At 39.4% G+C, this 72089-nt stretch overlaps 3 protein-coding genes across 3 annotated transcripts; 2 read left to right on the plus strand and 1 right to left on the minus strand.

The window, feature by feature from the left end:
- The first annotated feature begins 1469 nt into the window (after positions 1-1469).
- Positions 1470-2393, plus strand: LOC110806259 (pEARLI1-like lipid transfer protein 1). The gene has a single exon (XM_056833024.1). It carries the CDS (start codon positions 1527-1529, stop codon positions 1944-1946), a length of 420 nt encoding a protein of 139 aa, XP_056689002.1. The 5' UTR covers positions 1470-1526; the 3' UTR covers positions 1947-2393.
- Positions 2394-12153: 9760 nt separating this feature from the next.
- Positions 12154-12858, plus strand: LOC110780645 (pEARLI1-like lipid transfer protein 1). The gene has a single exon (XM_021984993.2). The coding sequence runs from the start codon at positions 12218-12220 to the stop codon at positions 12635-12637; it is 420 nt and encodes a 139-aa protein (XP_021840685.2). The 5' UTR covers positions 12154-12217; the 3' UTR covers positions 12638-12858.
- An 854-nt stretch (positions 12859-13712) lies between these two features.
- LOC110780644 (uncharacterized mitochondrial protein AtMg00810-like) lies at positions 13713-14144 on the minus strand. Its single transcript, XM_021984992.2, has one exon. The coding sequence runs from the start codon at positions 14142-14144 to the stop codon at positions 13713-13715; it is 432 nt and encodes a 143-aa protein (XP_021840684.2).
- Between the last annotated feature and the right edge of the window lie 57945 nt (positions 14145-72089).

Raw genomic sequence — 72089 nt, forward strand, 5'->3', positions numbered from 1 at the left:
CGACCCCCTCACAACTGTGGACCATGTTCCACCTTCTAATGGCAAGTTCAAGCTCTTACCCTCCAAATGTTTTAAACAAAGTATAAACCCCATGTACATAAACCCGTTTTACGATGTTTACCGACTGTTTTGAGCGGTAGGTAAAACCTCGGATTCTTGTAGTGTGTTATGTCCTCGCAAGTTGTAATAGGTTAAAGTCATCAACGACCCTATGGTCAGCTTGGTAAGGGCGTCTATATGACAATGTCCCCAATAGCTTATGGTCCTGTTTGACAATTGGAGTTTAGAGTTAATGATTAGAGTTTTACCTTTTTGTTTAGCAAATTTGACTAGTTGTTTAAACATGTTTGATAATACATAGAGGTTTATTAAACACTCTCAACTATTTTTTTTGGTACAATAAAATTTATGGACATATTTTTTTACAATATTTATTTAATTTACTAGGTAAGAGGAGCAGTTAAGGACAAAACTATTTTTCAAATTTACATTAAAAATCCTCTAAGCGAAAAATTGGTGGACTGTTTATTTTCAAAATGAGAGGTTTGAGTTCAATACTCCTTTTAACCAAAAAAAACCCTTTTAGAGTTTTGACTAGTCAAACCTCTAAACGTTGTCTAAATCTTTCTTTACCAAGCATGACCTATGTTTCAGGTTTTTCTTGTATAACAGGAGCTTAGCGCTCCGCTTAATTAATGTTTATTTCGTTTATGTCATTTATATTCTGAAACTTGCTAGCCTCTTTATCATAAACATTATTTCAACTTTAAACTTCCATAATAATGCAGTTGTAGATCAATAAACTTTCAAAGTAAGTAAGAGGATTCCTATATTTTGTACCAAACATGACAAATTGGCCTAAAACAAGTAAATTACAATTATTCCTACATGTTCGTTAAGTGTAGAAGAGACATAGGAAGTCGATTGGTATACCAGTACATATATTTTTTTTTTTAATAGGTAAGAGAAGAAGGGACCCTAACTGAACCAGCACCTAGCACAGGTTAACCAGCCCAGCTCCGCAGGTCATCGCTTAAGCCACTCCCAAGCATTTCGCAGTTGATGGAGCTCGAACTTGTGACCTCCAAATCACAAGGTGAGTTCCCCACCAACTCCACCAACTTATGTTGGTTTGTATACCAGTACATGTTAGCGTTAGAATACACGTAGTTGTTTAGACGCTATTACGGAGTACTTACATTTGTAGTATTTAAGAAATTAACTTTAATTTCTAAAAAACGTGTTGCCCAACACGCATACTATAGAGGGTAAAAAAAGTCCACAATCCCTCTTATATTCTTGTATGTGATGCTTTGATCACCTCATGCGCCTTAAATATATTTAGAAAAAGAATAATACTACTACGTAGTATCTATTTTTCGAAAGTAATTTCATCAATATTCGACTATAAAAAGAGCGAACCCTATTCATTTATCTGGCACCACAATCACAATTCACTATATTCATTTTTACTTAATTAATATTAATGTATAAAAACCTTTCATTTATTTCAATTAGTTACTAAGATGTCTTCAAAAGTATTTTCATCAGTTGTCCTCCTCCTATGTCTCAACATAGTGTTTTTCACTATGGTGAGTTCCCAACATGTCCGCTCCCCACCACTTCGTCCTAGGTCACCACCGCCTTCCAGGTCACCACCTCCAATGGCGTCCCCACCCATGTCACCTCCTAGCAACAGTTGCCCCATAGATACGCTAAAATTAAAGGTGTGTGCCAATGTATTGAATGATTTGCTTAATGTCACGAATGGCACCCCGCAATGTTGTTCTCTCATTGAAGGGTTGGTTGACCTTGAAGCAGCAATTTGTCTTTGTACTGTCATTAAAGCTAATGTTTTAGGGATCAAAGCTAATGCTACGCTCAACATAACTGTGTTGCTCAACAATTGTGGTAAGAAGATACCTGAAGGCTTCGAATGTTCTTAAGCTTATTAATCGGATTTTGTTGGTATCATCAAAATCTTAAATAAGTATAACTTTCGTATTCCAGCAGCTTTGGAGCAGCTCATCAATAATGTTGTATATGTTATGTGTTTGTTTTTGTTGGTGACTAAGCTAGGTTGTCAATAAACTCCAGCCTAACATTGTACTGTAGTACGTATACGTAGCAAAAAAATATACGTAGCAAACTCCAGCCTAACACTCCAGCCTAACACTCCAGCCTCGGTGCCCGCGCATGAAAAAAATATACGTAGCAAAAAAAAAAAAAATCTTTTCGTAAAAATTGCTGCAAGGGCGTATGAAAAGGCACTCGACTCTAAGAGCGACTAAAAAATAAAAAAATAAACAACTCTTTGTGTCGTTGTTAGGCCTCCTACGACGAAAATGCTCGGCACCAAAACCGAGCATGCTAATTTAACGACCTTGAATGTCACATGGGCAAAATATTCAAAAAATAATGTTCGAATAAAGTCTTCAAGAAAAAATAAATGTTCAAATAAATCCGAGTCTAGACTAGGTTATGCCGAAGTACAATCTAAATCCTAAGTCTTAGTTGTCTTATCCATAGAATCGGTCTTAATACTTGGTGTCGTTCTGCAAGTTAAAAGGTTAAACCATATTGAATCTCCCTTCCTAACATTTAAATCAATAAGCACCCATATGTAATTGTCATCCCTTGCTAAGAATCCACGGCCTCAATACTCTCTCTCACCGATAAAAAGAATATATTATAGTATTTGTAAAATGGAAACGGTCACATTCTGGAAATCATTCCCCCATAGTCGCACAACCCCCAAAGTGAACCTAAGGTATTAATACCATGGGAAAAGAAAAAATTAATGGCCCCAAGGCTTATAATCACATTGGGTCACGACTATCATAGTCCTCTCGAGTTACTCGTTCCTTGAAATACTACTAAGTACGGACTAAAAGATTTTCCATGAATGCAACATGACCAACCATGAAAATACCCGAATCGGCATACCATAAGGCTACCATTGGGGTAAAGCAATACACACTAAGAGAGAAGCCGCGCTAATGATTCTAGTCTTGCAAAAATAAAAATTCGATCTCCCCAATTAACTACCTTGCCAACATTAAGCAAAATGGCGCATGACAAATGGACACCCAAGGGTTAAAATCTAAAGTGTCAACCAACGAAAGTTATGGTCCAATTAGCCTAAGTCTGAGAGTCGCTTGGTCAAGTATTATAGGCTTACGCCATGTCATTATTTTGAGTCTAGGCCACCTCCTTGTATTCATACACGGGTTATAATCAGAAAAATTAATGAAAGTTCGAGTCTAAATCACAACTTCCAATTAAATCCCGAAAATGTAAAAAAATTATTTTCGATGTAATTCTTTCGTTAAATTTCAATAAGGTAAAAATAACATTTTGAATCTACGCTATTTGCACATTTTAAGAAACGACTAAATACGCTTGCAAGGTAAGACAATTTAAAAGGTCCACCCTAGGACTGCTAAAATTAAAGGTCCACCCTAGGCCTACTAAAATTAAAGGTCCACTATAGGCCTACCAAACGAGGCTCACTCAGTCTCGCCTCGTGACTCAAAGACCACAACCATCTACCTTTTAGCCCAAATAAAAAATTTGATTGAAGGATTTATGTTGGGGGGAAATCCCGAGCAAAAAAAAATAGAAAGAGAAAAGGGAGAGCGAAAAGAGCGAGCCATGAAATACTTAGCCCGTACCTCCCAAAGTGCGAAATTTACCCAAGTAAACGAAGGAAGAGAATCGAGTCAACCAATCCAAATCATAAGATTCTACGATATCTACCCTTTCCAATCCTTATGCTCTTAGACGCCTTCGCTCTGGGGTCCCTGTTCAGCTCATTTAACCCATCCATGTTCTCATTGCCATAACCCAAGAAACCATTACCTCGACTCTTGTTCTTGAACTTGTTGTCAACCGCAAACCAAGCACGGCCATTGACACGTGCGTCATACCCGTTATTTCCAAAGCCCAAACCCATTGTTACACCACCGTTAGCATAATGACCATATAACTTGTTTAATGCATCCTGTTGACATACCCTTGAGCCGTCCCCATGCTACTCATTGGCCTTGGTTGATGTAAACTCATGACCCTAACTTGAGGCTGCAAATTGTGAGTCCTAGCGAATGTAATCCTCATGCTTGACCAATACCTATACAAATTATCCTATCTCATTCAACCCGTCTTTCAAACCGTCTTGAGTCACGAATAAAAAAGAAGACAAATGAAAATTACAAAAAAGTAATAAATAATAAAAAAGGAACTTTGCAAAGCGCCTCTAAAGTTAGTCTAAAAAGAAAAAGAAGCATTTAGCGCACCAAAAAAAAGAGATCCGCCCAAAAAACATTTTCAGCGCCCATCGCTGGGCGCCGAAATCTTTAGCGCCCCAGCCTGGGTGCTGAATCTCTCTGCTTGCCAAATTTTGTCCAGAAGTGCTCGTCATTTTATCCGCACATGCACGGAAAAATAACGAACACTTGGAGGGGTACAACACGTATTCAGGTATACGTACCAAAAAACACATGAAAAGAAAAGACATGTACTTAAAAAATATATAAAACAAAATTTTGGCTTACGGCAAGGCAGCAGATTAAAATAATAATAAACTTCACTTATTCTACCGTTTCAAATAATACGTTTCCACCTCAGAACGTACTTGTTTAAAATCGGCATTCTAAGAAACCATTTTCTGGCTAAGAACTACGCAAGACCTGATTCCAAATTTAATCTATTTAAGGGGGATACGTAGGCAATCCATGATTCGGTCCAACCAATTTGCAAAAATATTAAAGCCTATAAAATAACAAGAAAAAAAAATAGAAGTCCCTTATTGAAACTTAGTTACTTGCAATCCAAGTCGAAAGAAAAATTGAAAGCACGAAGAAGAATCCAAGTCATCAAGATGCCAAAATGAGCACACATCGAAAAATAATAAGGGCACGTACCCTTGCCAGAAGGAGCACTCACACTCCTAGGCACTTAGCCAAGACTCAAAAGATCGCTTTGCCTCAATTGAATGGGGGCTAGCGCAAGCGCCCATGACCTCTAAAAGTACTCGACTTGACCCTCCCTAAAGCGAACTAACTCACTTAAAGACTTTCTTTCACCACTAGACATATTCGTTCGCTTAAAGACCTTCTTTCACTAGACACAGTCATAATCGCCAACAAGTAGTAAAGGCAGTAAGCTTGCAATAAAGAGGATTATTCTACGGCATCGCCCCATCGTTCCTTCGAACTCAGGGTATCCGTTCGTGGTAATTCAAATGCTTGCGAATCTCCTTTTAAAAAAAAATCAGACATTGTCAATAGGACTCGGCACTTAACCAAGGCTCACCCTACTCAGACATATGACACGGGCATCTAAGATCGAAATCTAAAAACATCGTTAATGGGAAGACATAATAGCAACTGGGGGCTAAAAAATTGAAATGAAAGAGCTAGGGAAAGAACTAAGTATACCTTGACCTTTTTTACAGACATACACCAAGTAAATCTAAGTCATTTTAAAACGGTTTATATTCCCGCAATTCTGGAAAAGATGGCCCTAAAAAGCCCAAAGCACGTGCCGCACGGGCACAAGTAATATCTTGACGCCTGCACCCTGGCTTCCAGCAAATCCTTAGACAACATTCCAAAAATCGTAACAGTATTTTGATTCACTCATGTAATCCTGTACGAACCCTTCTATAAGTCAAACTTACTTAGGACACTTCGGATTGTACACAGTAGGACTCGGATTTTAAATAATTTTCAAATAATTTTCAAAGACTTCTTCGAACATAATAAAGTGTCGTTGGTTTAGGCTTAGTATGGGTCTATCTCAACGTTGCAAGTGAGTCAAAAAGATTTTTAAATATGATTATGGGTAAAGAAAGGCACCTAGCTTTTGGTCAAGGCACACTTCGACATGTGACTACCTTGACCATGGCAATGTCGCACAATACGACATTTACAAGAGAAGTAGCAAAATCACTACTCGAACGTACCTCGCACTAAACGAGTCTGGTTCAAACTATTCATGATCCATGTCACCATGAATGCATAAAATTGTATGCAAAGCATTATACCACCAAGCCAATCCCGTAGCTACAATTGGGGGATTGAGAAAAACATTCTAAAAATGCTCGAAATGACGATTTCATCGCAAATTCTCGACGCTAATGCTATACATATGTCATAGGGGCACAATCCTAAGCTTTAATCGTGTAAAATGAAGCTTAGAATGGCTACAACCCCTCCCAAATTCTAAAGCACTACTTAGAATATATAAAGTCACCCCACTATCAAGGGTAACTGAAAATTGCGAGTCACCAAAACTCCGATCAAACTACTGCACATAACGCTCGCCCTATAAGCGTCCGTTACACAGTTTACGTCGTTCCAAAGCAAAAACAAAAGAAAAATCAAGGATAAAAATAAAAAATATATAAAAAACTGTCTGCCTAGAAATCATTTTCAACGCCCAGAGCTGGGCGCCGATATCTTTAACGCCCCAGCCTGGGCGCTGAATCTTTCTGCTAGCCAAGTTTTGCCCAGATATAAAAATAAGAAAGAAACACCTATGAACCCTCGCATCGAACAAAGTAATAAGCCGTGTAAACCCACGCAGAAGGTGCCACACTTATTCAAGCACCTGAACAAGGCATGATGAAATACTCGAATGCAAAAAATAATAATGATATCCCAACACCTGGAGAAATGTTCTAAAACATGTTGGTAGGCCACACAAGCCTACGTCGCACCATAAGTTCAACCATCCCACGGTACAAGTCTAAAAAAGGAGAGTAAGGCATATTGCACTAATGTAGGCACGACCAAAGAGTATGTGTAAAAGAGGCAAAGACTACTTATCGCCCAAATTCAAAATGCAAGCCACACGACTTCTACATTAAGGATTGAAAGTAGCAAAATATTACCTACCACGAAATGGATAGCTCACACCTGCACGAGCGGAATCCCAGGGCATCTGTCTCGAAAGAACCTACAAAAATCGTACGCCAAAAGGAAGCATCCCAACATGCATACTTGGGGGCTCCAAGCTACAAAACAACCATAGCAAAATAAAAAATCTCGAAGCAAATGTTTGAACAATCGAAAGGGTACGATGTTTGAGCCCACTTCATGAATGGGCCTGAACCCTATCAAGCTTCTAAGCAAACTATTCAAAATCAGTCATTGCTCAAAAAAATGATTCAAGCAAACTGATTAATGGACCGCAAACAACGGCCATTCTATGAACGCTCGTTCGCACGTACATTTCATCATTCTAAGTATCGAACATTCACGAACGCGTTTAAAAGGAAAAATATACAACAACAAGAGCGGTCAAAGTCTTACGCCTCAAGGTATGTTCCTCGGGCCATATAGACTCGCCCAACTATCGTAATAACTGTACGCCTTAAGAGCAACAATTCCTTAAAATAATCGCCCCAAAGCGACAAGCACCGTAGTCCACCAATCGGCTACGGCTTCTCAAGAAAATCATCACGTTCTAAAAACAATTAAAAAAAAACAAAAGAAAAGAGAATACATAGAACTTCCAAGTGAAATAAACGAATGAACAAGAGGCCAACTGTGTCATCAAAAGACCAGCCCAAACAACACTTTCAACGCCCCACCTGGGCGTGAATTATTTCAATGCCCATGCCTGGGCGCCGAAAATGTACCCAGGCTCAAAAAAGGCCCTAACTTCTAGTGGGCCCTGCCATACTCATTCGACTTGAAAATTGTCGAAAGTCGCACCTCACGACTTTGTCAAAGTAGCACACCACTACAAAGATCGCTCGCACTTACGAGTACGATCCCAAACACGATCAAAGACATTACGAAATGCGTAGGAACCTCTTTGACAAAAAATGACCGTCAACACGAGTGCTTGGGGGCTCGAAAGAAAATATATATTTCAAACGAAAGTGTGCAAAGTTAAAACGGTATTCCCAGACTAAACTGTACGAAGTCCCGTGTTTGGATAACCTCAAAAAATAAAACCGGATTACGACCACAAAGACAAAGGTCGCCGTTGATACTTACACATAGTCCCCTAATCAAGGACCCCGGTAGTGGCAAAATTGAGCCATAAAGACTAGCTCAAAATCGTGAAAGATGATGACCACAAGAAAATGGTCCGTCTAAACACGTTGTCAACCCATGTTCAGGTTACAACTAAATTCGAGCATCCCTCGAAAGAATTCGCTCTTGCAAGAATGAATAAAAAGAAATTCTCAAAAGAAATCACAAAGAAATAGGAACTTGCCCATCTTCAGTCGGCAAGATCGCGTCACCAACCGCGCGAGTTCCGTAATCGAAAAAACGAATTCAGGGACGTCCACCCTTAGCGGATAGGGCTCGCCCACCCTCAGGGGGCGGGGTCTGCGTCACTGGCCGCGCAGGTCCTCAGTTTTCGAAAAAATAAAGTCTTCATAATTAAAACAGGCTCGCCATCTTCAGCCAGCGGGGTCTATGTCACAAACCGCGTAGGTCTTTATTTTCAAAAAAGGAAAACAAATTTCAAAATAGATTCGCCACTTCTATCGGACGGGGTGTCCACCCTTAGCGGACAAGGTTTGCCATCTTTAGCCGGCGGGGTCTACGTCACAAACCGCGTAGGTCCTTATTTTCAAATTTCAAAAACAGATTCGTCCACTTCTATCGGACGAGGTGTCCACCCTTAGCGGACAGGCTCGCCATCTTTAGCCGGCGGGGTCTGCGCCATTAAACCGCGCAGGTCCTTAGTCGCTGCAGCGATAACTTTTGCTGGATTTTCCTTCGTTTTACGTCCTATAAAAACAAGGGTGCTGGATTTTCCTTCGTTATACGTCCTATAAAAACAAGGGTGCTGGATTTTCCTTCGTTTTACGTCCTATAAAAACAAGGGGGTTTTCTCGTTTAACTAGCCTTGAAAATTAGAATCTTTAAAAACATTTTTTACCTCGTGATTGGGCTTGGCCAGGCCCAATTACACTTTATAGCTTTGATTTCGAAAACATCTGTAGCTACTCCCAATGACAAAGTGAGGGAGTTTCTACGCACCTTTAGATCCTTCCAATGACAAAGTGAGGAAGTTTCTATACTATCAGTTGACAAATCCCAATGACACATGAGGGATATATCGACACTTCAAGAGATGACCCTTAAGTCAAATGTTATCACTCGGGGGCTCGTGAGACCCTCGCAAAACAGGTCACTTATACCATGGCTTGTGTGACGCACTCCGTCTAATACTTTGACCATCGTCTTACTCCAAGACTCAGTCAAAGTGGGGGCTAACTGTAGACACCTACTTTTGTCCCCGTTCCCGAAAGGGAAAGGTTCGATGATGAAAATATAAATCTCCACTTGACAACGCATCTCCTATAAAATAAACGAATCTCTATTCCCCATTTCATTTCACCCGAAACCTGCTGTTTATGGAAACCTGCTAAACATAGTAACTGCTGTAAAAGGTAGCTTCTAAAAGTTGCAAATCATAAAGGATAGAAACCTGTCAGAATTAGGTGTTGCATTCCAACATAAATCCTAAAGGAGATAGAAAACCGCGAGAATCCTATTCCTAATAGGATTCGGAAATAAGAGTTACGTATTAATTAAAATCCTAACGAGCCTAGAGTTCGTAACGGGCCCAGACGCATTCCGTCATAAAATTGATACGCGCTAAAAGACTCGATTAAATCTCAAACTCTACGGATTTCAGGAATCCGAATCTGACTAAAGAAAACAGCCCAGACCCTATTTTCAACGCCTGGCTCTGGGCGCCGAAATCTTCGGCGCCCAGGCCTGGGCGCTGAAAATACCTGTGTACGTGTTTTTTCCTAATTCTTTGTGGATTAGAACTCTGCAATTCTATCTTTCCACGAACTCTTCCCTATAAATAGACCCCTAGATTCGACGTGAAAGGAACACACACAACACACAATTATATTCTGAGTATTGACTCGAATCCTTAGCCTAAGCCTCTCGCTGCGAAATTGTTCACGCGTTCTATCGCAATCGATCCAGAAATCGAACAGAACGTATCCTGTCCCATAATTGAGATTCGTTAAATAAAAAGGAGAAATAGCAAAGTCAAAGTGGTTAGTTTTCTGAGAACCGTGACGCACCTCTCAAGGGTGCGTCGTAATGTGCCCCTTCTCGATGATTTAATTGCTTTCCTCGCCCTTTTTATGAACTGTTAAACTAACTAAATCTGATTGTTCTACCACGCCTAACAAATATAATATTTTTGGGAAATTGGATTATCATGCTAGGTCCCTTAATGCAATCTAAATCAGATAATCACGATCGATCTAGTATTATATGTTGCATATTGCTAAAATCAACTCAGATTAGTTTAATAGTTAACGCATGTCCCTTCAATTATTTATGTTGAGCTAGTAAGGATATCCTGCCTCTGGAGTTATCGACGAGCGAAGTACTCCTCTCGGTAGTTACAGTCCCCCGACCCCTCAATCTCTACCTTGCGGGTGTATGTTGAGAGATCCCCACACCAGGGATCACAAGGGAACCTACGGTCGTCGTGGTCAAACATAATTGCACTCCCTTTATGTCACGATAACCGGGTTTTGTCAGTTTTTCTCATTGTTGTTAAAAACTGAATGGCGACTCCTATATTACTAGTCAATTGGGTGTAAACTCACAGGAAATCCAATTACACTTGATTGAATAAAAAGAATCGTCACACCCACGAGGGACGAGGTCACGCATTAGCCTCGTGCTTTTTCGACCCCCTCACAACTGTGGACCATGTTCCACCTTCTAATGGCAAGTTCAAGCTCTTACCCTCCAAATGTTTTAAACAAAGTATAAACCCCATGTACATAAACCCGTTTTACGATGTTTACCGACTGTTTTGAGCGGTAGGTAAAACCTCGGATTCTTGTAGTGTGTTATGTCCTCACAAGTTGTAATAGGTTAAAGTCATCAACGACCCTATGGTCAGCTTGGTAAGGGCGTCTATACGACAATGTCCCCAATAGCTTATGGTCCTGTTTGACAATTGGAGTTTAGAGTTAATGATTAGAGTTTTACCTTTTTGTTTAGCAAATTTGACTAGTTGTTTAAACATGTTTGATAATACATAGAGGTTTATTAAACACTCTCAACTATTTTTTTTTTGTACAATAAAATTTATGGACATTTTTTTACAATATTTATTTAATTTACTAGGTAAGAGGAGCAGTGAAGGACAAAACTATTTTTCAAATTTACATTAAAAATCCTCTAAGCGAAAAAATTGGTGGACTGTTTATTTTCAAAACGAGAGGTTTGAGTTCAATACTCCTTTTAACCAAAAAAACCCTTTTACAGTTTTGACTAGTCAAACCTCTAAACGTTGTCTAAATCTTTCTTTACCAATCGTGACCTATGTTTCAGGTTTTTCTTGTATAACAGGAGCTTAGCGCTCCGCTTAATTAATGTTTATTTCGTTTATGTCATTGATATTCTGAAACTTGCTAGCCTCTTTATCATGAACATTATTTCAACTTTAAACTTCCATAATAATGCAGTTGTAGATCAATAAACTTTCAAAGTAAGTAAGAGGATTCCTATATTTTGTACCAAACATGACAAATTGGCGTAAAACAAGTAAATTGCAATTATTCCTACATGTTCGTTAAGTGTAGAAGAGACATAGGAAGTCGATTGGTATACCAGTACAATTTTTTTTTTTTTAATAGGTAAGAGAAGAAGGGGCCCTAACTGAACCAGCACCTAGCACAGGTTAACCAGCCCAGCTCCGCAGGTCATCGCTTAAGCCACTCCCAAGCATTTCGCAGTTGATGGAGCTCGAACTTGTGACCTCCAAATCACAAGGTGAGTTCCCCACCAACTCCACCAACTTATGTTGGTTTGTATACCAGTACATGTTAGCGTTAGAATACACGTAGTTGTTTAGACGCTATTACGGAGTACTTACATTTGTAGTATTTAAGAAATTAACTTTAATTTCTAAAAAACGTGTTGCCCAACACGCATACTATAGAGGGTAAAAAACGTCCACAATCCCTCTTATATTCTTGTATGTGATGGTTTGATCACCTCATGCGCCTTAAATATATTTAGAAAAAGAATAATACTACTACGTAGTATCTATTTTTCGAAAGTAATTTCATCAATATTCGACTATAAAAAGAGCGAACCCTATTCATTTATCTGGCACCACAATCACAATTCACTATCCATTTTTACTTAATTAATATTAATATATAAAAACCTTTCATTTATTTCAATTAGTTACTAAGATGTCTTCAAAAGTATTTTCATCAGTTGTCCTCCTCCAATGTCTCAACATAGTGTTTTTCACTATGGTGAGTTCCCAACATGTCCGCTCCCCACCACTTCGTCCTAGGTCACCACCGCCTTCCAGGTCACCACCTCCAATGGCGTCCCCACCCATGTCACCTCCTAGCAACAGTTGCCCCATAGATACGCTAAAATTAAAGGTGTGTGCCAATGTATTGAATGATTTGCTTAATGTCACGAATGGCACCCCGCAATGTTGTTCTCTCATTGAAGGGTTGGTTGACCTTGAAGCAGCAATTTGTCTTTGTACTGTCATTAAAGTTAATGTTTTAGGGATCAAAGCTAATGCTACGCTCAACATAACTGTGTTGCTCAACAATTGTGGTAAGAAGATACCTGAAGGCTTCGAATGTTCTTAAGCTTATTAATCGGATTTTGTTGGTATCATCAAAATCTTAAATAAGTATAACTTTCCTATTCCAACAGCTTTGGAGCAGCTCATCAATAATGTTGTATATGTTATGTGTTTGTTTTTGTTGGTGACTAAGCTAGGTTGTCAATAAACTCCAGCCTAACATTGTACCGTAGTACGTAGTACGTAATCTTTTACAATTAATAAAGTAAGAAAAACCTACATGAGTTTTCTTGAATAATAAGACAGATAATTTGATGAAGTTGATGCAATAATAATATATATGCATGAATTGATATTGTCTATCAATCACTATGTCATCTACTCATCTAGCTAGCTCTATTTCAATTTATAAATGGATATTAAACATGCAATATATATTGCCGATAAACTTGTGCTAAATTAGCGCCAACTGAGTGTTCTTTTTCCTAGTGATGACGAACTAACAACAATTATTAGCAACTCTCCCAAAAAAAAATTACTCGAATCACAAGTTGAGCAAATAAAGGAAGATTATTTTTTTTTTCTTTTTTTTTTAACATCAGCTTAAAGAATACTTCCTTCACTACAAATGTTAAACTCACACACACAAATATGAGGAGAAAAGTATATCTCTTGTATTACAATATGCACAACTATATATATAAAGAGTAGGAAACTTAACTTACCAAAACTCCTAAAAATCATAATGGAAAATATTAAGTCTTACATCAATTCTTACATCAATTCTTAGGTTACATTATGTTACAAGAATTCTAGTAACTCCAGAATTCCTAACACTCCCCCTCAAGATGGAGCATGTAAGTCACGAATGCCGTAACAGAAAAGTAAATTGTTGTTTCCCAAGCGCCTTAGTTAAAATGTCAACCAATTGATGACCAGTAGGAACTTATGAAGTATTAACATTTCCATTAACCAACTCATCGCGGATAAAGTGATAATCCACCTCAATATGTTTCTTACGATCATGAAAAACAGGATTCTTAGCAATGTGAATGGCAGACTAACTATCACAACATAATTGCATCGGCTTAGGTTGCAAAACACCAAGAGAGAATAACACGGATTTCAACCACTTAAGCTCACGCGCGTATAGATACGACCATAGAACGGTACTCAGCTTTAGCAGACGAACGAGACACAGTAGGTTGTTTCTTTGTCTTCCAAGATATCGGAGAACGCAACAAAAAAACCAAATAACCAGATAAAGAACGACGAGTTAACGGACAAGCCGCCCAATCACTATCACAAAATGTCGTAAGAGACATATTAGGCATAGGGCGTAGTAAAATTCCTTGGCCAGGGATACCTTTCAAGTAGCGCAAAACACGATTTGCAGCATCCCAACGTAACACTTGTGGTGCACTTAAAAACTGAGCGAGAGTGTGCACTGAATAACTCAATTCAGGGCGAGTCACAGACAAATAAACCAGATGTCCTACCAAACGACGATATTGCTTAGGATAAGCAAACACCTCCCCCTCGGCATAAGCAAGCCTATAATTTTGCTCCATAGGTGTATAAATAGGTTTACAACCTAACATTCCTGATCCAGTTAAATAAAGTTACATTAGTGAGAAGGTTGGTTCGTCTTCTATACAAGGAAGGTAAAAATATGGCAGAACATATGAATGAATTTCAAGGCATTGTTAATCAGTTGACAAATGTCAGCATGATTGAAGACGAAGTCCAATCCTTATTAATCCTCAGCTCATTACCAGATAGTTGGAAAAATCTTGTTATCTCGTTGAGAAATTCGGATCCGAGTGGTAAACTCACCCTTGATATGGTGAAAGACAACTTATTCAATGAAGAATCTAGAAGGAAAGAATTTGCCTCGACAAATCAGACTGAAGCACATATTGTTGAAAATCGTGGGAGGCCAATGTTTAGAGGTTCCTAAAGTCAAGAAAAATCTAGAGGCAGATTAAAATCCTAAAAGAGGTCCACTTGCTTTTATTGTCATAAGCCATGACATAAGCAAAGTGAATGTAGAATATAGAAGCGGGACATGCGATCTAAGAATGACAGGAGTAGTGATAATGAAGATAAGAAAAATGTCATGGCTACAGCAGTAGGTGATGATATTTATTTTGTAGGTGATGACGCGTGTTATAACCTAACAAGTGATGGTTGTATTTGGGTAATTGATACAGGTGCTTTGTATCATCTAACTGCAAATATAAATGATTTCACATCTTACACTACCGGGGATTTTTGATTTGTAAGGATGGGAAATTATGGATCCTCCAAAATTATTGGTATTGGAGATGTTTGTTTGGAAACCAATACAGGTTGTATGCTTACACGTACTACACGATGTCAGACATGTTCTAGATATTCGGCTAAATTTGATTTCAGCTGGTAAACTTGATGATGAAGGGTATGCAAATCACTTTTCAAATGGAAAGTGGAAATTGTCAAAAGGATCGATGATTGTTGCTCACGGAAATAAGCAACAAACCCTTTATGGTACAAATGGAAAGCTCAGCTCACAACTAAATGTAGCTGAAAAATGTTCAACCGAGTTATGGCATAAGCGACTCGGGCATATCACTACATAAAAACAGTACACATAATGACGCTTTTTCAGTCGAAAAGTGGCGCCAAAAAGCGTCACAATTTTCTAAAATGACGCTTCAATAAAGCGTCATTATATTTTGGGCCACTATATAATGACGCTTTTAGTATCCATAATTTTGGCCTTTTGGGACGCTTTTTTAAGCCACTTCTTTAATATAAAGACGCTTTTTGTGGTGGGTATTTGTCTAGCTAAATCTGGCACGAAATCACACCAAATCGATTTTGATGCATCAAAGCATCACAACTTACCTCCCCATATTTCCCACCAAAACGCTTTTGATGAATAAAAGCGTCACAATATACCTGCCCATTATTTTCCCCCCAAAACACTTTTGATGCAAAAAGCGTCACAATTTACCTCCCAATCATATTTTTTTAATGCTTGAATTAATAATTATGTTTAAACCAAGAATCAAATATATGAATTGAAATTAAATAATACAATATCTGATTATAATCACACTTGTAATCAATTAAAATTTTAAGTCGATTTATATAATTGATATTATATATATAACGTCAACGTCCACGTACGCGTGCATATTTGCAATATCCAACAATCAAACTAGTTAAAAACATACCAAAATAACAATAGGATCCTATGTTATATATCCATACATCAAATTTTTGCCTTATCAAATTACACTAGAAATAAAAATAACTCCCTAGGACTATCCAACTAATTACATAGATTTTGTTCCGATCCGTTAATAAAAAACAATGTTTGTTCCTAAATCCCCGTGATTGAGATCGGAGCTTCAATATCTTGATCTAATTGTTACCTTTTTTTTTGGCAAATAATAATGAGCTTTATTTACCAAGTAATCAGAGTGTTAACAAACTCTGAAAACACCAACTGTCCAACAGACACAACCAAACACCTAGCTAACCAACACAAGCTAGCTAATGCACACAGAGGCTACTACTGACATCTACACTCAACATTAAACATAATGTTGCTAACAACAGTCTTAACTGGATCCACATGATCCCTAAAGACCTTAGCATTTCTTTGCAACCAAATACAGTAAACAGACTCAATGAAAGCTATACTATACTTGCAAGCTTGCTTCTGTGTGCTTCTGCTTTTCTTCACTGCAATCTGAACTTCCTCATGCCAAGGCAACACAGTTCTATTCACACCTAAAGAAAGCAGAACCTGCTTCCAAATCTCCTGAGAATAGGAGCAAGAGAAGAAAAGGTGCTCCAGGTTTTCATTTTCCACCTGACACAGACCACAAATACCATCAATATTCAACTGCCATCTTATCAATCTGTCTTTAGTAGCAAGTCTGTTCTGCACTGCTAGCCACATAATGAAGGTGCTCTTTGGACTAGCATGGCTATTACAAATCAATCTCTTCCATCCCACCTGAGCTCCAACTGGATGAAGAAACTTGTACATTTTCTGAATTCTGAATTTACCAGCTTGCACAAACTGATCCACTCCATTTGCCTGCAAAAATACTTCTCTATTATGCCAAATTTTCCTTAATGACCAAGTTAAACCATTAGGAATTGGCATAGTCCAGAAGTCTCTATGCTGAATGTAATAAGCATGAATCCACCTCACCCAAAGCCTATCCTGCTTCAAAGCTAAAGCCCAACAGTGCTTCAAAACTGCTGCTTTATTCCACACAGTTAGATCCTTAAGATTCCACCCTCCACAACTCTTAGGGAAACACAATTGCTCCCAAGAGATAGAAGCTTTCCTAGAATCTGCATCAGCACCAGTCCACAAGAAACATCTACAAATTCTCTGAATCTCCTTCATCACCTTTTTAGGCATAACAAAGATCTGACACTAGTAGAGCTGAATACCAAAAAGAATAGATTTCACCAGTTGCAGCCTACCTGCATAGGAAAGGAACTTAGAAGTCCAGCTCTTGATTCTAGCAACAGTTCTATCAATGAGAGGCTTGCAGTCTGTGAAGGAGAGCTTCCTAGTTGTAAGAGGGACACCCAAGTATCTGAAAGAGAAAGATCCCTTAGGAACCCCAATTGAGCTAACAATACTGGAAGCAACATGATCAGAAACACCTGCCAAATAAACTTCACTTTTGTGCAAATTAGCTTCCAAACCAGAAGCCAAAGAAAACTTGGTAAAAGCATCAAAAAGAGCTTTCACAGCACTCTCATCAGCTCTGGAGAACATCAACAAATCATCAGCAAACATCATATGGGTGAGACTCAACTTTTTGCATCTAGGGTGATAAGAGAAGTTAGTATCTTCAGCAAGAGCAGCAAGACACCTTGACAGATATTCCATACCCAAGGCAAACAAATAAGGTGAAATGGGATCACCTTGTCTTAACCCTTTCTTTGCAGGAATTGGTTTAGTGGGACAACCATTTATCAGAATGGAATAAGAAACAGAATAGAGGCACTGCATCACCCAATTCACGAACTTCATAGGGAATCCTAGCTCTGACAGTATGGTTTTCAAGAAAGGCCACTCTAAAGAATCATTGGCTTTTTTCAGATCCACCTTGATCATACACCTAGGAGAAACATGTTTTCTAGAATAACACTTCACCAACTCACAAGCTAGCAAAATATTATCAGAAATGGATCTACCAGGGATGAAACCAGATTGAGAACAATTTACAACTGTACCAATAACACCTTGCATTCTAGGAGTAAGAATTTTGGAGATAATTTTGTAAACAACAAAGCAGCAAGCAATTGGCCTAAAATCCCTCACACAAGAGGCATTCTGAATCTTAGGAACCAAAGTAACTGAAGTGTTGTTCACTTGCTTTAACATCACCCCAGTCCTAAAAAACTCTCTTACTGCTTCATAAACATCAGCTTTCACAATCTCCCAAGCTTTAAGAAAGAACAAACTATTGAAACCATCAAGCCCAGGGGCTTTATTGATATCAATACCTTTGATAGCTGCATCAATTTCTGCATCTGAAACAGGAACCACCAACATTTCTGCATCAGTAGCAGAAAGCTGCTTACCTTTCCTAACCACTCCAACATCCACACCCATCAATGAGCTAGCTGCAGTACCAATCAACTTCTTATAGAAAGAGCTAACTTCTTCTTGAATTTCCTGAGTAGTGCTAAGCTTCTTCCCAGAATCATCATACAAAATATCAATGCTATTCCTAGCTATCCTCTCCTTCATTGCACTGAAAAAGAACTTAGAGTTAGAATCTCCTTCTTGCAACCACTGAATTCTTGCTTTCTGTCTATATGCACTTTCCTGAATATGCAAAAACTTCTTAAGAGTCTCACTACAATCCCTCTCACTTTGTAGCACATTGCTATCAGTAGGGCAAGAAGCTAACTGAATCTGAATTTGACCCAAATCAGCCCTTAACCCCTCAATTCTCTCATCAAGCTTAGCAAAATCTTTATGATGTAGCTCCTTCAATCCTTGCTTTACTGCTTTCAGCTTAGTCCACACCTTGAACATGGCTCCACCCCTTGGACAGGACACATCCCATCCCTTCTTAACTACATCTAGAAACAGAACATGATCAGCCATATAGTTAAAAAAATTTAAAGGGTCTACTCCCCCCTCCCATATGAATATTACAAGACATAACCAGAGGTGAGTGATCAGATATTCCTGGAGGCAAATAATCCACCACAGCATCAACAAACTTAGAATGCCATAATGCATTAGCAATGGCCCTATCTATTCTAGAACAGATTCTCAAGTTACCTTGCCCCTTATTGCTCCAAGAATAGTAACTCCCACAACTCTTAAGCTCAGCCAACCCTGCAGCATCCATACAGCTATCAAAATCCTTAGTTTCCCCTTCTGTAACTGCATTGCCATTTACCCTATCAGCAGCTAATGAAACTGCATTGAAATCCCCCATGACAAGCCAAGGACAATTAACAGTGCTACTGAAATTAGTGATATCTCTCCACATTGGTCTTCTAGTATCAACAGAGTGCAAACCATACACAGCTGAAAGGAAAGCATCAAATAAGCCATTCTTAGTAGCAACATGACAGTGAACACAAAATTCAGTTTTTTGGATAAGCTGAACTGACACCAAAGCATGCTTCCAACCAATCCATATCCTTCCCCTAGGAGGGTGCTCATAATTCATAATCCACTGCCACCCAACCCCTATTTTCTTCTGAATTTTATAACTATTCTTCTCCTGAACTTTAGTTTCTAATAAAGCTACAACACTAATGTTATTACTAGCTAAAAACTTCTTTATTTCAACTACTTTAATGGGATCATTCAATCCCCTCACATTCCAGGTACTAATGTTCATGGTGGATCAATTGGGGATTCCACTCCTTCACTACCAGCAACCAATTCCTCCCCATTCAAATGAACTTCAGCAAGCCCCACAGTCTGAGCTGGAGTTCTAATATCTCTTCTTCTCCTTGAAACAACTCTCCACCCTTCATCAGGCACTGGAGCAATTGGAGTAAAAGGCTTATCATAAACAGATAACTCTCCATTCTCCCCATCATCCTCTTGTACAGCATCATTAGCAGTCAACTCATCAGTAATTTGTGGTTCAACATTTGGTTGCACTGCTTTAGGTTTCCACACCTTCACAACCTTCTTTCTCTGAACATCAGCTGGCCTAAATCTTGTGGTATTGACTGTTGTCTGAGTACAGTCATGCCCCACAATCTTACACTTCTGGCAATAAGGTGGTAGCCATTCAAACTCAACCACCTGTTTAACAACGTTACCCATAGGGTCCTGAATCTGCACAGATTTAGGCAAGTCACCAGTTACATCCACCTCAATGAGAATTCGAGCAAATGAAATTCTTTGCTGTTTAGAAGTACATTCATCAGCATATAGAGGATCTCCAAGCAAACTCCCTATTCTGCTCAATGAATCATCCCCCCAACAGCTCAGAGGTAAGTTAGGCAACCTAACCCACACTGGAACTACCCTCAATATTTCCTCTTGGAAATTAAAACTTGTTGTCCAAGGTTTAACAATCATAGGTTTGCCAAAGAACATATGAGGACCAGCCACCAGAACTAATTCCTTATCCTTCTTTGACTGGAATCTGATTACAAAATAGCCCTCATCATGGAGGAAAATCTGAGGTTTACCCACTTGGTGCCATTCTTTTGCAATGAATCTCAAAATAGCCCCAATCGAAGGTTTTTCCCCAACTACATACATGACAACTGCATTTCCCCATAGATCATTCATTTTTTGTATCTCATGCTTATCAAGTACAGCTATGGGTTTACCATCACAGACTGTGGGAGCAATAAAATTCAACGCAAAACCTTTAGAAGGGAGTGAACTACCTTTGAATTGACTCACCCATGGTTTTGGTTCCATATCCAATCGTCGTTGAGCTGGTTGCGCACCATTCATCTCACACTCTGTTTCTGTACGGACATCCTCTATTTTCTGGGCTGGATCTACACCTGGGTTCTCCTTCATCACACTCTGATGGTGCATCTCCTTGAGTGCAGCATTAACACTTCTCACCAGGAGGTCCACCCTATCCTTTCCCACCACCATTCGATGACTATCTTCGTAAAACTCTTCCAGAGCTTCAACCAGCGATGGCGGTCGATTTACTGACCGCGACCAACCAGCCGAGTCCTGGTAAGCTTGAGAGTTGTCTAGACGTTCCATCGATGGCAGCACATGGTTAGAATGAGGCAGCGTAACTGGTTTAGGAATGGGTATTTGTTTTCTGAGTTGGTTCTGGTTCTTAGGCCTCGAAACTTCTTGATGAAGAAGAGAAGAGGCTTCCTCATTCACTTGAGCAATCTCAAGCTTCTGCGTTTTCTTCTTCCTCGCCATTTTCAAGATTGGCGCACGTTAGTAAGTGAACCGTAACGTACACCACACCATGAGAGAGAAGAGAGAAGAAGATTTTTCCAAATATGTTAAGTTAGCAATATCTAATTGTTACCTTTGCCCCCTGAATCATCATTAATCTACACAAAATAAAATTATGTCATATTATATGAAATGTAAAAAGCATTATAACAATATTTTCTTGGAGGAAATACTTCCATAAAAAAAACAGACATATTAGAAAAGTATAGATCATCTGGGAAAATGTAAATACTTAAAATCGGAATATGCCTGAAGCTGAAGGAAAGTGTTGCAGCAACAACATATTACTGAGTTAGGAATTACAGATGAATGTTTCTTTTTCACCACTTTTCTTGTATGATTCTTTGCTGTAACTGATCAAATATATGTAGGAGAAAAGGAAAGTTACAAGTGACAGAATGTAGAGATTCTTCATGAAAATTCGGCTAATCACATAAATTCCAAAGTTGTTGACTAGTTTTTTGAATCACATCTTACTCTTCCAAGTGTTCATCTGTAATTACTAACTCAGTAATTCATCAAGAACAGGAAGAATTTTTTTTGTTACTGACCACTGTAGGAAGTGGTTATCGCGATCACAGTTAAAAGACGAGTAAATATAATGTTAACCATGTTGTTATTTTGTGAATTTTAACTTACTTTGGGGATATATTGTGTTTTCTAGGTAAAACTTTATCAAATTTTCTGGGTTTGGTAAAAGAAACTGTAAAATCAATAGAAATACTAAAAATCATGTTGTTTCTGAAGTTGGATTTGTGTGTACAGAATGAGTCAGCTAATGAATACACCAACTTTACTCTTCCAAGTATTCATCTTGTGTGCATAGAAATGAAATAACGTTCAAGAAGGTGGATCTCAGCCCAATAGGTATCATGCATTCAGCAAGAGAGCATATTAAACAAGCAATGGAAGCTACCAGAATGATGCAAATTCTCAAAGGAGACATAATGATTAACGGTGCTGATCAGAGGCAAAGGCATAATCACCAAGTTGTTCCTAAGAACAGCTATACTACCTCTTCTATTGATCTTATCATTGCAGGTTCATGGAAAAGTTTCAAGCAGAAAGGTTATGCTATTGCAATAGCAAGTTGGATAATTATGGAGAACAATTGAGAAGTTGCTAATGAAGTTCAAAGAGTGGAAGCCTTAGATGCCTGCCAAGCGGAGATGAAGACTGCTTTACTATCCTTACAGCATGCTGATTCTCTTCGTATAAGATGTGTCTAAGTGTTAACAAGCTACATAGAGGTTGTGACTGCCATTAGGAGTTACCTTCTTGCAGGTTTGAGCTGATTACTTTGTGTGGGGAAATAAGACGCATATCAGATAACCTTGAAGGTTGTGTTGTGGAAAAATGCAGCAAGTTACTGTTAGTTTTTTAAGCTTGTTTGTTTATTTTTGTTGTTTGTTTTCTCTTTTGTGTGTAGTTTCTGCCAAAAAAAAAAGTATTCATCTGTAATTCTTAACTCAGTAATTCATCAAGAATAGGAAGAAACTATGCCTAGCTACATACAAGCCATGTCAAGATTGAAACTTTTGTAACTCTTATCTTCGTGATTTCCATTTCAAATTTGCAGGGGTTTCTTTTAGGTAAACCTTTATGTTAGCTGTTTTTTAGAAGACTTATATATAGGCTTCGGATTAACTCGCAGACTCTGATCAGACTCTGATCCAACTAGCGGTTAAAATTTCATACTCTAACAATGCCTATTTTTCTCTGGTGACTTTCTTTCAGAAAATAGTTTGTCCTTCCTACCAGGCTGCCGCTGGCCCGCTACCCATTGAGGGAAAAATAGAAATAAAATAAAATATTGGGGAGTTCTTGTTTGTTGGTTTAATTGCATTTTTTAAGATTTGATCAGTTTGTTTTGTCTATATGGATGAGATTGGATATCTATCATGTAACCCATTGCATCTATACCTTTATTGAATCCACACAATTCCACATATTGTCAAATTTAGGTCTAGGCAAATCAGTATCTTGTAAAAGCTGACTAAATGCTCTTGTTCCAGCTATCTCTATCTACTCTGCATTTTTTTCCCTTAATTTTATGTAGAAGATATTGGAAGACCAAAAATTCAAAGACAGTATAAACACATTGTTGCGTTCAGATTCAACAGTTGACCAGATTTTGAGATTTTTGTAAGCTAACCTTTCTGCAAGAAACAAATATAATGTTGCTACAATTTCTTATTTCAAGTCAATTAAGCAACTGTTCTGTTAAATAATCTAGGAAACAAAAGCTATTTGGTCATGTCAACGTTCTACTTCTTTTCAGGTCATGCCAATTTCTCTGAGTATTTCCTTCTTAATTACTTTTGTTTGTATTCAATGTTTTGTAAATAAAAGGGAAGAGGGGAGTAGGAAAAGGGCATCTGGAGAGTATTGAGCTAAGTGGGAGAGAAGAGACCTCTCGAAAGTCTCTAAGTTATTCTGTTGTTTTGTAAACCCAAACATATAATTATTCATCTATCAAATCATTCCTTCTTCCTGTTGTGTGTTTTCCTTTAAATTTTTGTTTGCAAGTGCAGTGACTATCTGAGTTCGTAGCACTATTCCTCGAAAGAGTATTAGTGTTAAGGCCACAAATGATTTCACCGGGTTGCGGTTCTTACTTGACTATTCTATTTAGTTATAGTTGATTGGATTATTCTCTAAGTAATGTTCTTTAGTAAAAGTCAACATTCTAATTGTTAAGTTTTTTTTTTTATCCTCGGGTCATTTGTATTTAAGTGAGATAATGGTTGGCTGGCAGGGATGAGGAACATAAGAGATTGATAAAAAAACAGATGAAGCTAAATAAAAAAGAAAAGGTATAAGGAATAGAACTGACCATCAGTATTGTTGATTCTGCACCATCTAAAAGGTCCGATGACACATTTCCTTTACGTACTTCCTTCAAAACTTGTCCAAAGTACGAAGCAATCATCTTAAATGTCTTTGTTGTTTCATCAAACTTGTTGTCCAGCACTTGATTGTGTTGTGCAAGGTCTTCATTTTGCTTCTTTACAACTGATAATTCAACTTTTAAGTTCTCCATTTCAATATCACTATTGTCAAGATAGCTAGACCCTTCTTTCCTCAACAAACCTTCCACTCCAAAGATGTCACTTTGCTTCACTCCAAAGCCATAATTTAGAGGATGTTTAGGCACTTCACCTCTGTACATTAGCTCATTAAAGACCTCATTCTCAATTTCGACCTTAGACTTGGAAGTAGAGGAACTCGCAAGGTTTTCTTGGACTTTATTGTTTGCATCCTCCTGGTACATAATAAGAAATGTGTAAGGTTTAGATGACAAAAATATGAATTATTGAATGAACTCAACGCAATGGATACCATAAATTGACGAGATATTGTGTCCTCTTTAAAGCTTCCATCTTCTTTTGCATAAACTGATTTGTAAAACGTCAATTCGCTATACTCTCCCTTCTTCTCTTTCTGCAATATTAGGAGAAAAAAAATTCAACAAACTTATGGAGTAGATCGAGGCTGATTAGAGCATATATAATTAACATCTATAGCAACTGAAATGCAACAAATCAAATAATGTAAAAAATCATACAAGATCTTCTCTTCGATTAGCAAAGCTTGTAGGACCACTGTTGTGAATATGACCTCGTACTGCTCGAGCATCTTTTCCAAGTTGAGATAATTTCTAAGTTCATAAATGAATGTTATCATTAATCGAAGATAAAAAAGTAGCTTACTCAAATCAGGATTTGTTTGGGTTACATACAGTGCCCTTTAGTGAAAACCAATAATCGACCAAATCATTCCAACTGCTACTAGATACTCCATCAGGAATACTATCATAATTTTGATCTAGAGTTTTATTCACTGGATCAAAGTACCGCTTCTTCAATATATACCTATGATTCTTCCATGATTTACCAGCACGCCTCACAATTTTCTTATCGACTACCAGCCCATCAGGTATCACAAAATGTTCCTTCAAAGACAAAAAAAAAATTCAAGTTACATCACATGTTACATCACATCAGTGGGATAGACACAATTCAAGTTTGAATGTTGGGGGAATTATAAATTTTAAAATTAATAAAATAGCTATGTCCAGTGTCCTAGTTATAACATAACTCTAATATTGATGGATAAGAGGGAAATAGAAATCAGGTACTGGGGGCACTTGTCAATGTTATGATCACAGGACTAGGACAGGAGAAGCTGGAAATTGTTTGTCAAACTTTGGCTTTCATGCTCACTGGAGAAATCCCTTTAGGGACGGATGTACTAGTTATGTTATGACTAGTTCTTTAACTCCCTACACTATGATGCCCCTGGTTCCTCCTCGTTTACTTCAAAAGAGCTACGGTCTTCTTGAGATTTGACCAGCTTTGTTTGCTAGATGTATAGCATTCTTATATAGAAATTGTTCTTTATTATTGTTTGTGAACTTGGTCTAGGAAGAAGCTATTGTTTTATATTTTAATTGAATAATATTGAGTTTCAGTATATTACCGTGGGGTGTTTGAGATTGAGAAATGGTGCTGAATTGCACATATTGTTAGCTGATTATAGGTTAACTTAGATGGAAGTGTTTTGATGTTTGTTAACTATTCGAGAATGGAAACTTTAAGTCAAATATTTCTGGAGGAAAATATTGTTAGACCGAGGAAGGTTGTATGTTGTGATTAGTAGTTACGTTGTCTCATTGCTCCTACTCTCCATGGTTATGTGCCTGAAATCCTGGATATTAATACTGTTAAGGACCTTTTCAGTCTGTTCAGGGGAAATGGAAAGGAACTAAGAAAGTGTAAAGAGGGTAAAGGAATCAAGAATGGGAGTTCGATAATTTTTCTTTGATAGTAGTAAGGAATAAATTCTCATTCCCATTCTAATGTTCTGTTACTCAAAGTAATACTAAAAGTAAAAGAAAATAAGCTTCCATGGTAAAACCAGTTTTTTCCTACGGAAGGAATATCTTTGCAACCAGTCAGAGCAACTAATCTATCTTAGATTTGTATTTGATGTAATGAAAACCTTGTTCTAATTGTTGTTGACTAGCGTAACCTAGTGAATATCTTGTTCTTATTGACAGAAGCCCGGCAGATACAACCTCTCATGTCTCAGTGTGTCTCACTGGTGAACAAGGATTCAGACCTGTCGGTGATCTCAGTGTGTGCAGACCTGTTTAGGTTAGGTGTCTCCCTGGTGAACAAAGATTCGGACCTGGTCAGTGATTTAAGTTTGTGTAGAGCTGTTAAGCTTAGGTGTCTCATTTAAGTTCCAAACCTTATTTGCCTCCTATTAAATTCTGAGCTACGAGAGAATCACATGCTTATACTTACCATGCATAGTATATGTAAAAATATAATCTCATCGGTTGACAAATGCGCAACTAGTTGATCATGAATGAAAGGGTTAAGAACGATAATCTACATACCTGAACCATTGTAACAATATTAGATTTTAACTTCTTGTTGACAGCACGCCAGGTTTTGATTCCCACTGGATACAATGAATCTTTTTTTGCAATATCACCGAGGAAACTCACAAGGATGGAACCACCTTTTCGGAGAGGTTGACAGAATTCATTGAACTTGACATAGTATCTAAATCCTTTTTAATTTCATCAGTCCAAACGTCTCGAGGCTGGACTGAACCCTTCACGAGATGGCGTTTTCCATTAGCATCTGCCAGATTTAAAGATATAGAGTTACGTTTAATAATTAAAAAAACAACTCGATTACATAGAATCACCAATATAAAAAAAAAAGGTGCATCTTTTATGTAGAGATATGTTTTTACCTATAGCTAGAACCTCTTCCTTGTCATCAAACTTCACGCGTTTCGGCCAATTTGCAACTAGAATCCGGCATCGAGGTTTTGATGCTTTCACACTAGTCTCTCCCCCATCTCCTTCGTTCAATTCTTCTTCACTTTCAGAAACTGATTCGACTGGTTCATCAGAACTGTAATTTGGTTCTGTCTCAACCTGAATGGATGGAGTAGATCGCTCAACATGAAAGGATGGAGTAGATCGCTCCATGGGAGATGTATTTACACTAACATCCATGTATGTTCGAGGCCTCTGAATAGAAACCCGATCACCATATCCATTTTTATTCTGTGTCATGGAGTCTGATGGTGTAACACCCCGACTTCTAAACACCATTAATTAGGTTAATTATCTTTAATTAGCAGCGGAAACCCTAATTTAGTCGGAGTGCCAAATGCCTAATTCCCTCGTGGGAAATACAAGGCGCCATAACCTTTTTAAGTTACTAAATAAACTTTAATAATAATACTTTTAACATTTGATTAAACATTAATATTAAAATCTAACTCAAATCATGAAATCAAACTTAGACTTTAAATAATACATCTTTTTACTACTAATGACATAGTTATCTTTACTAAACATCGATCGTGAATTTGGTGGTTGCATCCTCACTCTAAGGTATCCCATGATCTTCTTCGTACCTAAAACAAAAGCAATATCGTGAGCCGAGGCCCAGTAACATACTACCCTAACAGCGTAAACTCATTTCAATTCATTTTATTTACTTTGCAATCAGGGAGAATAGAATATAGTAAAACACTTTCATAAATGCATTATAATAAAACATCATTTATAACTTGAAACTTTAATAGTTCCCATTATCTTTCATAAAACATTCATTTTACTTGGTAACTGACAAGTTAGCCTTGCGGGACGTCTCCCACCTTGCGATAGTCCTCAAGGAGCACTCTCCCTTGTTGGACATACGCCCGTACCTAATTCGTTTCTTTTTTTAGCTTGCGGTAACCCTCAAGGTGCACTCTCCCTTGTTGGGTGTCCCGCGGTACGGCGGTACGTGCACGACCAAGAAATAGTAACCCCACTAACTGCCAGAACCGATTACACTTTTATTTATCATGTTTCGTATCTTATACGTAACTCATCATTCTTATAAAATCATTCATAAACACATTTGAATATCATCATGCATAAAATACACTTTATAAACACAATTCATATCCCACAATCCATTAAAACATATCATTATAAACATATTTCATAAATTCATAAAACACAGTTCATAAGGGGATTGTGGGTGTTAGCAATAGATGTTACCTCAACCGCAGTCTGTACTTTCTGTTCGATGGACCGTTCTTTCTGAGCTCCAAGTCCGATTTCTTTCAGAATATTAAGTCATTCGATTAGTTATTTAAAACGATAAATAAAAAATAAATAAATAAATCGATATTTTATAAATGATAAAATTTATAAGTAATGGACGAATTTTAATAAAAATATAATTTCATAAATTAATTGAAATATCACGAAATGAAATTTCAATCAAAACATAAATTTATATTTCATAAATCGATTTACATGAAAAATATTTAAATTCCATTTTTGTTAATACTAGCTAGTAACTTAATTTTAGTAAAACCGGTGATTTAAATATATTTTCCTACCTGAAAAATAATAAACAATTTTATTAGTAATTATTATAAATATATATATATATATATATATATATATATATATATATATATATATATATATATATATATATATATATATATATATATATTAAAATATTTTATCAAATTTATTTAGATAACAACATGAAAGATAAATTTATAAATCCGAAAATAGTAATAGAGAATGAGCTTAACAAAACCCATTAGAATTTGGGCCCATCCCCTTTTGATTTGGGTTAACTGGAAGAATTCAAAAGTAGGAAATTGATTTCCTGATTTTGTGAATGTCAAGCAGAGGGGAGAGGCGAGCAAGAGGCATGAAGGAGGAGGGAAGGAGACCGGCGGCAGCGACTGAGTGGCTTGGTGCCGCCGAATTTCGCCGGTGAAGGCGACGGTGGTGGTGGTGGGATGGTGTCGCGAAAACCGAAAGGAGGGGAAGAAATTGTGCGAAAATAAGAGAGGGAGCAGGGGACTTTTGTGAGGGGGCTTGGGTGGTTCAGGGGGGCGGCGGCTCGCCGGGGATTGGGGGCGGAGATTGGTTGTTGATGGTGGTGGGTTTTGCGGTGGCGAAACGTCAAGAGGAAGGGAGAGGGATTGCGGACAGGGGAGGGAAAGCAGGGGATGCGGGGATGCGTGGTGGTGATTGCGGATCGGGTTCTTGCCGGTGACGAAGATAGGTGGGATGAGAGGTGGTGGTAGGGCGGTAGGTGAGGCAGATAATGGTGGTGATGGTGGTTTCAGTGGCGGCAGCCACTGATGGTGGTGTTCGAACAACGCAGGAAACAAGGGAGTAAAAATTGTTTTTAATTTTTTTTTATTTCTCTGATTTCTGATGTTCCATTTCAACTCTGAAAATTGATGAATTTGTAAGGGAAAAAGGAAGAAAGCAATTTGGAATTGTAAACAAGGAGAGTGAAAAAGAAGGAAAAGAACTTGGGGCTTAAGCAAATGAATATAGACAGATTCAAGGGAGGAGAGGAAGGAAGGAAGTTTCTTCCTTCTTACTTTGTACGTGGAGAGCAAGGAAGAGAAGAAAATTGGATATTTGCTCTTTAGGGGTATTTTAGTAATTTCACTTAGTTAGACTAAAATTCAGAAATTTGGTTGCTATTTTTGGAAACTACTAAAAATAGAAATATTTAGCTAAAATAATTCTTTATAAAAAAAAATATCGTTAACGAAAAATAAATAAATTTTCGTTTATAAATTTATCGTTTAAAATAAATCGTAAAAACGTTTAAAATAACGAAATTTTTAAATTATTCCTAATAATTAAAACGACATTACGTTAATAAAATATTATTAATTTTAATAATTTGAGTTTAAAAATTTCGGGGTATTACAGATGGTGATGGTGTAGGAGGAGGTCGTGACAGCACATATTTTTTTAATCCCATGGGTGGAACAAATGATTTTTTCTCTGAATATGGTTTGGCACCTGTGAAAGAAGACATAATTGGCTGTTGTACAGCTTTGTGAGGCAGACTTGTAGCTTTGACAGAACTTTGTGAAACTTTCTGAGGTTGATGGGTAGCTTTATGAGGCTGTTGGGTAGCGTTATGAGGCTTGGCATGCTGTGCTTCTTTTTCTGCTTCTATTTGAATGAGATTTGGAAATAAAGGGCCACACGACCATCTACTTTCAGCCGTTTTTCTTTGTGGTTGTGGTGCTCCTGTGAGAGTGGATGAAATTGAGTGTTGCGATGGTTTAGAGGATGGTTGTGATAGGCTAAAAGATGGGTTTATTGATGTTTGAAGTTGGGGCTTTGAAGGTATGGAAGTAGATTGAGGAGGTATGGATGATTTTGGAGCAACCATGGACGGAGATGATGTAGAAGACGTAGGCTTTTTTACAGTTGTGGATTGCTTGATGGGTTCTGATATATATCCAAATGTTTGTGACACTCCAAGTGTTGGAGGGCAGAATGGTCCCCATTTTTGGGTGGATTTATCAGAAGATTTGGCTGACTTTGGTGAAGCAAGGCTCGAGTCTTCACTAGCAGTAGCTATGAAGGTTCTTTTACTCCTGTAACTCATTTTTTCAGTTCCTGTTGAGCAAGTGAGAAACACAATTATTCTATCAGAAATTCAGAACTAGAATGTGAGCTGAGAAATTAAACTATCACTCAAAATAATAAGCGAAAAAGCACACAAATAGAATCATGTACGTAGATTTTAGATAAATTTCACAGGAGGAGTACACTAAGCGTAGAAAAGCTTCTGAAAAAATGATGTTGGCTACACAAAGAAAATCCCTTGTGAGTGAGAGTGACCAGGCAACAAAAGGCATATATCCACCATCTCCAAAATCACCTAACTCTGTATTCAAGACCTTACAATGTAGCAGGAGTCCTAGGTTTTCCCCTCAAGCCAGTCATAACATTAACACTGCACCTGAGGTACAAGACACTAACCCAGCAGTGTTTGCTATATAATGCATTTCACTTTATTCAAGGAAATCAAATGTTAAATTATTACTGATTTATTATATGCGTTTACATTATTGTTTCATATCTTATTAATTTTGGATTTTATTTGAAAATTATAGGAACTAAAACCTGAAACAGGCATAGATTTTGAAATTAGCTGGCTCACCGAGCTTTTTAGAAGCCTTTGCTTTTTAATGAGGTAATAGTTTCTTCTGCCTCCACGTTGATTTTGTTCCCTTTGCCACCCAGACTCTTCAGTATAACCCTCATAGGCCCTTGCATAGGAAGATTTTCTAGCTGTTTAGCAGCTAACTCACTGAAATTGGGATACCATGTTGCTTTTGGTCGATGAAACTTAGAAATTACCATCAATCAAGCCACCCAGAATGAAAAGGGGAGTTGGAAGACCTAGCAGAAACAGAAGGAGAGAAGGAGGAGAAGAGCAACCAGGGAAAAGATCAAAAACTGTGAAATGTCAGAAGTGTGGTTGTTTTGGGCACAATTCTAGGACTTGTAAGGGAGGTCTGACCGGAAAGGAAATGAGAGAAACAGATGAGCCAATTGTGACAAAAAATCCTAGAGTTAGAGATCAATCAAATTCAGCAAAGGCGGCAAAAGCTGCTGAAAAGGCGGCTAAAGCTGCTGAAAAGGCATAAAAAGCAGCAAAAATTGCTGAAGTTGCAGCATCAATAGCCAGAGCAGCAGACATTGCAGCAAGAACATCATCTACTGGTTCTAGGAGGGGGAAGACACCAACAAGAGAATCACGACAACCCAACTCTCAGTCAAGCACTCAACCTTCACTACCCCAACCACAAAACTGATTTTGACAATTTTATGAGACAATTATGTTTACAAGTAGCGATACAGAGTAATGACTAATGTGAAGGAAATGATGCCCTTGGTCCAAGTATGCATATAACATTAAGTCTAATAAATGCGGTTCTGTATTAATTAACAGGTTAATAATTCAGTGAGATCAAGTGAGCTGAATGCCTAGCTAGAGGCCGCTTCAGTTCAAGTGGAATTAATGATATTAATCCACAGCTTACTCTTTACTGAACCCGTAGGGTCACACAGAAAGTACGTAAACGGATCAAGTATTTAATGACATTAAATACTCCATCTATGGGTATTCGGAATCGACGGATCTTGGTTTCTGTGAGGGGGTCGAAAAAGCACGAGGCTAATGCGTGACCTCGTCCCTCGTGGGTGTGACGATTCTTTTTATTCAATCAAGTGTAATTGGATTTCCTGTGAGTTTACACCCAATTGACTAGTAATATAGGAGTCGCCATTCAGTTTTTAACGACAATGAGAAAAACTGACAAAACCCGGTTATCGTGACATAAAGGGAGTGCAATTATGTTTGACCACGACGGCCGTAGGTTCCCTTGTGATCCCTGGTGTGGGGATCTCTCAACATACACCCGCAAGGTAGAGATTGAGGGTTCGGGGGACTGTAACTACCGAGAGGAGTAATTCGCTCGTCGATAACTCCAGAGGCAGAATATCCTTACTAGCTCAGCATAAATAATTGAAGGGACATGCGTTAACTATTAAACTAATCTGAGTTGATTTAACAATATGCAACATATAATACTAATTCGATCGTGATTATCTGATTTGAATAACATTAAGGGACCTAGCATGATAATCCGATTTCCCAAAAATATTATATTTGTTAGGCGTGATAGAACAATCAGATTTAGTTAGTTTAACAGTTCATAAAAAAGGGCGAGGAAAGCAGTTAAATCATTGAAAAGGGACACATTACGACGCACCCTTGAGAGGTGCGTCACAGTTCTCAGAAAACTAACCACTTTGACTTTGCTATTTCTCCTTTTTATTTAACGAATCTCAATTATGGGACAGGATACGTTCTGTTCGATTTATGGATCGATTGCGACAGAACGCGTGAACAATTTCGCAGCGAGAGGCTTAGGCTAAGGGTTGGAGTCAATACTCAGAATATAATTGTGTGTTGTGTGTGTTCCCTTCACGTCGAATTTAGGGGTCTATTTATAGGGAAGATTTCGTGGAAAGATAGAATTGCAGAGTTCTAATCCACAAAGAATTAGGAAAAAACACGTACCCAGGTATTTTCAGCGCCCAGGGCTGGGCGTCAAAGATTTCGGCGCCCAGCTCTTGGCGTTGAAAATATTGAATGAAATAATGCCCTTGGTCCAAGTATGCATTAATGTTAAGTCTAATAAATGCGGTTCAGTATTAATTAACAAGTTAATAATTCAGTGAGATCAAGTGAGCTGAATGCCTAGCTAGAGGCCGCTTCAGTTCAAGTGGAATTAATGATATTAATCCACAGCTTACTCTTGACTGAACCCGTAGGGTCACACAAATAGTACGTAAACGGATCAAGTATTTAATGGCATTAAATACTCCATCTATGAATATTCGGAATCGACGGATCTTGGTTTCAGTGGGAGCTGAGATCGTCACAGGCAAGAAATGAATACTCCGGAAACGATGATATTACCGGAAACGGAAATATGGATCGTATCGGAAATATAAATATTATCCAAGTCGTAGATGTTGCCGGAAACGGAAACATGGTACGTATCGGAAAATATTATCGGAAATGGAAATATTGCCAGAATCGGAAATATTGCCGGAAACGGAAATATTGTCAGAATCGGAAATATTATCGGAATCGGAAAATAATTCCGGAAACGGAAATATTAAATATTTGTTCGAAACGGAAATTAATTCCGGAATCGGAAATATTAAATATTGTTCGTATCGGAAATGAATTCCGGAATCGGAAATTTAATCGGAAGCGTATCGTACGAATAAGCATCGGACGAGGCCTGCCGGACGAGGGCCCAGCACGAAGCCAGGCCATCGCCCAGCAAGCCAAGCGCGCCACACGAACAGCCAAGGCCACGCCAGGCCCAGCGCAAGGCCAGGCCCAGCAGGCCGTGGCAGCGCGCACAGCGCGCGCAGGAGCTACGTGGGCTTGTAGCTCGCGTAGGCCTCGCTGCGTGGGCTGCTGCTCGCACGCACGCGCATGGGCGGCCCATCGTGGCTGCCGTGTGTGTGTGCGTAAGTGTTTGTGTTCATGCACGATTCCTAAAACGTGCAGAGTTCGGTTAATGATTAAATTCCTAATTCTATTTGATAAATTAATTAATTAGAGTTCTTGTAGGATTCTAGGTTTAATTAATTTGTATCTGAATAGGATTCCAATTCCCTTTCCATACCCCTATAAATATGTGGCCTGGGTTCACAATTTATAACGAGTTTTAAAAGTATTCAAAGTGAGTTTTTGAGAGAAAAATTCAATCACACATCTTGCTCAGAAGTGCCGAAAATTCTAGTACCTTAAGGGCGATTCTAGTTGGTCAATCTTAAGGCGGATCCGAACGTGCTGTGGACTATCTACGGAGGGACGACACTTGGAGTCCTAAAGACTTGTTCTTGCTCGGTTCGGGCGCAGCTAGGGAGGGCACGCAACAAAGAGTATGCATCTAAATTATGCTATATGATTATGTGTAAATAATATGTAATCCTGGGTTAATGGTTGTTTCCGCATGATTTATGTAATATCATATGTATCATAACCTAACAGTGGTATCACGAGCCCCTTATTATTTTCATAATCTAAATTGCATGAACATGGTTAAATATTACAAATTTGCAAGAATTAAAAGGGGTGATTAATTTTCGTAATTGTTAATTAATTGCAAATTGCGTTTATTTAATTATACGTACGCAGTTTTTCTGCAGTTTCTTCGTTACTCATCCAAATCGAGTGTTTTTTGTGTCAATTCCGCATGTAAAAGGCATTCTAAAATTCTGCCGAACCCAGAATTCTCAAAATCGAAGCCTAACTATGACTTTTCGAAGGTTTTAGTTTTTCGAATGCAAAATTTCGTAAATTTAAGATGTTAAATTAAATATTTGCGATTCTTGTTGATAAATCTTGAATTTTGATTGACCTACTGTATATGTTTAACAAGTTTGAATGCCTAGCCTTGTTAATTATGCAATCTAATTTGTAATTATGATTAATTTGTTGAAAATTAGAATAATTTAGAATTAATTTGATTTTCATAATTAATTATAATTTAATTAGAAACCTATGATTAAAAACCACCATAAAAATTGTAAATTTATGATAAATTTTAAATTTTTATGACCTAGGCTTGAATCCATGACAATCGGAAATCAATTGGATAATAAATTTTCGATTTTTCGCCCTAAAATTATGAAATTAATATTATTTATTAATTTGTCATTAATTTTAAATATAAATTTTAAATTTTTATGCGATTCGTTCATAAAACTTGCACGCACAAAGCAATGGACGCTTCGTGTTACCCTTAAGGGGTGTTGTATAGTGCAGGCATGCGACGACGAGCAAGGGAGCTCGTCGCCCGTGCGGCACGAATGCAATGAGCAAGGGCGTAGTGCACGAGCACAAGGCAGCAGCCCTGCCTTGTGTCGTGGGCCACGAGCTATGAACAAATGGGCATGGGCGAAAGGCAAGCCAAGGCAGTCACGTGTGGGCAGCAAGCGAGCTGCGCCACAACGCTCACTGCCTCGCGCAAGCGCGCGCAGCCTCGCGCGCAGCGAGCGCAAGCTCGCGTGCCACGAGCGCTGCGCCCAGCGTCGATCGCGCGCAGCGAGCAATTGCTCGCGCACAGCGAGCGATGGCTCGCGTGCATCGAGCGCTGGAGCGCGCGCAGCGAACGCTGGCGAGCGCGCACAGCGAGCGATGGCTCGCGTGCATCGAGCGCTGGCGCGCGCGCATCGAGCACCACTTGTGCGATGGCTTGCGATGGAAGATGCAGCAGCTATGCAACGAGCGCATGGGCTGCGCGCACATGGCCAGCGATGGCTGTGTGCGTGTGGCCCATGGGCGTGCGATGCGTAGGGTGTTTGCGTTGCGATTAGATCGTTTTGAATGTTTAATTTGAAATTTTTCAGTTTACGTAATTTTAATTAATTTTAAAATTAATAATTTAAATTATTTTCTTGGATTTTAATTTTGAATATTGTAATTATAATAAATTTTATTTATTCTAATTATTTTACTAAAATTAAAATCATGAATTAATTTAAATACGACTGAAATTAAATTAAACTTTTTGGATTCAATTATAAATTCATATGAGCTTTAAATTTTAATTAAATTTGTATGTTTCCGGTTAGACTAGAAATACATTTTTATGTTTAAAATTAGTAAAGCATATGAATTTATTGGTTTAAGTGGGAGCGCTTTTTAGTCATAAACTCTTGATTAGGTCTACAAATCCTTAAGGTTAAAACAACTTGATTAGAATTAATAAGGACTGAATAATTGGTAGATTATTGGTGCCCTTGATTAATTGCTGCAAATATTTACGTGATGCATAATGTGTTTTACTAACCAGCTAAGTGGGCCATTCATGATAATGAATGGGTGAATGGTATATATTGTATATGTACTGTTTTGCAGGTTATGAAGTGACTAGTATGGCCCAAATAGGATAGAAAATATGGTCTGCGTACCATCAATTTGAATGTAATTGGTCTAAAGTACCAAAGTTATATTTCAATTCAAATATGGTCTGCGAACCATCAAATAGTTGTAATTAGTTATAGCTTATCCTATTTGAAGAAAATGGTGCCTCCCACGGAGATTTTCAAGACGGACTTTGAAGTCAAAACTTCAAGATGAAGTCGGGTCATACTAGATCACATTTATCTTATGCATGTTTTAAGTTATTTATCGCTTTTAAATATGTCTTAAAATGCATGAGATCAAAAGCTTGATTATGTTGCATGATTAAGGATTTTAGTTCACTTAAAATCTAACCAACATAGTAAGAGCCTTAAGTTCCAAACTTAAAAATTGAGTTAAAAGGTGCCATGCCAAAATATAAACTTGCTTGGATATCCTTTACATCAATCTAGTAATAGTTTTCGCTCAGCGAGGTGTTACTTATTGGTCCTAAAGGGGCAAGGTACACAAATAATTGTGAGTACATGTTAGTTTTGGTGAAACTCAACGATATAAGTAAGGAGTCCTTTTATGTCGTGGCAAAATCGATAGGTTTACCTAATAAGTTCTTAGACGTACCTATCAACCAAGAATAGTTTCTAGACTATTAGCAAAAGGCTTTTGCTTACCTAAGATGTTCTAGGATTAAGTCGACAAACTGTGCTTAGTTCTTCAATGATTTTAGGATCTTGGAATCATTTTATTCACACCTGCCGGAACACATAACTTGAATAAAATGCTTAATAAACATTGAATTATGCATATATGCTAGAATTTAAGTTTATTAAGAGAAACTGTGAATGGTTATTTATTTGTTTATTCTTTTCAATTGTAGTTTTTAATATGGCAAACAACAATTCATTCAACATTCGATCAATTCTCGAAAAGGAGAAGTTGAACGGGAAAAACTTCCTTGACTGGCAAAGGAACTTGCAAATAGTTCTTATGCAGGAAGAAAAGGAGTATGTCCTAGATGAGGCGATGCCCGAACCTGCAGGCGACGGGGTCACTCAGGCAGCCCTCAATCGTTGGATTAATGCCAACAAGGATGTGAAATGTCTAATGCTCGCCACCATGAGTGCGGATCTGCAGAAAGCGTTCATCAACTCAGATGCTTTCACAATCATCAGTGAGTTGAAGAACATGTTCCAAGATCTGGCTCGAGTCGAAAGATTCGAGACTCATAGGCAAATTCTTGAGACCAAGCTTAAGAAAGGCGAGCCCGTAAGTCCACATGTTCTCAAAATGATTGGACTCATTGAGAATATGAGTCGGCTGGATCAGCAATTTTCTCAGGAAATGGCTATAGACACCATCCTCCATTCTCTTCATAGCGGGTATGATCAGTTCAAACTGAACTACAGTATGAATAGTCTGGACAAAACGCTCACTGAGCTTCACGGTATGCTGAAGACCGCTGAAAAGACGCTCAAAAGTGATAAGCAGGATGTGCTTATGGTGCGTGGGGGCAAGTTCAAGAAATCTGGAAAGAAGAGGAATGCTAAGAAAGGTGGCAACAAGGCCAGCCCAACTAAGCAAACTGGCGCCAAATCTGTAAAGAGGAAGGTCACTCAACCCACTTCTGAATCCGAATGCTTCTACTGCAAGAAGAAGGGGCATTGGAAGAGAGATTGTTTGAAGCTAAAGGAAGATCAGAAGAACGGAACAGTCGTTCCATCTTCAGGTATTTTCGTTATAGACTGTATACTTGCTAATTCAACTTCTTGGGTATTAGATACAGGTTGTGGCTCACACTTATGTTCCAATCCACAGGGACTAAGAAGAAGTAGAAAGTTAAGCAAGGGTGAAGTCGACCTACGAGTGGGAAATGGAGCACGGATTGCTGCATTAGCTGTAGGAACTTACTATTTGTCGTTGCCCTCCGGGCTAGTTTTGGAACTGGAAGAATGTTTCCATGTTCCAAGTCTTACTAAAAACATCATTTCAGTTTCTTGCTTAGATGCTAAGGGATTTTCCTTTTTAATAAAAGACAATAGTTGTTCGTTTTATTTTAAAGAGATGTTTTATGGATCTGCTAGATTAGTCAATGGACTTTATTTATTAGATCACGACAAACAAGTATATAACATAAATACCAAAAAGGCCAAAAAGAATGATTCAGATCTCACCTATCTGTGGCATTGTCGATTAGGCCATATAAACTTGAAACGCTTAGAAAGACTTCAAAAGGAAGGAATTCTAGAACCATTTGACTTAGAGGATTATGGTAAATGCGAATCATGTTTACTTGGCAAAATGACAAAGCAACCTTTCTCTAAAGTTGGAGAAAGAGCAAATGAACTATTGGGTTTAATCCATACAGATGTATGTGGACCAATGAGTACAAATGCTAGAGGTGGTTTCAGCTACTTTATCACTTTCACTGATGACTTCAGTAGGTATGGTTATGTCTACCTAATGAAGCATAAGTCTGAATCCTTTGACAAATTCAAGGAATTTCAGAGTGAAGTAGAGAATCAATTAGGCAAGAAGATTAAAGCACTGCGGTCTGATAGAGGCGGTGAATATCTGAGCTATGAATTTGATGACCATCTGAAAGAATGTGGAATTCTATCAGAATTGACTCCTCCTGGAACACCACAATGGAACGGTGTGTCGGAACGGAGGAACAGAACCTTGCTAGACATGGTCAGGTCAATGATGGGTCAGGCCGAACTTCCATTAGAATTTTGGGGACATGCACTAAAAACAGCTGCACTCACTATAAATAGAGCTCCGTCTAAAGCTGTCGAAAAGACTCCATACGAATTATGGTTTGGAAAGCCTCCAAATGTGTCTTTTCTTAAGATTTGGGGATGTGAAGTATACGTCAAACGATTAATTTCAGACAAACTTCATCCAAAATCTGACAAATGTATCCTTGTGGGCTATCCAAAGGAAACAAAGGGGTATTACTTCTACAATACATCTGAGAACAAAGTGTTTGTTGCTCGAGATGGTGTCTTTTTAGAGAAAGATCACATTTCCAAAATGACAAGTGGGAGAAAAGTAGACCTCGAAGAAATTCGAGTCGAACAACAAACTCTAGAGAATGCTCAAGATGACATTCAGGATGAAACTCAGAGATCTTTAGAAGAATCTGGTGAGAATCATGGTCAATCTAGAAATGTTACCCCGCGTAGATCGCAAAGATATAGATCTCAACCGGAAAGGTACTTAGGTATTTTGACGAACGAGAGCTATGATGTTCTATTACTTGAAAGTGATGAACCTGCGACTTACAAACAAGCTATGACGAGCCCTACCTCCAAGCAATGGCAAGAAGCCATGCAATCTGAATTGGACTCCATGTCTGAAAACCAAGTATGGGATTTGGTCGATTTGCCAGATGGCTGCCAAGCCATTGGAAGCAAATGGGTTTTCAAACTGAAAAAGGACAAGGATGGGAAACTTGAAGTTTTCAAAGTTAGATTGGTTGCAAAAGGTTACAGGCAAGTCCACGGTGTGGACTACGATGAAACCTTTTCACCAGTTGCAATGCTAAAGTCTATTCGGATAATGTTAGCAATCGCTGCATATTACTGTTAGGTTATGATACATATGACAATTCATAAATCATGCGGAAAAACCATAAACCCAGGAAAACATATTATTTACACATAATCATTTAGCATAGATTAGATGCATACTCTTTGTTGCGTGCCTTCCCTAGCTGCGCCCGAACCGAACAAGAACAAGTCTTTAGGACTCCAAGTGTCGTCCCTCCGTAGATAGTCCACAGCACGTCCGGATCCGCCTTAAGATTGACCAACTAGAATCGCCCTTAAGGTACTATTATTTTCGGCACTTTATAGGCAAATGTGTGACTGAATTTTTTTCTCAAAAACTCACTTTGAATACTTTGAAACTTGTGTTATAAATTGTGAGCCCTAGCCTCATATTTATAGCGGTATGGAAAGGGAATCGAAATCCTATTCAGATACAAATTAATTAAACCTAGAATCCTATAAGAACTCTAATTTAATTAATTTATCAAATAGAATTAGGAATTTAATCATTAACCGAACTCTGCATGTTTTAGGAAACGTGCACGAACACAAACACTTGCACACACACGCACGGCAGCCACGATGGGCCCCATGCGTGCGCGCGAGCAGCAGCCCACTCAGCGCCCGTGCGCGCTGCGCGCTGCGCGTGCTGTGCGCGCTGTGCGCGCTCTGCGCGCAGCCTGCTGGGCCTGGCCTTGCGCTGGGCCTGGCGTTGCTGTTTGTGCGGCGCGCTTGGCTTGCTGGGCGATGGCCTGGCTTCGTGCTGGGCCTCGTCCGGCAGGCCTCGTCCGATGCTTATTCGTACGATGCGCTTCCGATTAAATTTTCCGATTCCGGAATTCATTTCCGATACGAACAATATTTAATATTTCCGATTCCGGAATTAATTTCCGTTTCGAACAAATATTTAATATTTCCGTTTCCGGAATTATTTTCCGATTCCGGTAATATTTCCGATTCTGACAATATTTCCGTTTCCGGCAATATTTCCGATTCTGGCAATATTTCCATTTCCGATAATATTTTCCGACACGTACCATGTTTCCGTTTCCGGCAACATCTACGACTTGGATAATATTTATATTTCCGATACGATCCATATTTCCGTTTCCGGCAATATCATCGTTTCCGGAGTATTCATTCCTTGCCTGTGACAATCTTAGCTCCCACTGAAACCAAGATCCGTCGGTTCCGAATATTCATAGATGGAGTATTTAATGCTATTAAATACTTGATCCGTTTACGTACTATTTGTGTGACCCTACGGGTTCAGTCAAGAGTAAGCTGTGGATTAATATCATTAATTCCACTTGAACTGAAGCGGCCTCTAGCTAGGCATTCAGCTCACTTGATCTCACTGAATTATTAACTTGTTAATTAATACTGAACTGCATTTATTAGACTTAACATAGAATGCATACTTGGACCAAGGGCATTATTTCCTTCAGTCTCCCACTTGTCCTTAGGGACAAGTGTGCATTTCCTAATTCCTTTGTCGCTCGATGCTTGCTCTTGAACATAAGGTAAGAGTTGTCATCCTTATTATGTCCAGAGGTGTTCCTCGGTTTCAGAGTTCAACTGATCAAATAAACAGATAATCATAGCCTATGATTCATCCGAGCACGGCCATGCATTTCACAGTTTCTAGCTCTCCGAGTGGCCTTGTACAACTTTTAAGCATCTCATCCCGATTTATGGGAGGACAATCCCAATCTTGCGATCTTGAGATTAGACTTCGTTTGATAGGTGATTACCTGAGCGTTGCCTTTATAGCCTCCTTTTACGGTGCGACGGTTGGTCAACGTCAAAGCAACCAGTTCTCAAACAAGTAATCTTCAAATCACTCAGGTATTGAGGATTTAGTGTCTAATAATTTAATGAAATTTACTTATGACAGACTTTCATCTCTTACAGTAAAGTTTCATAGGTCTCGTCCGATACTAGTCTTCCCAAAGTAAGTATCTATGCAAATGATTATGACATTGCCATGTCCACATAGTTCAAGAAACAGAACTACTAGTCATCTTGCATTCTAATCGTCTAACGTTTTCTATGCGTCCAATTTTATAGAAAACTCCGATTAGGGACCATTTTCAACCTTTGACATTCAAGTTCACTTGATAGACATTTCTTAGTCACAGGACTGGTCCTGACAGTCTAACTTGAATATATCGTCAAATTGAAGGGACTCATCATTTAATAAACCACAAATTAAATGGAAAAATGAATTCTTTTCATTTATTGTGAATGATTAACCAATAATGTTTTACAAAGATTTAAACTCTAAAACTTTAAAACATTAAACAGAGACATCAAAGCCATTCTCCAATATGCTTGATTCCCATAGCTGCAGTGTGCGAGTTGTGCTTCGCCTGCGGCAGAGGTTTAGTTAATGGATCTGATATGTTGTCATCAGTTCCAATTTTGATTATCTCGACTTCTTTTCTTTCAACGAACTCTCGTAGAAGGTGAAATCTACGAAGTACATGCTTGACTCTCTGGTGGTGTCTAGGCTCTTTTGCCTGTGCAATAGCTCCGTTATTATCACAATACAGGGCTATTGGTCCTTTAATGGAGGGGACTACACCAAGTTCTCCTATGAACTTCCTTAGCCATATAGCTTCCTTTTCTGCTTCATGTGCAGCAATGTACTCCGCTTCAGTTGTAGAATCCGCAATGGTGCTTTGCTTAGCACTTTTCCAGCTTACTGATCCTCCGTTGAGGCAGAAGACAAACCCAGACTGTGATCTGAAATCATCTTTGTCGGTTTGGAAACTTGCGTCCGTATAGCCTTTAACAATTAATTCATCATCTCCACCATAGACCAGGAAGTCATCTTTGTGCCTTTTCAGGTACTTCAGAATGTTCTTGGCAGCAGTCCAATGCGCCTCTCCTGGGTCTGACTGGTATCTGCTCGTAGCACTGAGTGCGTACGCAACATCCGGGCGTGTACATATCATAGCATACATTATTGAACCAATCAATGATGCATATGGAATCCCATTCATTCGTCTATGCTCATCAAGTGTTTTTGGGCACTGAGTCTTGCTTAGAGTCATTCCATGAGACATGGGTAGGTAGCCTCGCTTGGAGTCCGCCATCTTGAACCTATCAAGCACCTTATTGATATAAGTGCTTTGACTAAGTCCAATCATCTTTTTAGATCTATCTCTGTAAATCTTGATGCCCAATATGTACTGTGCTTCTCCTAGATCCTTCATCGAAAAACATTTCCCAAGCCAAATCTTGACAGAGTTCAACATAGGAATGTCATTTCCGATAAGCAATATGTCGTCGACATATAATACTAGGAAAGCAATTTTGCTCCCACTGACCTTCTTGTATACACAAGATTCGTCCGCGTTCTTGATGAAACCAAAGTCACTGACTGCTTCATCAAAACGTATATTCCAGCTCCTGGATGCCTGCTTCAATCCGTAGATTGACTTCTTTAGCTTGCATACCTTTTTAGCATTCTTTGGATCCTCAAAACCTTCAGGCTGTGTCATAAACACAGTTTCTGTTAAAACGCCGTTTAAGAAAGCAGTTTTGACATCCATCTGCCATATTTCGTAATCGTAATATGCAGCGATTGCTAACATTATTCGAATAGACTTTAGCATTGCAACTGGTGAAAAGGTTTCATCGTAATCCACACCGTGGACTTGCCTGTAACCTTTTGCAACCAATCTAGCTTTGAAAACTTCAAGTTTCCCATCCTTGTCCTTTTTCAGTTTGAAAACCCATTTGCTTCCAATGGCTTGGTAGCCATCTGGCAAATCGACCAAATCCCATACTTGGTTTTCAGACATGGAGTCTAATTCAGATTGCATGGCTTCTTGCCATTGCTTGGAGCTAGGGCTCGTCATAGCTTGCTTGTAAGTCGCAGGTTCATCACTTTCAAGTAATAGAACGTCATAGCTCTCGTTCGTCAAAATACCTAAGTACCTTTCCGGTTGAGATCTATATCTTTGCGATCTACGCGGGGTAACATTTCTAGATTGACCATGATTCTCACCAGATTCTTCTAAAGATCTCTGAGTTTCATCCTGAATGTCATCTTGAGCATTCTCTAGAGTTTGTTGTTCGACTCGAATTTCTTCGAGGTCTACTTTTCTCCCACTTGTCATTTTGGAAATGTGATCCTTCTCCAAAAAGACACCATCTCGAGCAACAAACACTTTGTTCTCAGATGTATTGTAGAAGTAATACCCCTTTGTTTCCTTTGGATAGCCCACAAGGATACATTTGTCAGATTTTGGATGAAGTTTGTCTGAAATTAATCGTTTGACGTATACTTCACATCCCCAAATCTTAAGAAAAGACACATTTGGAGGCTTTCCAAACCATAATTCGTATGGAGTCTTTTCGACAGCTTTAGACGGAGCTCTATTTATAGTGAGTGCAGCTGTATTTAGTGCATGTCCCCAAAATTCTAATGGAAGTTCGGCCTGACCCATCATTGACCTGACCATGTCTAGCAAGGTTCTGTTCCTCCGTTCTGACACACCGTTCCATTGTGGTGTTCCAGGAGGAGTCAATTCTGATAGAATTCCACATTCTTTCAGATGGTAATCAAATTCATAGCTCAGATATTCACCGCCTCTATCAGACCGCAGTGCCTTAATCTTCTTGCCTAATTGATTCTCTACTTCACTCTGAAATTCCTTGAATTTGTCAAAGGATTCAGACTTATGCTTCATTAGGTAGACATAACCATACCTACTGAAGTCATCAGTGAAAGTGATAAAGTAGCTGAAACCACCTCTAGCATTTGTACTCATTGGTCCACATACATCTGTATGGATTAAACCCTATAGTTCATTTGCTCTTTCTCCAACTTTAGAGAAAGGTTGCTTCTTCATTTTGCCAAGTAAACATGATTCGCATTTACCATAATCCTCTAAGTCAAATGGTTCTAGAATTCCTTCTCTTTGAAGTCTTTCTAAGCGTTTCAAGTTTATATGGCCTAATCGACAATGCCACAGATAGGTGAGATCTGAATCATCCTTTTTGGCCTTTTTAGTATTTATGTTATATACTTGTTTGTCGTGATCTAATAAATAAAGTCCATTGACTAATCTAGCAGATCCATAAAACATCTCTTTAAAATAAAACGAACAACTATTGTCTTTTATTATAAAGGAAAATCCCTTAGCATCTAAGCAAGAAACTGAAATGATGTTTTTAGTAAGACTTGGAACATGGAAACATTCTTCCAGTTCCAAAACTAGCCCGGAGGGCAACGACAAATAGTAAGTTCCTACAGCTAATGCAGCAATCCGTGCTCCATTTCCCACTCGTAGGTCGACTTCACCCTTGCTTAACTTTCTACTTCTTCTTAGTCCCTGTGGATTGGAACATAAGTGTGAGCCACAACCTGTATCTAATACCCAAGAAGTTGAATTAGCAAGTATACAGTCTATAACGAAAATACCTGAAGATGGAACGACTGTTCCGTTCTTCTGATCTTCCTTTAGCTTTGGACATTCTCTTTTGTAATGGCCTATTCCATCACAATAAAGACAGCTTGATGTGGACTTGTCCTGCTTTGATTTAGCATTCCCCTTGGACTTTCCACCTTTCTTGAATGGTCTCTTTCTAGCCTTGAGTAAATCTTTGGCTTCACAGTCCAGTACTATTTCAGCCTTTCTGACAAGGTGAATAAATTCTGCAACTGTTTCTTCTCTTGGTTCACTTAGGTATAGTTGCTTGAAGCGACCAAACCCACTGTGTAGTGAATTGAGCAAGACAGAGACTGCCATCCTTTCGCTTATTGGTGTTCCTAGTAGACTTAGGCGATCAAAATATGAACACATAAGATCCACATGGAACCTCAGTGGGACGCCTACCCTTTGTTTAGTGCGAAGGAGCTGAACATGTGTTTCTTGGACCTCCATCCTATAACACCTGTTGGGAGAACTAACCTTTAGACCAGACATTGATTCAATCAACTCATGGACGTTCAGGTCCCTGTCCTCCGTACTTCCACGACAGATATCCCTCAGATTCTTGATGAGCGTAAAAGGTTCATAGGCTACAAACCTTCTAGCCCAATCATCAGGGATATTGTTCAGCATGAGACTCATAACCTTTTTGAGATCCGCATCCCAGGCGTAAAATCTCTCAGGGGTCATGTCTCTGGCATAGTAGCTTGGCATGGGATGTGACAGTACATACTCAAGTCCATTGAGTTTGACTATTTCAACTAGCTTAGCTTCCCATTCAAGAAAATTTGTCAGGTTCAGCTTGACCATAAGCTTAGAACCCATGATGATGTTTTGATTGTTGTTTGCCATATTAAAACTACAATTGAAAAGAATAAACAAATAAATAACCATTCACAGTTTCTCTTAATAAACTTAAATTCTAGCATACATGCATAATTCAATGTTCATTAAGCATTTTATTCAAATTATGTGTTCCGGCAGGTGTGAATAAAATGATTCCAAGATCCTAAAATCATTGAAGAACTAAGCACAGTTTGTCGACTTAATCCTAGAACATCTTAGGTAAGCAAAAGCCTTTTGCTAATAGTCTAGAAACTATTCTTGGTTGATAGGTACGTCTAAGAACTTATTAGGTAAACCTATCGAATTTGCCACGACATAAAAGGACTCCTTACTTATATCGTTGAGTTTCACCAAAACTAACATGTACTCACAATTATTTGTGTACCTTGCCCCTTTAGGACCAATAAGTAACACCTCGCTGAGCGAAAACTATTACTAGATTGATGTAAAGGATATCCAAGCAAGTGTATATTTTGGCATGGCACCTTTTAACTCAATTTTTAAGTTTGGAACTTAAGGCTCTTACTATGTTGGTTAGATTTTAAGTGAACTAAAATCCTTAATCATGCAACATAATCAAGCTTTTGATCTCATGCATTTTAAGACATATTTAAAACAATAAATAACTTAAAACATGCATAAGATATTTGTGATCTAGTATGGCCCGACTTCATCTTGAAGCTTTGACTTCAAAGTCCGTCTTGAAAATCTCCGTGGGAGGCACCATTTTCTTCAAATAGGATAAGCTATAACTAATTACAACTATTTGATGGTTCGCAGACCATATTTGAATTGAAAAATAACTTTGGTACTTTAGACCAATTACATTCAAATTAATGGTACGCAGACCATATTTTCTATCCTATTTGGGCCATACTAGTCACTTCATAACCTGCAAAACAGTACATATACAATATATACCATTCACCCATTCATTATCATGAATGGCCCACATAGCTGGTTAGTAAAACACATTATGCATCACGTAAACATTTGCAGCAATTAATCAAGGGCACCAATAATCTACCAATTATTCAGTCCTTATTAATTCTAATCAAGTTGTTTTAACCTTAAGGATTTGTAGACCTAATCAAGAGTTTATGACTAAAAAGCGCTCCCACTTAAACCAATAAATTCATATGCTTTACCAATTTTAAACGTAAAAATGTATTTCTAGTCTAACCGGAAACATACAAATTTAATTAAAATTTAAAGCTCATATAAATTTATAATTGAATCCAAAAAATTTAATTTAATTTCAGTTGCATTTAAATTAATTCATGATTTTAATTTTAGTAAAATAATTAGAATAAATAACATTTATTATAATTATAATATTCAAAATTAAAATCCAAGAAAATAATTTAAATTATTAATTTTAAAATTAATTAAAATTACGTGAACTGAAATTTTCAAATTAAACATTCAAAACGATCTAATCGTAACGCAAACACCCTACGCGTAGCACGCCCATGGGCCGCACGCACACAGCCATTGCTGGCCATGTGCGCGCAGCCCATGCGCTCGTCGCATAGCTGCTGCATCCCTATCGCAAGCCTCCGCACGCATTGGTACTCGCTGCGCGCGCCAGCGCTCATCGCACGCGGGCTATCGCTCGCAGTGCGCGCGCGACATCGCTCGCTGGGCGCGCGAGCCATCGCTCGCTGGGCGCGCGACATCGCTCGCTGGGCGGGCGACATCGCTCGCTGTGCGCGCGAGCAATGCTAGGCGCAGCGCTCGTGGCACGCGAGCTTGCGCTCGCTGCGCGCGAGGCTGCGCGCTCTTGTGCGAGGCAGCGCGCGTTGTGGCGCAGCTCGCTTGCTGCCCACACGCGACTGCCTTGGCTCGCCCTACGCCCATGCCCATTCGTCCATTGGTCGTGGCACACGACACAAGGCAGGGCTGCTGCCTTGTGCTCGTGCACTACGCCCTTGCTCATTGCATTCGTGCCGCACGGGCGACGAGCTCCCTTGCTCGTCGTCGCATGCCCGCATTATACAACACCCCTTAAGGGTAACACGAAGCGTCCATTGCTTCGTGCGTGCAAGTTATATGAACGAATCGCATAAAAATTTAAAATTTATATTTAAAATTAATGACAAATTAATAAATAATATTAATTTCATAATTTTAGGGCGAAAAAATCGAAAATTTATTATCCAATTGATTTCCGATTGTTATGGATTCAAGTCTAGGTCATAAAAATTTAAAATTTATCGTAAATTTACAATTTTTATGGTGGTTTTTAATCATAGGTTTCTAATTAAATTACAATTAATTATGAAAATCAAATTAATTCTAAATTATTCTAATTTTCAACAAATTAATCATAATTACAAATTAGATTGCATAATTAACAAGACTAGGCATTCAAACTTGTTAAACATATGCAGTAGGTCAATCAAAAATTCAAGATTTATCAACAAGAATCGCAAATATTTAATTTAACATCTTAAATTTACGAAATTTTGCATTCGAAAAACTAAAACCTTCGAAAAGTCATAGTTAGGCTTCGAATTTGTCAAAATTTTAGAATGCCTTTTACATGCGGAATTGACACAAAAATCACTCAATTCGGATGAGTAACGAAGAAACTGCCGAAAAACTGCGTACGTATAATTAAATAAACGCAATTTGCAATTAATTAACAATTACGAAAATTAATCACCCCTTTTAATTCTTGCAAATTTGTAATATTTAACCATGTTCATGCAATTTAGATTATGAAAATAATAAGGGGCTCGTGATACCACTGTTAGGTTATGATACATATGACAATTCATAAATCATGCGGAAAAACCATAAACCCAGGAAAACATATTATTTACACATAATCATTTAGCATAGATTAGATGCATACTCTTTGTTGCGTGCCTTCCCTAGCTGCGCCCGAACCGAACAAGAACAAATCTTTAGGACTCCAAGTGTCGTCCCTCCGTAGATAGTCCACAGCACGTCCGGATCCGCCTTAAGATTGACCAACTAGAATCGCCCTTAAGGTACAATTATTTTCGGCACTTTATAGGCAAATGTGTGACTGAATTTTTTTCTCAAAAACTCACTTTGAATACTTTGAAACTTGTGTTATAAATTGTGAGCCCTAGCCTCATATTTATAGCGGTATGGAAAGGGAATCGAAATCCTATTCAGATACAAATTAATTAAACCTAGAATCCTATAAGAACTCTAATTTAATTAATTTATCAAATAGAATTAGGAATTTAATCATTAACCGAACTCTGCATGTTTTAGGAAACGTGCACGAACACAAACACTTGCACACACACGCACGGCAGCCACGATGGGCCCCATGCGTGCGCGCGAGCAGCAGCCCACTCAGCGCCCGCGCGCGCTGCGCGCTGCGCGTGCTGTGCGCGCTGTGCGCGCTGCGCGTGCTGTGCGCGCTGTGCGCGCTGCGCTCTGCGCGCAGCCTGCTGGGCCTGGCCTTGCGCTGGGCCTGGCGTTGCTGTTTGTGCGGCGCGCTTGGCTTGCTGGGCGATGGCCTGGCTTCGTGCTGGGCCTCGTCCGGCAGGCCTAGTCCGATGCTTATTCGTACGATGCGCTTCCGATTAAATTTTCCGATTCCGGAATTCATTTCCGATACGAACAATATTTAATATTTCCGATTCCGGAATTAATTTCCGTTTCGAACAAATATTTAATATTTCCGTTTCCGGAATTATTTTCCGATTCCGGTAATATTTCCGATTCTGACAATATTTCCGTTTCCGGCAATATTTCCGATTCTGGCAATATTTCCATTTCCGATAATATTTTCCGACACGTACCATGTTTCCGTTTCCGGCAACATCTACGACTTGGATAATATTTATATTTCCGATACGATCCATATTTCCGTTTCCGGCAATATCATCGTTTCCGGAGTATTCATTCCTTGCCTGTGACGATCTTAGCTCCCACTGAAACCAAGATCCGTCGGTTCCGAATATTCATAGATGGAGTATTTAATGCTATTAAATACTTGATCCGTTTACGTACTATTTGTGTGACCCTACGGGTTCAGTCAAGAGTAAGTTGTGGATTAATATCATTAATTCCACTTGAACTGAAGCGGCCTCTAGCTAGGCATTCAGCTCACTTGATCTCACTGAATTATTAACTTGTTAATTAATACTGAACCGCATTTATTAGACTTAACATAGAATGCATACTTGGACCAAGGGCATTATTTCCTTCAATTACGATTACGAAATATGGCAGATGGATGTCAAAACTGCTTTCTTAAACGGCGTTTTAACAGAAACTGTGTTTATGACACAGCCTGAAGGTTTTGAGGATCCAAAGAATGCTAAAAAGGTATGCAAGCTAAAGAAATCAATCTACGGATTGAAGCAGGCATCCAGGAGCTGGAACATACGTTTTGATGAAGCAGTCAAGGACTTTGGTTTCATCAAGAACGCAGACGAATCTTGTGTATACAAGAAGGTCAGTGGGAGCAAAATTGCTTTCCTAGTATTATATGTCGACGACATATTGCTTATCGGAAATGACATTCCTATGTTGAACTCTGTCAAGATTTGGCTTGGGAAATGTTTTTCGATGAAGGATCTAGGAGAAGCACAGTACATATTGGGCATCAAGATTTACAGAGATAGATCTAAAAGGATGATTGGACTTAGTCAAAGCACTTATATCAATAAGGTGCTTGATAGGTTCAAGATGGCGGACTCCAAGCGAGGCTACCTACCCATGTCTCATGGAATGACTCTAAGCAAGACTCAGTGCCCAAAAACACTTGATGAGCGTAGACGAATGAATGGGATTCCATATGCATCATTGATTGGTTCAATAATGTATGCTATGATATGTACACGCCCGGATGTTGCGTACGCACTCAGTGCTACGAGCAGATACCAGTCAGACCCAGGAGAGGCGCATTGGACTGCTGCCAAGAACATTCTGAAGTACCTGAAAAGGCACAAAGATGACTTCCTGGTCTATGGTGGAGATGATGAATTAATTGTTAAAGGCTATACGGACGCAAGTTTCCAAACCGACAAAGATGATTTCAGATCACAGTCTGGGTTTGTCTTCTGCCTCAACGGAGGAGCAGTAAGCTGGAAAAGTGCTAAGCAAAGCACCATTGCGGATTCTACAACTGAAGCGGAGTACATTGCTGCACATGAAGCAGCAAAGGAAGCTATATGGCTAAGGAAGTTCATAGGTGAACTTGGTGTAGTCCCCTCCATTAAAGGACCAATAGCCCTGTATTGTGACAATAACGGAGCTATTGCACAGGCAAAAGAGCCTAGACACCACCAGAGAGTCAAGCATGTACTTCGTAGATTTCACCTTCTACGAGAGTTCGTTGAAAGAAAAGAAGTCGAGATAAGCAAGATTGGAACTGATGACAACATATCAGATCCATTAACTAAACCTCTGCCGCAAGCGAAGCACAACTCGCACACTGCAGCTATGGGAATCAAGCATATTGGAGAATTGTTTGATGTCTCTGTTTAATGTTTTAAAGTTTTAGAGTTTAAATCTTTGTAAAACATTATTGGTTAATCATTCACAATAAATGAAAAGAATTCATTTTTCCATTTAATTTGTGGTTTATTAAATGATGAGTCCCTTCAATTTGACGATATATTCAAGATAGACTGTCAGGACCAGTCCTGTGACTAAGAAATGTCTATCAAGTGAACTTGAATGTCAAAGGTTGAAAATGGTCCCTAATCGGAGTTTTCTATAAAATTGGACGCATAGAAAACGTTAGACGATTAGAATGCAAGATGACTAGTAGTTCTGTTTCTTGAACTATGTGGACATGGCAATGTCATAATCATTTGCATAGATACTTACTTTGGGAAGACTAGTATCGGACAAGACCTATGAAACTTTAATGTAAGAGATGAAAATCTGTCATAAGTAAATTTCATTAAAATTATTAGACACTAAATCCTCAATACCTGAGTGATTTGAGATTACTTGTTTGAGAACTGGTTGCTTTGACGTTGACCAACCGTCGCACCGTAAAAGGAGGCTATAAAGGCAACGCTCAGGTAATCACCTATCAAACGAAGTCTAATCTCAAGATCGCAAGATTGGGATTGTCCTCCCATAAATCGGGATGAGATGCTTAAAAGTTGTACAAGGCCACTCGGAGAGCTAGAAACTGTGAAATGCATGGCCGTGCTCGGATGAATCATAGGCTATGATTATCTGTTTATTTGATCAGTTGAACTCTGAAACCGAGGAACACCTCTGGACATAATAAGGATGACAACTCTTACCTTATGTTCAAGAGCAAGCATCGAGCGACAAAGGAATTAGGAAATGCACACTTGTCCCTAAGGACAAGTGGGAGACTGAAGGAAATAATGCCCTTGGTCCAAGTATGCATTCTATGTTAAGTCTAATAAATGCGGTTCAGTATTAATTAACAAGTTAATAATTCAGTGAGATCAAGTGAGCTGAATGCCTAGCTAGAGGCCGCTTCAGTTCAAGTGGAATTAATGATATTAATCCACAGCTTACTCTTGACTGAACCCGTAGGGTCACACAAATAGTACGTAAACGGATCAAGTATTTAATGGCATTAAATACTCCATCTATGAATATTCGGAATCGACGGATCTTGGTTTCAGTGGGAGCTGAGATCGTCACAGGCAAGAAATGAATACTCCGGAAACGATGATATTACCGGAAACGGAAATATGGATCGTATCTGAAATATAAATATTATCCAAGTCGTAGATGTTGCCGGAAACGGAAACATGGTACGTATCGGAAAATATTATCGGAAATGGAAATATTGCCAGAATCGGAAATATTGCCGGAAACGGAAATATTGTCAGAATCGGAAATATTATCGGAATCGGAAAATAATTCCGGAAACGGAAATATTAAATATTTGTTCGAAACGGAAATTAATTCCGGAATCGGAAATATTAAATATTGTTCGTATCGGAAATGAATTCCGGAATCGGAAATTTAATCGGAAGCGTATCGTACGAATAAGCATCGGACGAGGCCTGCCGGACGAGGGCCCAGCACGAAGCCAGGCCATCGCCCAGCAAGCCAAGCGCGCCACACGAACAGCCAAGGCCAAGCCAGGCCCAGCGCAAGGCCAGGCCCAGCAGGCCGTGGCAGCGCGCACAGCACGCGCAGCGCGCGCAGGAGCTACGTGGGCTTGTAGCTCGCGTAGGCCTCGCTGCGTGGGCTGCTGCTCGCACGCACGCGCATGGGCGGCCCATCGTGGCTGCCGTGTGTGTGTGCGTAAGTGTTTGTGTTCATGCACGATTCCTAAAACGTGCAGAGTTCGGTTAATGATTAAATTCCTAATTCTATTTGAGAAATTAATTAATTAATTAGAGTTCTTGTAGGATTCTAGGTTTAATTAATTTGTATCTGAATAGGATTCCAATTCCCTTTCCATACCCCTATAAATATGTGGCCTGGGTTCACAATTTATAACGAGTTTTAAAAGTATTCAAAGTGAGTTTTTGAGAGAAAAATTCAATCACACATCTTGCTCAGAAGTGCCGAAAATTCTAGTACCTTAAGGGCGATTCTAGTTGGTCAATCTTAAGGCGGATCCGGACGTGCTGTGGACTATCTACGGAGGGACGGCACTTGGAGTCCTAAAGACTTGTTCTTGCTGGGTTCGGGCGCAGCTAGGGAGGGCACGAACAAAGAGTATGCATCTAAATTATGCTATATGATTATGTGTAAATAATATGTAATCCTGGGTTAATGGTTGTTTCCGCATGATTTATGTAATATCATATGTATCATAACCTAACAAATATGATCCAGGCAATTTCAGCGCCCAAGGCTGGGCGTTGAAATTGCTGTTTGGGCCGTTTTCTTGGTCAGATTCGAATTCCTGAAATCCGTAGTGTTTGAGACTTAATCGAGTCTTTTAGTGCGTATCAATTTCATGACGGAATGCGTCTGGGCTCGTTACGAACTCTAGGCTCGTTACGCACGTTACGAACTCTAGGCTCGTTAGGATTTTAATTAATATGTAACTTTTATTTCCGAATCATATTAGGAATAGGATTCTTGCAGTTTTCTATCTCATTTAGGATTTATGTTGGAGTGCAACACCTAATTCTGACAGGTTTCTATCTTTTATGACTTGCCACTTTTAGAAGCTACCCTTTACGGCAGTTACTATTTTTAGCAGGTTTCCATAAATAACAGGTTTCGGGTGAAATGAAAAGGGGAATTGAGATTCGTTATTTTATAGGAGATGCGTTGTCAAGTGGAGATTTATGCTTTCATCATCGAACCTTTCCCTTTCGGGAATGGGGAGAAAAGTAGGTGTCTACAGTTAGCTCCCACTTTGATTGAGTCTTGGAGTAAGACGATGGTCAAAGTACTAGACGGAGTGCGTCACACAAGCCATGGTGACCTGTTTTTTGCGAGGGTCTCACGAGCCCCCGAGTGATAACATTTGACTTAAGGGTCATCACTTTGAAGTGTCGACATATCCCTCACGTGTCATTGGGATTTGTCAACGAATAGTATAAAATACTCCCTCACTTTGTCAGTGGAAGTATCTAAAGAGGCGTAGAAACTCCCTCACTTTGTCATTGGGAGTAGCTACAGATGTTTTCGAAATCAAAGCTATAAAGTGTAATTGGGCCTGGCCAAGCCCAACCACGAGGTAAAAATGTTTTTTAAAAATTCTCATTTTAGGGCTAGCTAAACGAGAAAACCCCCCTTGTTTTTATGGGACGTAAAACGAAGGAAAATCTAGCACCCTTGTTTTTATAGGACGTAAAACGAAGGAAAATCCAGCACCCTTGTTTTTTTAGGATGTAAAACGAAGGAAAATCCAGCACCCTTGTTTTTATAGGACGTAAAACGAAGGAAAATCCAGCAAAAGTTATCGCTGCAGCGACTAAGGACCTGCGCGGTTTAATGGCGCAGACCCCGCCGGCTAAAGTGGCGAGCCTGTCCGCTAAGGGTGGACACCCCGTCCGATAGAAGTGGTCAAATCTGTTTTTAAAATTTGAAAATAAGGACCTACGCGGTTTGTGACGTAGACCCCACCGGCTAAAGCTGGCGAACCTGTCCGCAAAGGGTGGACACCCCGTCCGATAGAAGTGGACGCATCTGTTTTTGAAATTTGAAAATAAGGACCTACGCGGTTTGTGACGTAGACCCTGCCGGCTAAAGATGGCGAACCTGTCCGCTAAGGGTGGACACCCCGTCCGATAGAAGTGGACGAATCTATTTTAAAATTTGTTTTGCTTTTTTTTTTTGAAAATAAGGACCTACGCGGTTTGTGACGTAGACCCCGCCGGCTGAAGATGGCGTGCCTGTTTTAATTTTGAAGACTTTATTTTTTCGAAAACTGAGGACCTGCGCGGCTAGTGACGCAGACCCCGCCTGCTGAGGGTGGGCGAGCCCTGTCCGCTAAGGGTGGACGTCCCTGAATTCGTTTTTTCGATTTGGGAACTCGCGCGGTTGGTGACGCGATCTTGCCGACTGAAGATGGGCAAGTTCCTATTTCTTTGGTTCTTTGTGATTTCTTTTGAGAATTTCTTTTTATTCATTCTTGCAAGAGCGAATTCTTTCGAGGGATGCTCGAATTTAGTTGTAACCTGAACGTGGGCTGACAACGTGTTCAGACGGATCTTTGTCTTGCGACCGTATGCTTTCGTGATTTTGAGCTAGTTTTTACGGGTCAATTTTGCCATTACCTGGGTCCTTGATTAGGGGACTATGTATAAGTATCAACGGCGACCTTTGTCTTGAGGTCGTAATCCGGTTTTATCTTTTGAGGTTATCCAAACACGGGACTTCGTACAGTGTAGTCTAGGAATATCGTTTTAACTTTGCGCATTTTCTTTTGAAATGTATATTTTCTTTCGAGCCCCCAAGCACTCGTGCTTGACGGTCATTTTTTGTCAAAGAGGTTCCTACGCATTTTGTAATGTCTTTGATCGTGTTTGGGATCGTGCTCGTAAGTGCGAGCGATCTTTGTAGTGGTGTGCTACTTTGACAAAGTCGTGAGGTGCGACTTTCAGTAAGGAAATCGACTAATTTCGAGTCGAATGGATACGGAAGGGCCCAATAGAAATTAGGGCCTTTTTTTAGCCTGGGTTCATTTTCGGCGCCCAGGCCTGGGCGTCGAAATAATTCACGCCCAGGTGGGGCGTTGAAAGTTTTGTTTGGGCTGGTCTTTTGATGACACAGTTGGCCTCTTGCTAATTCGTTTATTTCACTTGGAAGTTCTATGTATTCTCTTCTCTTTTGTTTTTTCTTTATTTATAGAACGTGATGATTTTCTTTGAGAAGCCGTAGCCGATTGGTGGACTACGGTGCTTGTCGCTTTGGGGCGATTATTTTAAGGAACTGTTGCTCTTAAGGCGTACAGTTATTGCAATAGTTGGGCGAGTCTATTTGGCCCGAGGAACATACCTTGAGGCGTAAGATTTTGACCGCTCTTGTTGTTGTGTATTTTTCCTTTTGAACGTGTTCGTGAATGTTCGACACTTAGAATGATGATATGTATGTGCGAACGAGCGTTCATAGAATGGCCGTTGTGTGCGGTCCATTAATCAGTTTGCTTGAATCATTTTTTTTTTAGCAATGACTGATTTTGAATAGTTTGCTTAGAAGCTTGATAGGGTTCAGGCCCTTTCATGAAGTGGGCTCAAACATCGTGCCCTTTCGTTTGTTCAAACATTTGCTTCGAGATTTTTTTTATTTTGCTATGGTTGTTTCGTAGCTTGGAGCCCCCAAGTATGCATGTTGGGATGCTTCCTTTTGGCGTACGATTTTCGTAGGTTCTTTCGAGAAAGATGCCTTGGGGTTTCGCTCGTGTAGGTGCGAGCTATCCCCTCTGTGGTAGGTAATAATTTGCTACCTTTAATCCTTAATGTAGAAGTCGTGTGGCTTGTATTTGGGCGATAAGTAGTCTTTGCCTCTTTTACACATGCTCTTGGTCGTGCCCGCATTAGTGCGATATGCCTTCCACCTTTTTTAGACTTGTACTGTGGGATGGTTGAACTTATGGTGCGACGTAGGCTTGTAGGCCTAACGACGTGTCTTAGAACATTCCTCCAAGCGTTAGGATATCATTATTATTTTTGCATTGGAGTACTTCATCATGCCTCGTTCAGGTGTTCGAACAAGTGTAGCACCTTTCCGCATGGGTTTGCACGGCTTATTACTTCGTTCGATGCGAGGATTCATAGATGTTTCTTTACTTTTTTTTATATATGGGCAAAACTTGGCTAGAAGAAAGAATCAGCGCCCAGGCTGGGGCGTTAAAGATATTGGCGCCCAGCTCTGGGCGTTGAAAATGATTTCTGGGTATATTTTGACAGTTCTTATCCTTGATTTTTTTTTCTTTCGCTTTTGCTTTGGAACGAGGTAGACTGTGTAACGGGCGCTTGTAGGGCGAGCGTTATGTGCAGTGGTTTGATCGGAGTTTTGGTGACTCGTGATTTTCAGTTACCCTTGTTAGTGGGGTGACTTCATATATTCTAAGTAGTGCTTTAGAATTTGGGAGGGGTTGTAGTCATTCTAAGGTTCGTTTTACACGATTAAAGCTTAGGATTGAGCCCCTATGACATATGTATAGCATTAGCGTCGAAAATTTGCGATGAAATCGTCATTTCGAGCATTTTTAGAGTGTTTTTCTCAAGCCCCCAATTGTAGCTACGGGATTGGCTTGGTGCTATAATGCTTTGCATACGTTTTTATGCATTCATGGTGACACGAATCATGAATAGTTTGAACCAGACTCGTTTAGTGCGGGGTATGTTCGAGTAGTGATTTGCTACTTCTCTTGTAAATGTCGTATTGTGTGACATTGCCATGGTCAAGGTAGTCACATGTTGAAGTGTGCCTTGACTAAAAGCTAGGTGCCTTTCTTTACCCATAATCATATTTAAAAATCTTTTTGACTCACTTGCAACGTTGAGATGGACGCACACTAAGCTTAAACCAACGACACTTTATTTGTCCGAAGAAGTCTTTAAAAATCATTTGAAAATTATTTAAAATCTGAGTCCTACTGTGTACAATCCGAGGTGTCCTTAGTAGGTTGACTTATAGAAGGGTTCGTACAGGATTACATGAGTGAATCAAAATACTGTTACGATTTTTGGAATGCTGTCTAAGGATTTGCTGGAAGCCAGGGTGCAGGCGTCAAGATATACTTGTGCCCGTTTGGCATGTGCTTTGGGCTTTTAGTGCAATCTTTTCCAGAATTGCGGGAATATAAACCGTTTTCAAATTGACTTGGATTTACTTGGTGTATGTCTGCACAAAAGGTCAAGGTATACTTAGTTCTTTCCCTAGCTCTTACATTTCACTTTTTAGCCCCCAGTTGCTGTTATGTCTTCCCATTAATGATGCTTTCAGATTTCGATTTTAGATGCCCATGTCATATTCCTGAGTAGGGTGAGCCTTGGTTAAGTGCCAAGTCCTATTTACAATGTACCATTTTTTTTTTTTTTTTTCAAAGGGGATTAGCAAGCATTTGAATTACCATGAACGGGTGCCCTGAGTTCGAAGGAACGATGGGGCGATGCCGTAGAACAATCCTCTTTATTGCAAGCTTACTACCCTTACTACTTGTTGGCGATCATGACTGTGTCTAGTGGTGAAAGAAGGTCTTTAAGAGAACGACTATGTCTAGTGGTGAAAGAAAGTCTTTAAGTGAGTTAGTTTGCTTTAGGGAGGGTCAAGTCGAGTACTTTAGAGGTCATGGACGCTTGCGCTAGCCCCCATTCAATTGAGGCAGAGCGATCTTTTGAGTCTTGGCTAAGTGCCTAGGAGTGTGAGTGCTCCTTCTGGCAAGGGTACGTGCCTTTATTATTTTTCGATGTGTGCTCATTAATTTTGGCATCTTGGTGACTTGGATTCTTCCATTGACTTAAATTTTTCTTTCGACTTGGGTTGCAAGTAATTAAATTTCAATAAGGGACTTCTATTTTTATTCTTGTTATTCTATAGGCTTTCATATTTTTGCAAATTGGTTGGACCGAATCATGGATTGCCTACGTATCCGCCTTAAATAGATTTAATTTGGAATCAGGTCTTGCGTAGTTCTTAGCCTAGAAAATGGTTTCATAGAATGCCGATTTTAAACAAGTATGTTCTGAGGTGGAAACATATTATTTGAAACGGTAGAATAAGTGAAGTTTATTATTATTTTAATCTGTTGCCTTGCCGTAAGCCAAAAATTTGTTTTATATATTTTTTTTTTGAGTACATGTATTTTTTGGTGGTACGTATGTCTGAATACGTGTTGTACCCCTCCAAGTGTTCGTTATTCCGTGTATGTGCGAATAAAATGACGAGCACTTCTGGACAAATTTTAGCAAGCAGAGAGATTCAGCGCCCAGGCAAGGGCGCTAAAGATTTCGGCGCCCAGCCCTGGGCGCTGAAAATGACTTATGGGCGGATCTTTTTTGGTGCGCTAAATGCTTCTTTTTCTTTTTAGACTAACTTTAGAGGCGCTTTGCAAAGTTCCTTTTTTATTATTTATTACTTTTTTGTACTTTTTATTTGTTTTCCTTTTTTATTCATGACTCAAGACGGTTTGAAGGATGGGTTGAATGAGATAGGATAATTTGTATAGGTATTGGTCAAACATGAGGATTATATCTGCTAGGGCTCACAATTTGCAGCCTCAAGCTAGTGTCACGAGTTTACATCAATCAAGGCCAATGAGTAGCATGAGGACGGCTCAAGGGCATATCAACAGGATGTATCCACACAAGTTATATGGTCATTATGTTAATGGTGGTGTAAAAACAGGTTTGGGCTTTCGAAATAATGGGTATGACGCGCGTGTCAATGGCCGTGCGTGGTTTGCGGTTGACAACAAGTTAGAGAACAAGAGTCGAGGTAATGGTTTCTTGGGTTATGGCAATGAGAACATGGATGGGTTAAATAAGCTGAACAGGGACCCCAGAGCGAAGGCGTCTAAGGGCATAAGGATTGGAAAGGGTAGACATCGTAGAATTTTATGATTTGGATTGGTTGACTCAATTCTTTTCCTTCATTTACTTGGGTAGATTTCGTACTTTGGGAGGTACGGGCTAAGTATTTCATGGCTCTTTTCGCTCTCCCTTTTCTCTTTCTCTTTTTTCTTTTTGCTTGGGATTTCTCCCCAACATAAATCCTTCAATCAATTTTTTGTTTGGGCTAAAAGGTAGATTGTTGTGGTCTTTGAGTCACGAGCCGAGACTGAGTGAGCCTCGTTTGGTAGGCCTATAGTGGACTTTAAATTTTAGTAGGCCTAGGGTGGACCTTTAAATTGTCTTACTTTGCAAGCGTATTTAGTCGTTTCTTAAAATGTGCAAATAGCGTAGATTCAAAATGTTGTTTTTACCTTATTGAATTTTAACGAAAGAATTACATCGAAAGTAATTTTTTGTTTCTTTTCAGATTCCAGTTTCTGGGATTTAATTGGAAGTTGTGATTTAGACTCAAACTTTCATTAATCTTTCTGATTATAACCCGTGTATGAATACAAGGAGGTGGCCTAGACTCAAAATAATGACGTGGCGTAAGCCTATAATACTTGACCAAGCAACTTTCGGGTTTAGATTTATTGGACCATAACTTTCGTTGGTTGACACTTTAGAATTTAACCCTTGGGTGTTCAGTTGTCATGCGACATTTGCTTAATATTTGCAAGGTAGTCAGTTGGGGAGATCGAATTTTTATTTTTGCAAGACTAGAATCATTAGTGCGTCTTCTCTCTTAATGGTAGCCTCATGGTATGCCGATTTGGGTATTTTCATGGTTGGTCATGTTGCATTCATGGAAAATCTTTTAGTCCGTACTTAGGAGTATTTAAAGGAGCGAGTGGCTCGAGAGGACTATGATAATCGTGACCCAATGTGATCATAAGCCTTGAGGCCATTAATTTTTTGCTAACGGTATTGACACCTTAGGTTCACTTTGGGGTTGTGAGACTATGGATGAATGATTTCCAGAATGTGACCGTTTCCATTTTGCAAATACTATAATATATTCTTTTTATTGGTGAGAGAGTATTGAGGCCGTAGACTCTTAGCAAGGGATGACAATTACATATGGGTGCTTATTGATTTAAATGTTAGGAAGGGAGACTCAATATGGTTTAACCTTTTAACTTGCAGAACGACACCAAGCATTAGGACCGATTCTATGGATAAGACAACTAAGACATAGGATTTAGATTGTACTTTGGCATAGCCTAGTCTAGACTCGGATTTATTTTTTATTCGAACATTATTTTTCTTTGAAAACTTCATTTGAACATTAATTTTTGAATACTTTGCCCATGTGACATTCAAGGTTTAATTAGCATGCTCGGTTTTGGTGCCGAACATCGTCGTCGTAGGAGTTCGACACAAAGAGTTATTTATTTTTTTATAAGTCGCTTTTAGAATCGAGTGCTTTTCATACGCCCTCGTAGCAATTTTTTTTTCACGAAAAGTTTTTTTTTTGCTACGTATTTTCTTCATTCGTGGGCACCGAGGCTTCTGTGCCTGACCAGAAGGCCAGGCAGCAACTTCAGCGCCCATCTATGGGCGTAAGAAATTTCGGCGCCCAGCCAGGGGCGTTGAAAATGCGTCCCTGGCTGATTCTCGTTTTCTGTTTGCGTCTACCTTTGTTTATGCGACTTCGATTTGCGTGCTTGCCTAATGACGTCCTTTACGCGTAACAGCGTTTGTGGGATTCGTTACAAGCTGTCCCAAGCGTCGCTTATTTTTGTGGCGATCATTCGGGCTTGCGGAACACGTGTTTTGGTATAACTCTTTGGCAAATTAGTCTATAAATGTTTGGGCAATTTTTAAGGTCGTTGGTTTTCTAGGATAGTTTGTCGCACACGACCACATATTTTGCTACACATAACTACATTACAAACAGGGATTTTAAAATTAAATATACCACGTAGTTTATGATAGGCTTCTATGGGTAGTTTATTTGCGCCTGGCTTGGTACCGCTTCTATCGTAGATCCAACACATGCCCCGGTCGAGGTAGTGTCTTCAACAGACGAATTTCGCTCAAGAGGCCAACCCGCAAGTGCAAGCCAAGGGGGCATGCAGGCGAGAGGGACCTAATGAGCGAGCGATTGGGTTCGGGATAGGTGTATTACCTGCACAAGTACCGAGTGGGCGACATGCGCGGCGTATGCACCCCCCTATTGGCGAAAAAGAGGTATCCTTAGTCCCAACTCCCGAGGGAGCCGAGATTCGTTATGAGGTTCTGCCCGTTCACATTAATATGCTGATTTTCAGGTCGTCCCAACTTGATGGGGAAATAAACGCGAGGTAGGATCGTTTCACCCTTCGGCTATTTTGATTACCTACAAGCATAAGTATTTCCTTCACTATCCCCAGTGGAGTCGCCACTGTGAGGGGCTCGAAAAAGCACGAGGCTATATAATGCGTGACCTCGTCCCTCGTGGGTGTGACGATTCTTTTTATTCAATCAAGTGTAATTGGATTTCCTGTGAGTTTACACCCAATTGACTAGTAATATAGGAGTCGCCATTCAGTTTTTAACGACAATGAGAAAAACTGACAAAACCCGGTTATCGTTCCATAAAGGGAGTGCAATTATGTTTGACCACGACGGTCGTAGGTTCCCTTGTAATCCCTGGTGTGGGGATCTCTCAACATACACCCGCAAGGTAGAGATTGAGGGTTCGGGGGACTGTAACTACCGAGAGGAGTAATTCGCTCGTCGATAACTCCAGAGGCAGGATATCCTTACTAGCTCAGCATAAATAATTGAAGGGACATGCGTTAACTATTAAACTAATCTGAGTTGATTTTAGCAATATGCAACATATAATACTAATTCGATCGTGATTATCTAAATTTAAATAACATTAAGGGACCTAGCATGATAATTCGATTTCCCAAAAATATTATATTTGTTAGGCGTGATAGAACAATCAGATTTAGTTAGTTTAACAGTTCATAAAAAAGGGCAAGGAAAGCAGTTAAATCATTGAAAAGGGACACATTACGATGCACCCTTGAGAGATGCGTCACGGTTCTCAGAAAACTAACCACTTTGACTTTGCTATTTCTCCTTTTTATTTAACGAATCTCAATTATGGGACAGGATACGTTCTGTTCGATTTATGGATCGATAGCGACAGAACGCGTGAACAATTTCGCAGCGAGAGGCTTAGGCTAAGGGTTGGAGTCAATACTCAGAATATAATTGTGTGTTGTGTGTGTTCCCTTCACGTCGAATTTAGGGGTCTATTTATAGGGAAGAGTTCGTGGAAAGATAGAATTGCAGAGTTCTAATCCACAAAGAATTAGGAAAAAACACGTACCCAGGTATTTTCAGCGCCCAGGGTTGGGCGTCAAAGATTTCGGCGCCCAGCTCTGGGCGTTGAAAAAATGATCCAGGCAATTTCAGCGCCCAAGGCTGGGCGTTGAAATTGTTGTTTGGGCCGTTTTCTTAGTCAGATTCGGATTCCTGAAATCCGTAGTGTTTGAGACTTAATCGAGTCTTTTAGTGCGTATCAATTTCATGACAGAATGCGTCTGGGCCCGTTACGAACTCTAGGCTCGTTAGGATTTTAATTAATACGTAACTCTTATTTCCGAATCATATTAGGAATAGGATTCTTGCAGTTTTCTATCTCATTTAGGATTTATGTTGGAGTGCAACACCTAATTATGACAGGTTTCTATCTTCTATGACTTGCCACTTTTAGAAGCTACCCTTTACGACAGTTACTATTTTTAGCAGGTTTCCATAAATAGCAGGTTTCGGGTGAAATGAAAAGGGGAATTGAGATTCGTTATTTTATAGGAGATGCGTTGTCAAGTGGAGATTTATGCTTTCATCATCGAACCTTTCCCTTTCGGGAATGGGGACAAAAGTAGGTGTCTACAGTTTCAGTGGGAGCTGAGATCGTCACAAACAAGAAATGAATACTCCCGAAACGATAATATTGCCGGAAACGAAATATGGATCGTATCGGAAATATAAATATTATCCAAGTCGTAGATGTTGCCGGAAACGGAAACATGGTACGTATCGGAAAATATTATTGGAAATGGAAATATTACCGGAATCGGAAATATTGTCGGAAACGGAAATATTGACAGAATCGGAAATATTATCGGAATCGGAAAATAATTCCGGACACGGAAATATTAAATATTTGTTCGAAACGGAAATTAATTCCAGAATCGGAAATATTAAATATTGTTCGTATCAGAAATGAATTCCGGAACCGGGAATTTAATCGGAAGCGCATCGTACGAATTAGCATCGGACGAGGCTTGCTAGACGAAGGCCCAGGACGAAGCCAGGCCCGCGCCCAGCAAGCCGAGCGCCCAACATGGAGCTGCCACAGCCTCGCCAGGCCCAGCGCAAGGCCAGGCCCAGCAAGGCCTTGGCGCGCGCACGCTAAGCGTGCTGTTGGGCTGCGAGCAGCGACTGCTCGTGTGGGCCGCAAGGCCTGCGCGGTGGTGCGATGCTCGTGGCCATACGATGCTCATGTTCGTAACGAATCCTAATCCTATCGGAATTCGTGTATTGATTAAATCCTAATCCTAATAGATTAAATTTATTATTTAGAGTTCAAGTTGGATTCTAATTAATAAATCCAAATCCTAGTAGGATTATAATTCCTTTTCCATACCTCTATAAATAGGTGCCTAGGGTCATAATTTATATATACAATTGAAGTATTCAAAGGTAGGATTTTCAAGAAAAATCAGCCACTCCCTTGCCCCTATTTAGCCGAAATATATACTTGTTAGGTTATGATACATATGATATTACATAAATCATGCGGAAACAACCATTAACCCAGGATTACATATTATTTACACATAATCATATAGCATAATTTAGATGCATACTCTTTGTTGCGTGCCCTCCCTAGCTGCGCCCGAACCGAGCAAGAACAAGTCTTTAGGACTCCAAGTGTCGTCCCTCCGTAGATAGTCCACAGCACGTCCGGATCCGCCTTAAGATTGACCAACTAGAATCGCCCTTAAGGTACTAGAATTTTCGGGACTTTTGAGCAAGATGTGTGATTGAATTTTTCTCTCAAAAACTCACTTCGAATACTTTTAAAACTAGTTATAAATTGTGAACCCAGGCCACATATTTATAGGGGTATGGAAAGGGAATTGGAATCCTATTCAGATACAAATTAATTAAACCTAGAATCCTACAAGAACTCTAATTAATTAATTTATCAAATAGAATTAGGAATTTAATCATTAACCGAACTCTGCACGTTTTAGGAATCGTGCATGAACACAAACACTTACGCACACACACACGGCAGCCACGATGGGCCGCCCATGCGCGTGCGTGCGAGCAGCAGCCCACGCAGCGAGGCCTACGCGAGCTACAAGCCCACGTAGCTCCTGCGCGGGCTGCGCGCGCTGTGCGCGCTGCCACGGCCTGCTGGGCCTGGCCTTGCGCTGGGCCTGGCCTTGCGCTGGGCCTGGCGTGGCCTTGGCTGTTCGTGTGGCGCGCTTGGCTTGCTGGGCGATGGCCTGGCTTCGTGCTGGGCCCTCGTCCGGCAGGCCTCGTCCGATGCTTATTCGTACGATACGCTTCCGATTAAATTTCCGATTCCGGAATTCATTTCCGATACGAACAATATTTAATATTTCCGATTCCGGAATTAATTTCCGTTTCGAACAAATATTTAATATTTCCGTTTCCGGAATTATTTTCCGATTCCGATAATATTTCCGATTCTGACAATATTTCCGTTTCCGGCAATATTTCCGATTCTGGCAATATTTCCATTTCCGATAATATTTTCCGATACGTACCATGTTTCCGTTTCCGGCAACATCTACGACTTGGATAATATTTATATTTCCGATACGATCCATATTTCCGTTTCCGGTAATATCATCGTTTCCGGAGTATTCATTTCTTGCCTGTGACGATCTCAGCTCCCACTGAAACCAAGATCCGTCGATTCCGAATATTCATAGATGGAGTATTTAATGCCATTAAATACTTGATCCGTTTACATACTATTTGTGTGACCCTACGGGTTCAGTCAAGAGTAAGCTGTGGATTAATATCATTAATTCCACTTGAACTGAAGCGGCCTCTAGCTAGGCATTCAGCTCACTTGATCTCACTGAATTATTAACTTGTTAATTAATACTGAACCGCATTTATTAGACTTAACATAGAATGCATACTTGGACCAAGGGCATTATTTCCTTCAGTCTCCCACTTGTCCTTAGGGACAAGTGTGCATTTCCTAATTCCTTTGTCGCTCGATGCTTGCTCTTGAACATAAGGTAAGAGTTGTCATCCTTATTATGTCCAGAGGTGTTCCTCGGTTTCAGAGTTCAACTGATCAAATAAACAGATAATCATAGCCTATGATTCATCCGAGCACGGCCATGCATTTCACAGTTTCTAGCTCTCCGAGTGGCCTTGTACAACTTTTAAGCATCTCATCCCGATTTATGGGAGGACAATCCCAATCTTGCGATCTTGAGATTAGACTTCGTTTGATAGGTGATTACCTGAGCGTTGCCTTTATAGCCTCCTTTTACGGTGCGACGGTTGGTCAACGTCAAAGCAACCAGTTCTCAAACAAGTAATCTCAAATCACTCAGGTATTGAGGATTTAGTGTCTAATAATTTAATGAAATTTACTTATGACAGATTTTCATCTCTTACAGTAAAGTTTCATAGGTCTTGTCCGATACTAGTCTTCCCAAAGTAAGTATCTATGCAAATGATTATGACATTGCCATGTCCACATAGTTCAAGAAACAGAACTACTAGTCATCTTGCATTCTAATCGTCTAACGTTTTCTATGCGTCCAATTTTATAGAAAACTCCGATTAGGGACCATTTTCAACCTTTGACATTCAAGTTCACTTGATAGACATTTCTTAGTCACAGGATTGGTCCTGACAGTCTATCTTGAATATATCGTCAAATTGAAGGGACTCATCATTTAATAAACCACAAATTAAATGGAAAAATGAATTCTTTTCATTTATTGTGAATGATTAACCAATAATGTTTTACAAAGATTTAAACTCTAGAACTTTAAAACATTAAACAGAGACATCAAAGCCATTCTCCAATATGCTTGATTCCCATAGCTGCAGTGTGCGAGTTGTGCTTCGCCTGCGGCAGAGGTTTAGTTAATGGATCTGATATGTTGTCATCAGTTCCAATCTTGCTTATCTCGACTTCTTTTCTTTCAACGAACTCTCGTAGAAGGTGAAATCTACGAAGTACATGCTTGACTCTCTGGTGGTGTCTAGGCTCTTTTGCCTGTGCAATAGCTCCGTTATTGTCACAATACAGGGCTATTGGTCCTTTAATGGAGGGGACTACACCAAGTTCACCTATGAACTTCCTTAGCCATATAGCTTCCTTTGCTGCTTCATGTGCAGCAATGTACTCCGCTTCAGTTGTAGAATCCGCAATGGTGCTTTGCTTAGCACTTTTCCAGCTTACTGCTCCTCCGTTGAGGCAGAAGACAAACCCAGACTGTGATCTGAAATCATCTTTGTCGGTTTGGAAACTTGCATCCGTATAGCCTTTAACAATTAATTCATCATCTCCACCATAGACCAGGAAGTCATCTTTGTGCCTTTTCAAGTACTTCAGAATGTTCTTGGCAGCAGTCCAATGCGCCTCTCCTGGGTCTGACTGGTATCTGATCGTAGCACTGAGTGCGTACGCAACATCCGGGCGTGTACATATCATAGCATACATTATTGAACCAATCAATGATGCATATGGAATCCCATTCATTCGTCTACGCTCATCAAGTGTTTTTGGGCACTGAGTCTTGCTTAGAGTCATTCCATGAGACATGGGTAGGTAGCCTCGCTTGGAGTCCGCCATCTTGAACCTATCAAGCACCTTATTGATATAAGTGCTTTCACTAAGTCCAATCATCCTTTTAGATCTATCTCTGTAAATCTTGATGCCCAATATGTACTGTGCTTCTCCTAGATCCTTCATCGAAAAACATTTCCCAAGCCAAATCTTGACAGAGTTCAACATAGGAATGTCATTTCCGATAAGCAATATGTCGTCGACATATAATACTAGGAAAGCAATTTTGCTCCCACTGACCTTCTTGTATACACAAGATTCGTCTGCGTTCTTGATGAAACCAAAGTCCTTGACTGCTTCATCAAAACGTATGTTCCAGCTCCTGGATGCCTGCTTCAATCCGTAGATTGATTTCTTTAGCTTGCATACCTTTTTAGCATTCTTTGGATCCTCAAAACCTTTAGGCTGTGTCATAAACACAGTTTCTGTTAAAACGCCGTTTAAGAAAGCAGTTTTGACATCCATCTACCATATTTCGTAATCGTAATATGCAGCGATTGCTAACATTATCCGGATAGACTTTAGCATTGCAACTGGTGAAAAGGTTTCATCGTAGTCCACACCGTGGACTTGCCTGTAACCTTTTGCAACCAATCTAGCTTTGAAAACTTCAAGTTTCCCATCCTTGTCCTTTTTCAGTTTGAAAACCCATTTGCTTCCAATGGCTTGGTAGCCATCTGGCAAATCGACCAAATCCCATACTTGGTTTTCAGACATGGAGTCCAATTCAGATTGCATGGCTTCTTGCCATTGCTTGGAGCTAGGTCTCGTCATAGCTTGTTTGTAAGTCGTAGGTTCATCACTTTCAAGTAATAGAACGTCATAGCTCTCGTTCGTCAAAATACCTAAGTACCTTTCCGGTTGAGATCTATATCTTTGCGATCTACGCGGGGTAACATTTCTAGATTGACCATGATTCTCACCAGATTCTTCTAAAGATCTCTGAGTTTCATCCTGAATGTCATCTTGAGCATTCTCTAGAGTTTGTTGTTCGACTCGAATTTCTTCGAGGTCTACTTTTCTCCCACTTGTCATTTTGGAAATGTGATCTTTCTCCAAAAAGACACCATCTCGAGCAACAAACACTTTGTTCTCAGATGTATTGTAGAAGTAATACCCCTTTGTTTCCTTTGGATAGCCCACAAGGATACATTTGTCAGATTTTGGATGAAGTTTGTCTGAAATTAATCGTTTGACGTATACTTCACATCCCCAAATCTTAAGAAAAGACACATTTGGAGGCTTTCCAAACCATAATTCGTATGGAGTCTTTTCAACAGCTTTAGACGGAGCTCTATTTATAGTGAGTGCAGCTGTTTTTAGTGCATGTCCCCAAAATTCTAATGGAAGTTCGGCCTGACCCATCATTGAACTGACCATGTCTAGCAAGGTTCTGTTCCTCCGTTCCGACACACCGTTCCATTGTGGTGTTCCAGGAGGAGTCAATTCTGATAGAATTCCACATTCTTTCAGATGGTCATCAAATTCATAGCTCAGATATTCACCGCCTCTATCAGACCGCAGTGCTTTAATCTTCTTTCCTAATTGATTCTCTACTTCACTCTGAAATTCCTTGAATTTGTCAAAGGATTCAGACTTATGCTTCATTAGGTAGACATAACCATACCTACTGAAGTCATCAGTGAAAGTGATAAAGTAGCTGAAACCACCTCTAGCATTTGTACTCATTGGTCCACATACATCTGTATGGATTAAACCCAATAGTTCATTTGCTCTCTCTCCAACTTTAGAGAAAGGTTGCTTTGTCATTTTGCCAAGTAAACATGATTCGCATTTACCATAATCCTCTAAGTCAAATGGTTCTAGAATTCCTTCCTTTTGAAGTCTTTCTAAGCGTTTCAAGTTTATATGGCCTAATCGACAATGCCACAGATAGGTGAGATCTGAATCATTCTTTTTGTCCTTTTTGGTATTTATGTTATATACTTGTTTGTCGTGATCTAATAAATAAAGTCCATTGACTAATCTAGCAGATCCATAAAACATCTCTTTAAAATAAAACGAACAACTATTGTCTTTTATTAAAAAGGAAAATCCCTTAGCATCTAAGCAAGAAACTGAAATGATGTTTTTAGTAAGACTTGGAACATGGAAACATTCTTCCAGTTCCAAAACTAGCCCGGAGGGCAACGACAAATAGTAAGTTCCTACAGCTAATGCAGCAATCCGTGCTCCATTTCCCACTCGTAGGTCGACTTCACCCTTGCTTAACTTTCTACTTCTTCTTAGTCCCTGTGGATTGGAACATAAGTGTGAGCCACAACCTGTATCTAATACCCAAGAAGTTGAATTAGCAAGTATACAGTCTATAACGAAAATACCTGAAGATGGAACGACTGTTCCGTTCTTCTGATCTTCCTTTAGCTTCAAGCAATCTCTCTTCCAATGCCCCTTCTTCTTGCAGTAGAAGCATTCGGATTCAGAAGTGGGTTGAGTGACCTTCCTCTTTACAGATTTGGCGCCAGTTTGCTTAGTTGGGCTGGCCTTGTTGCCACCTTTCTTAGCATTCCTCTTCTTTCCAGATTTCTTGAACTTGCCCCCACGCACCATAAGCACATCCTGCTTATCACTTTTGAGCGTCTTTTCAGCGGTCTTCAGCATACCGTGAAGCTCAGTGAGCGTTTTGTCCAGACTATTCATACTGTAGTTCAGTTTGAACTGATCATACCCGCTATGAAGAGAATGGAGGATGGTGTCTATAGCCATTTCCTGAGAAAATTGCTGATCCAGCCGACTCATATTCTCAATGAGTCCAATCATTTTGAGAACATGTGGACTTACGGGCTCGCCTTTCTTAAGCTTGGTCTCAAGAATTTGCCTATGAGTCTCGAATCTTTCGACTCGAGCCAGATGTTGGAACATGTTCTTCAACTCACTGATGATTGTGAAAGCATCTGAGTTGATGAACGTTTTCTGCAGATCCGCACTCATGGTGGCGAGCATTAGACATTTCACATCCTTGTTGGCATTAATCCAACGATTGAGGGCTGCCTGAGTGACCCCGTCGCCTGCAGCTTCGGGCATCGCCTCATCTAGGACATACTCCTTTTCTTCCTGCATAAGAACTATTTGCAAGTTCCTTTGCCAGTCAAGGAAGTTTTTCCCGTTCAACTTCTCCTTTTCGAGAATTGATCGAATGTTGAATGAATTGTTGTTTGCCATATTAAAAACTACAATTGAAAAGAATAAACAAATAAATAACCATTCACAGTTTCTCTTAATAAACTTAAATTCTAGCATATATGCATAATTCAATGTTTATTAAGCATTTTATTCAAGTTATGTGTTCCGGCAGGTGTGAATAAAATGATTCCAAGATCCTAAAATCATTGAAGAACTAAGCACAGTTTGTCGACTTAATCCTAGAACATCTTAGGTAAGCAAAAGCCTTTTGCTAATAGTCTAGAAACTATTCTTGGTTGATAGGTACGTCTAAGAACTTATTAGGTAAACCTATCGATTTTGCCACGACATAAAAGGACTCCTTACTTATATCGTTGAGTTTCACCAAAACTAACATGTACTCACAATTATTTGTGTACCTTGCCCCTTTAGGACCAATAAGTAACACCTCGCTGAGCGAAAACTATTACTAGATTGATGTAAAGGATATCCAAGCAAGTGTATATTTTGGCATGGCACCTTTTAACTCAATTTTTAAGTTTGGAACTTAAGGCTCTTACTATGTTGGTTAGATTTTAAGTGAACTAAAATCCTTAATCATGCAACATAATCAAGCTTTTGATCTCATGCATTTTAAGACATATTTAAAAGCGATAAATAACTTAAAACATGCATAAGATAAATGTGATCTAGTATGGCCCGACTTCATCTTGAAGTTTTGACTTCAAAGTCCGTCTTGAAAATCTCCGTGGGAGGCACCATTTTCTTCAAATAGGATAAGCAATAACTAATTACAACTATTTGATGGTTCGCAGACCATATTTGAATTGAAAATTAACTTTGGTACTTTAGACCAATTACATTCAAATTGATGGTACGCAGACCATATTTTCTATCCTATTTGGGCCATACTAGTCACTTCATA

Source organism: Spinacia oleracea, chromosome 6, assembly GCF_020520425.1.
Source record: "Spinacia oleracea cultivar Varoflay chromosome 6, BTI_SOV_V1, whole genome shotgun sequence".
Taxonomy (NCBI): Eukaryota; Viridiplantae; Streptophyta; class Magnoliopsida; order Caryophyllales; family Amaranthaceae; genus Spinacia; species Spinacia oleracea.

Coding starts and splice junctions, on each gene's coding strand:
- LOC110806259 (XM_056833024.1), top strand. CDS start 1,527: ATGTCTTCAAAAGTATTTTCATCAGTTGTCCTCCTCCTATGTCTCAAC.
- LOC110780645 (XM_021984993.2), top strand. CDS start 12,218: ATGTCTTCAAAAGTATTTTCATCAGTTGTCCTCCTCCAATGTCTCAAC.
- LOC110780644 (XM_021984992.2), bottom strand. CDS start 14,144: ATGGAGCAAAATTATAGGCTTGCTTATGCCGAGGGGGAGGTGTTTGCT.